The 59,141-nt window shown below is 41.9% G+C and overlaps 3 protein-coding genes across 7 annotated transcripts; all 3 read right to left on the bottom strand.

Moving 5' to 3' along the window:
• Positions 1-6,320: 6,320 nt before the first annotated feature.
• LOC138612778 (transmembrane and coiled-coil domain protein 3-like) lies at positions 6,321-19,348 on the bottom strand. Its single transcript, XM_069686217.1, has 4 exons — positions 19,170-19,348; positions 9,320-10,278; positions 8,979-9,114; positions 6,321-8,216 (listed from the first exon to the last, which is right to left on the bottom strand). The coding sequence occupies exons 1-4, from the start codon at positions 19,233-19,235 to the stop codon at positions 7,911-7,913; spliced, it is 1,467 nt and encodes a 488-aa protein (XP_069542318.1). The 5' UTR covers positions 19,236-19,348; the 3' UTR covers positions 6,321-7,910.
• A 3,686-nt stretch (positions 19,349-23,034) lies between these two features.
• On the bottom strand, positions 23,035-30,266 carry nr2c1 (nuclear receptor subfamily 2, group C, member 1). 4 transcript variants are annotated; one of them, XM_069686344.1, is made up of 14 exons: positions 30,179-30,266; positions 28,387-28,502; positions 27,829-28,062; positions 27,604-27,682; positions 27,327-27,506; positions 27,014-27,164; positions 26,560-26,656; positions 26,100-26,287; positions 25,601-25,754; positions 25,335-25,456; positions 25,016-25,158; positions 24,253-24,390; positions 24,017-24,122; positions 23,035-23,875 (listed from the first exon to the last, which is right to left on the bottom strand). In XM_069686344.1, exons 2-14 carry the CDS (start codon positions 28,456-28,458, stop codon positions 23,704-23,706), a joined length of 1,836 nt encoding a protein of 611 aa, XP_069542445.1. In that variant the 5' UTR covers positions 28,459-28,502; positions 30,179-30,266; the 3' UTR covers positions 23,035-23,703. The 4 variants fall into 4 exon arrangements, with proteins under 4 accessions (XP_069542445.1, XP_069542448.1, XP_069542446.1 ...); XM_069686347.1 differs by having other exon boundaries at positions 26,100-26,284; XM_069686345.1 differs by lacking the exon at positions 30,179-30,266 and adding an exon at positions 29,983-30,046.
• Positions 30,267-30,647: 381 nt separating this feature from the next.
• LOC138612829 (FYVE, RhoGEF and PH domain-containing protein 6-like) lies at positions 30,648-47,259 on the bottom strand. Of its 2 annotated transcripts, none has more exons than XM_069686296.1 (21): positions 47,090-47,259; positions 44,282-46,145; positions 41,706-41,850; positions 41,438-41,505; positions 40,454-40,484; positions 37,739-37,890; positions 35,991-36,147; positions 35,783-35,870; positions 34,648-34,698; positions 34,493-34,551; positions 34,317-34,388; positions 33,556-33,624; positions 33,208-33,291; positions 33,038-33,117; positions 32,802-32,904; positions 32,553-32,699; positions 32,301-32,406; positions 32,047-32,141; positions 31,835-31,963; positions 31,584-31,723; positions 30,648-31,481 (listed from the first exon to the last, which is right to left on the bottom strand). In XM_069686296.1, exons 1-21 carry the CDS (start codon positions 47,100-47,102, stop codon positions 31,445-31,447), a joined length of 3,690 nt encoding a protein of 1,229 aa, XP_069542397.1. In that variant the 5' UTR covers positions 47,103-47,259; the 3' UTR covers positions 30,648-31,444. The 2 variants fall into 2 exon arrangements, with proteins under 2 accessions (XP_069542397.1, XP_069542398.1); XM_069686297.1 differs by having other exon boundaries at positions 41,438-41,499.
• Between the last annotated feature and the right edge of the window lie 11,882 nt (positions 47,260-59,141).

Below are 59,141 nucleotides of genomic sequence, written 5' to 3'. Positions count from 1 at the left end.
CAGATTCACAAAGCCAGAGTCTTTTCTTCTCTGCAGGGTTCAGCTTTCATCTGTGATGTCCTCTACACACACACACACACACACAAGCACACATTCTTACTCAAACACTCGTGTACGTTCGGCCGGGGGGCCCCCAAAGCAAACTGAATCTACCTATAATGAGATCCAGACAGGCTGCTGCAGTGGATGCTGACTGCTACCCCTGCAGATTACTGATCATTTCCCCTCCATTGTTCATTTCCTCCCCTCCTCTTGCTCACTCGCTTTCTCTGTGTTAACAGGTAACCAACAGTGGCTCTCTTACGTTATAAACAGCATCCGAAACCCCCCCCCCCCCGTCTTTCATTTCCATCTCTGCCTTTCACACACATATGCCTGTCTCTCTTTATGTCTCACCTCTCGCTCTCTCTGTTTCAGCCGTTATCACATCTGGCAACACGTGTGCATTACTCAAGGAGCCAGAAATGTGAGGTGTGCTGTGAAACAAGCTGAAAATATGTCAGCGTAGAGCGAGACAGAGGAAACGGAGGGCCAGCCTTACCGGTTTGCTGGCCCAGCAGGAGGATATTCTTATCACAGCACTGTCAGAGAGCAGGAAGTGCTTTGCAGACATACACACACACACATATATAGTCAGACACACACATTCTCATTTAGAAGCTGCAGAAATCAGAAAGAGGAAATGTTTCCAAAAAAAGCAGAAGTTTCTACCGGAAATCGAAAATGCACAAGGTCTGAAACTCCTCATGTGCTTTTTTGTACCTGTGATGAACTGCAAGTGATTTCTCACAGTAACAAGCAACAAGGGACAAAAAGTACAAGAGTGAAAGATTGATGCCTATTTATGAGCACTTCCTTCTCTTGTTTTCTACAGCTTTCCTCATGCAGCTGTTAACCCACACATAAGGTGACCGAGCGTGGACTTGAAGTCAACTTGAAGACTTCCTACAGTCTGCTTTCCACAAACACTAACAGCCCCCCACACAACACAAACACACACACAGGAATGGAGAGCTGTGGAGTGGAGAAAGTTGGCTGACAAGGTGTTGATAATGAGCTGACAGTTTCTGGCTTCAATCCACCCGTGTCAGTCCAGTGTGGCAGGAGCCTCCGTGGTTGCAGAGCAGAGCGGGCACAGGAGGAATGCAGTCAGATAGCATCAACTCGTGGTCACACACTCAGATATTTCTCACTGTTTGTTTAAAACTGCTTGCCGAACTAGAAGGGTGAGATGTATCGGCCTCGAGACAGCTGACCATATTCACACACAGGCCATTTTCCTCTGACATCATACTCAGGATTAGAAGCTCAAATGCTGTTTTCCTGCTTTATTCTAGGTTCCATAAACAACATAGAGACTCTGAGAAACTATTAGCATTTTGCTGCTTCCCAGCTGTTCAGCAACTTGGAATGGAAAGTGAAAATCTGGAGGAAAATCCCGCTATATTTTAAGATAAACACATATTTAAAAACTGACTAGCTAAAAGACAACAGCTAACATTGGCATTCATCCACTTCCTAGCGAACATAACCATTTGATAGTGTTACATAATATCAGAGGAAAGGCTTACATTTCTTGATAGCAGTTATGTTTGCAAGAAATTTAAGCTAACACTAATATTAGCAAGAAATCTAAGCTAACAGTAGTGTTTGCAAGTAATGTAAGCTAATAGTTATGTGAGCAAGAAATGTTAGCTGACAGTAATGTTTGCAAGAAATGTAAGCTAACACAAATACTAGCAAGAAATGTAAGCTAACAGTAGTGTTTGCAAGTAATGTAAGCTAATAGTTATGTGAGCAAGAAATGTTAGCTAACGGTTATGTGAGCAAAAAATGTAAGCTAACACTAATATTAGCAAGAAATCTAAGCTAACAGTAATGTTTGCAAGAAATCTAAACTAACAGTTATGTGAGCAAGAAATGTTAGCCGACAGTAATGTTAGCAAGAAATCTAAGCTAACAGTTATGTTAGCAAGGAATTTAGGCCTCTTATCTACTTTTTGGCAAGCTTACATGTTGGCATAGCCTACATAATTAGCAAGCTAACCTTCCTACGCTGTAGGAGCTAATGGTAATGTGAGCTAGGAATAAATGCCTTTCTATTATATCGTGTAAAACTTTAAAATGGTAATGTTGGCTAGAACGTGGTCCAAGTTTTAACTTATGTATACTTATATTAACATATGGATGATGTCCCTCCTGATTTTTACTATCCATTGACTTTTCAGTTGCTGATTGAAAGTCAACTCAATTTGTCAGATTCCCTATGGTTATACAATTTATAACCTGGAACACAGCAGTGAAACATTATAACAGCATTGAGCATGAGTGTGACATCAGAGGAAAATGGCCGCCATGTGAATAGACTGGCGAAGTACACAACAATGTATGTTAAATGCTTTGCTGTTGGAAAATCCCAACATATGCTACATATATATCTTTTAAAAATTACAATATAAAAGAAACATTTAAAGTATAAAAAGTATTTACAACTGGCATCTTACTAAAGCCTGACTGTGCTGCAGTATGAGTGTTGAGTGTGTTAGCGATGAGCTGTTTGTGCTATAACAGAGAGCTGTCCCACGGAGTGTGAGGTCATATGCAGGAAATCTATCCACTCCACTCATACTGTGGTCTTTGTTTTTGTCATACGCAAAGCGCCCACAGTTACACTGCAGGCCTCAGGAATGTGAGCCTGTAATTGACATGTAACACAGATGGACTCACACACACACACACACAAAGGGCCAACAGAAGTTAAAGTATGTGCAGAGCAAATCTGTGGTTATATGGTCAATATACTTAATTCACTGACCCTGAGTGGAATGACTTTCATTGAATGGAAGTGTTTAACAAGGATTTACACAAAAATGTTCATCATGATTATGAGTATTAGTGGAATTCCAGCAATGCCTGTTTTTTATCCATGGATTAAGATAAATGCCAGTGCATCGGGAGACCACCACTTTGAACAGGATTGAAATATCCCAACAACTAATTTATCGATTATGTAACATTTCTACAGACATTCAGAGTCTACAGATGACAAAGACTGTTGACTATGGTGATCATCTGACATTGATATTACAAAAAGAATCCTCTTAACGTTGTTGCGCTGAACATGGTGGCTTTTATTGTAACATCAAGCCACTTGTTTGAGGCCCGACTGATGTTTAGACTCCAATATTCACTCTTCTTTTAGCTCTATTTTGGTCTCCACCAACTCCTAAAACAAATATCTGTCTCCTAAACCTGTAAAAATAATCCACTTTGTTATCAACTTTTTCTGTCTGTCATATGATGCTGAGAGGGAAACGTGCGGTTGTTATTTATCCAAGACTGACTGAACCAAAGACTGTAAAATTGCAGGCCATAAAACCACATCGATGAGCTGAAAGACACTAAAGCTTCTGTGAGAGGAGATCTGAGTTTATATGTAGCTGTGGAAGATCATTTTTTAAGGTATTTTAGGTCTATAGCCCTCAGGGAATGTGTGAGCAAACCTGGGGGAGGAAGCGCTCCTTGTTAAAAGGTGAAATATAATGTTGTCATGTTCAGTCTGCAGTGTGCTTTTAATAGAAATTAGGAGGTGACGGATCACATGCACACAGGAGGAACAGATGGTCAAAAGGGCTCCAAAAGCTCATTTTGTACCAAGGCCACATAGTGGTTTAATCAAGCCCTGTGTACTTAATACTTGCTACTTACATCACATATGGCATGCAGACCTTAAAAACCTTTGCACCGATGGACAAATTAAGATATGTTTGCCAGGATGTTTCAAATGTTCAGCGCTTAAACAAAGGTACCATATGTTGTTAAATATCTGTTTAGTTCAGATGATGATTATCTGCTTGTCTAGTGTCAGTGGTCAAAGAGCACAGCCATTCAGCTGATATAATTTGCTGGTTGATACTCCAGAGAGGGATAAACAGGCTGTATAATTACTCTCCAGTGACAGTGTATCATTGTCACATTCAGCTGGCCCTGTAATGGAACCTCAGAGCTATAAAACACAGTGATTCACCCCACAATTCACTTTGCACCACCGGGCTGCCCGCCTTCAACTTCCAGCATCACTGTGGCGCTCCACGGTTGCCTAGCAACTAAAGGAAATTGGAGGTGCCTTTGAATTAGGGAATTTTAAGAGGTGATTTATATGAGGGCCTTGATGATAAATGTGTCCATAAATCTAGACTCCTTTTACCGGCCGTTTCTACGTCTACGTCATCGGAAGTTCTAATTCTGGTCACAGCCTCGGCAGCCGCAGAGCTGCAGATATTTCGCCCGCTGAGGTAAGAGGCTGCGGCTCTTTGCTGGATGCAGACGATACATTTTAATGTTATAGTGCACAAGCAGAGGAAGGGAACATGGCCTGTTTCCATGACACCATAAACAGGAAATGGGAAGGGTCCAGAGCTGCCAGAGGATTCTAAATCAGCGTGGAAGTTGCTGGAGAGGTCAGGACTTTCCCATAATATGAGTTCACGCTCTCAGGATGACGCTTACACATGTGTTTTCAAACACAACTAAAATTCACAACATGAAACCTTAAATCTAATTCTATCCACACACTTCCCACTGTCTCCTTTGTTTTCCTCGGGATGAAAATAATATGTCCCTCTCACTCCCCCTCAGCAGCAGAGAGCGGGAGCGAGGCAGCGGCGGTTCATTTGGTGGCCTCCTCCATGCAGGTCCCATCTCCTGCAGTCACCATGCCAACCTGTGTGAGGAGGAGGCTTATCTGCGGGGCCCGAAGAGACTCAATGAGGTCCTGGGATAATTAGCAGCTCATTATGGAGCCCAGTGAATAGACCAACGAGCCGGAGGAGCCACGAGGGAGAGCGCGATGGAAAACACACAGGATCTGAGCGCACATCAAAGGGACGTGCTCACTTTTTAGATCACATAATACAGAAGAGAGACGGATGCAGAGAGGAAATATTGCCCTCCATTCACACCTACAAATATAGCTCATAATCCCCGTTTTTAAGCTTGTGTGTGTGCGTGTGGGTGGCTGTGTGCATGTGTGTGTCAGTCATCATCTCTGCGTCACACCAATCTGAGTGTTTTTTTTGCTTCCCCAGAGGCCTTAGTTGCTCCACAAATGCGTGAAACACAGTTATTCCTCCTACACACACACACATAGAAACATATGTGCACACAAGTCACAATTCCACTTTCAAAACTTAAGCTCTCATAAAGTACGGGGACACTGTGTGAGCACCAGAGATCCCCAGTTAAGCTATCTGTCTATCATTCCCCGTCCTGCTCCTGTATCTCGCTGTTTGCCTGCGCTTCTGTTTTGCATGCAGGCGGGCTCCAGTCACGCAGACTAAACCATGCACACCGCTGTGCCAGGTGACCCATATTGCAGTGCAGCTCAGTTTAACCGTGCATCAGCTTCAGTTAGTCTGGATGCTGATATGCAGGAGTAATGCTGATGCTGTTGTGTAGATGTGAAAAGTTGTACAAAGGTGATTTTTTTCACATGTACATTATTATATGTATGCTGTATGTCGTCAAAGTGAGTACGTTTAATCTATCTCTCTCTGATCATCAGCATCCAGGGCACCAAAATCCACCCTGATGGGAAGCACAGCAGTCTACAGAAAGCTTTCCCGGTCACAGCTTGCAACAGAGTACGCCCTACATTTGTACCTTAACGGGAATAAACAGAAACATGCAGCAAATGGGGCCATGCATTCCACATCATTTATAGCAATGTGTAGAAAAACTGTAGTTTCAATGTTTATCTGTTACAACAGCAGAGGGCGCTGCTATTCTACACTACTTGTGATATAGCTGCAACAGGAAAGTGTTGTAGTCTTCATGTGTGTGTGAAGTGGCAGAATTGATGTTGACAGAATGTAAATGAATAATTATGATGTAAAACAAGCATGCAAAAGCTGAAAGCTGCGATGCTGCATCTTCACTGTTTCAGGCTCTCTGTTTGGTCAACAGTGCAGCACCTACGCCCCCTAGTGGTGGCGAAGGAGAGAGCATGTAGTACTAAGAGAACAAGTATGCGTGTTATTCTTATTTATGGAGTGTGACTTATTTGAATCTGCACGCCTAAAAAGTTTCTCTAAAGGTTTATTCTTCTGCTGCGAAAGCCCCGAAGGAAAATACAGAAGAAAATGTGCAGTTTAAATGAGGTCAAGTGTGCACGATGTCTTCTGTTATTATAAACCGGTTTCTTTATGTTAGTGTCAGTGAGATAACAAAATTCATCTCAGTTTATTACACCAATCCGCTCGTCCACGCTACTTCAATCCTGGAATCACAAACAGCAGTCACAAGTTGATTAAAAAGGCTCGTTTAATTTAACAGAAATTGTCAGACAAAGGCACGTAATGCATGAAAATACAACTGATTGATCACATAGTGCACCAGAGAGTAAAAGAGAATGTAAACCAGATCTGTAGTTCTGCAGGTTCTTCAAATAAGTCAGGACAGGAACAAAAATATGAAACAGTCAGTAGAACGACAAAGAGACGACAACAGACATCATGTTATTATGGCAGACAAACATTAAAAAGTGGTCCGTAGCTTCATGTGAGATCCTCATAGGCAATGTTCGTAAGACAATAACATGAAATTATACATTAGTCAGTCCAAAAGAAGGCTCAGTGTTCATCACTTGGAGCCTGTGTTGTGCTCCTCTGTCATCATCGGAGTCTGAAGGCTGTTTGTTGCTTCTTTAAAAAAGGGAATTGCATTTTTCCTTGAATAAAGGCCTTGTATCACAGTATAACCCATCGCTTCTCAATCACATTATTAGTAAAACATAAGACATAAAAGAGAGCCAGACTCTGTTTGTTGTGTTGTTCTAGGTGTATGCGCACATGCGTCTGCGCTGGAGAGCTGGCATGTGACGGTATTAGCGCGCTAGCCGCACGCTAATGCAGTGGGAATGATTTTTGGCCCTCGAGAGAGGAGACAGCCGGTCTTATCAGAGCCCAGCAGTGGCTTCAGTGGTTATGGATCTCGCATGCCAACATTAATGACACATCCTCACCCCTCCTCCCCCAGCACCACCACCATGTCACTGTAAAACATTGACATCAAAGGCTCACTCCTAAACGAAACACTTTAAAAACAGTGCTCTTACAAATCAAATATATTGCACTTAAAACATCAGGAACAGTAAACGAAACAAAGTTTAAGAGATGACTGACCACACAGGGCGAAACAAGGCAATACAGAATAAAGAGAATAAACATAAAGAACAGGAAACTAGTGCCTCTGTGCTGCAGTCTGTAGATTAAAGGAATAGTTCAACATTTAGAGAAACATGTTTTTGCTGAGAGTTAGATTAGAAGATTGATACCACTCTTGTGTCTGTGAGGTCAATACACAGCTTGTCTTAGCTTAGCATAAAGACTCCAAACAAAGGGAAACAGTTAGCCCGTCTCTGTGCAAAAGGTAACACATCTGCTCTCCAGCACCTTTAGCATTTCATCGCTGTGGCCAACAGGATATCAAGCTCGAGGGTGTGTTTGTGTGCGTACGTGCATGCTTGCAAACATTTCATATTAAAAGAGATATTAAAGTCGAACAGAAGAACAAGAAAAATCATTTGCCCAATTTTCATCGACTGATCAGACTCCCATTTTCGCTGCATTGTAGTGATAATGCAAATCTTTAAAATGAACACGTGAAACTTCTCTCGGGGAACATATATTGTTATATAAATATTATGTTGAAGGTTAAATGAAAGTGTTAGAAACATTCAAGTTCTAGACTAGAAAAATTTAATTTCAGTCTGACTTTAAAAAACAGTGACCTCTGTAAATGCATGGCGATCGTGTCTTCTGACGATTGTACAACCAATCCTCTGAGACAGTCCTATCCTGACACCTGACAGCGCCCGTGTTACTGCAGTGTTGTGTTCACCATCTTATCCATCAGGCAGGCACCAGCAGTCGGTCTATAGCGTACTGTAAACGGTCCCAGCTCTTCCAGAAAATGGTCAAAAAACAAACCCCCAGGATGGTCGCGACCACGTGGTGCCGACTCCTCATCAGCGGAGCGGCAAACTTGGCAGCGGTGGAGACGCACACGAGGATGACGGTGATGATGGCCAGCATGATGTTGATGCTCTTCCCCAGCAGGACGCGGGCGTCTCGGCTCTCGAGCTGCACAGTCTGCTGCTGCTGCTGCTGCTGGAGCTCCAGCTTGGACACTCGCGTCTGACACGACTCCAGGGCCTCCTGAGGGCGACACAGGGAGAGAAACTTTGAGTGTCTGGATGTAGCTGGAGGGCATTTTGTTGACCTTGTATACCTAAATTACCCACAATCCTTAAGTAGTTATCAGCAGAGAGATACATGGACATTTTTTCTGTCTTGAGTACAAGCCGATACCAAGTACAGCTCCGGTAGCAGTGACATAAAGAATAAAACAATTCTGGAGGAAAACACTGACTGCTAACATTGTGCTAGCTTTGACGCTATCTGCTAGCACAGATTGTTTTTGTTATCCTCGCATGGTAATTTACCTGAAACTAAATGGCAAAAAAGACTTTTATTTTGAAAAGAGCTTCCAAATTAAACCATTATGTAACAGAATGGACAATTGCCTTCTAAAGAGATTTACAAGCTTAAGCCATGTGTTGACATTTTGCCCCCTCATGGACACTGAAGGTACTGCAGGTGGGCCCCAAGAGTTTCTTTACTTTAAATAAAGTTTAAAATTTTTACTTTGTTGCTTAATAAATTGTTAGGTGTATGTGGATGGCTTATTTATTTGCACAGCATTACCAAAGGCCTACTTAAACATAAAAATGTTATTTTCCGTAAGAGGAATATATCAGGGAATATTCATCATTCATCATCAGAGTTGTTTGATAAAAGCTTTATGCAGGGTGTTTTTAAATTTCAAAATTGGGCTGTGGCATTTGTAAGTTTGTGTTATGGCTGACTGTTAATGTTGCGTCTGTATTTACACACTCCTTTTCCTTTACTGTGACGCACCTGTATGTCTCTGGCTCTTTCCTGAGCCTGGTAGGCCACCCTCTCCTCGATGCTGGCCAGTTCCTGCTTCAGATTAGACATCTCATGTTGGTGGAGTTCCGTCATGTCGTTCAGCTGGTCCTCCAAACGCTCAAACCTGACAGACAACGCAGGAAAAAAATAGTTAAAAATTATTCTTTAAATGCTGATTTCAATCAACAGTATCTGAATTGTTTCTGCAGATGTTAGCGTAATAAACTAGCTTGTTTAAAATGAGTAATCGTTTTGTCAGAGAACTGTTCATTAGACAGCCTGATGTTGTATTTTGAAGGAAAATGCAATATGAAGTACTAAAAGTCTACCTGTATCTCTCCTCCTGCAGGTTTTGGCTCACGATGCCGTACTCTCTCTTGAACTGAGTCTTCAGCTCCTCCATGTCCTCCTCCAGCTGGCTCTGAGCTTCTTTGATCTCCCTCACCTCCTCCAGGCTCAGGGCCAGTCTGCTCTGGCTGTCTACCCCGACCTGCTGCTGGCCCTGGCCCGGACCCTGCGCCTGCCCCGCTGGGTTCCCATTACTGTCCGCTGAAATGGACGCACTCCCTGAGGAGCACTCGTCGTCGCTGGGATACTTGGGCTTGCCCACCATGGAGGTGCTGCTGCTCAGCCCCTTTCCTGCGCCGTCGGTGGGCAGCTGTGAGGAGGCATCCAGGCTGGTCTTGAGGTGGGCGATGTTGTCTGCACTGCCGAACTTGTTCCTGATGATGTTGGCGAACTCTCTGGGTTTGCTGAAGAAGAAAGGCGGGGAGAGGGAAACTCCTGGTCCGATGGTTTTGATCTTGTCCATGGTCGGGTGTCGGCCCGAGCCGGTCATGTCCCTCAGCAGCTCTCGGGGAGACTCCCTGGGTATGGTGCTGTGTTTGTGAGTGAGAAGGGAGGGGCTGTGATGGCTCTCACTGTCCTTCATCTTTCGATGGTACTGCTCCAGCTTCTTCTGCATCTGGGCGATGTGTTGAGCCGACTTCTGGTTCTTCTTCTCGAACACCTGCTTGATGCGTCCTACCTGCTGCTTGTCCGCGCTGTTCACCAGCTTCAGGTACTCGGCCACGTTCTCCTCCTTCGCCGTCTGCTCGATCTTCAGCTGCTCCGTGACCTTCAGGATCTTCTGCTGGAGGTTGTCCAGGCAAGAGCGACTACGCTGGACCTCGCAGCCAGGAGTAGGACCAGGACTCCCATCAGTCAGATCCAGTTCCAGATTGTTCTCTGAGGAACCTCGACGCATCGACCCAGGGAGGTTCAGAAGACTGCCCTCAGTGCTCCGGTCCTGTGAGGAGAAGAAAAGATTAGATATGAAGAAATAATATATTTTCCTGGAATTCTTTTACTTTAATTAACGAGCAAAACAAGTCATGTGGAAAAGGTTAAACATGGCCTACAGTCCCAGTTTTATGCACAAGAAGCAAGAGCCTAAAGGACATCTTCTCTATTTTCAATACTATTAATAAAACAGTTCATTAGACTCTTTTTTTTTTGCGCTTCATGATTTTTCTCTTCATTTACAGTTATTCTAATTATAAGCGTCTGCCTCTGCTCTGTTTAGCTTGTCTGTTTCTGCCACTGTGAGACCATCTGGGTGTGTATGTAATGCTCTTATTTGGCACGTCTGTTGTGTGCCAGCAGACAGAATTTAATCCTGTTTGTTTTTAGTATGGCACACGGATGACACAGATTACAAAATTCAGATAACAGCTATTAATGTGCGAAAGAGAATTGGAGCGTGCGCGTCTAATGTAGGTCAGCGATAATGTCACACAAGGCGCAGGAAATCCACTGTCCAGACATTTTCCTGTATTTAAACAGAAAAGCATTTCCGTGAGACTCAACATTACTGTCAGTTTCTGAATGTGTGCCTGTAGCTCACGGCTGACGTCTTTGCTGCAGATTTGAGGAAGTGACACTGAATAAATTGTGTAGTAAGTAAGCAAGTTTAACTTTAGCCAGAAACATGCAGCTTCTCCGTAAAGAGGAAACCGAGGAAAGATGTGATTAGAGTATGTAATTAGGTAACAGGGCAGCGTTTTTAGAGCAGAAGTCTCACTTTAAGTGTTACTGCTGCATGTATCAGTGGCTTAACCAGCAACATAATCTTGCAAGTTGATCACAGTACAGCACCAGTGTACTGGAGGTGTAAGCTGATCATAACACAACACAACAAAGTGTTGTACAACAAGCAGTATGGCTGTACAAAGCTGCGCTAATCCTTCACAAATTTAACGCTGCTAGTCTGAAGCAAATAAACAGATCTAACTCAGGCAGACTTAAGGCTCAGTGCTTTTCAGCATGTCCACACAAACGTAATGGTAATGGTTACATAACGACAGACAAGCACCTTTACAATGGACAAATGCGTCTCGAGTTCACCACACTCGACACATGACCGTCAGGTGGAACTACAGCAATAATAGGGTTATTGAGTGCACACAGGGTCACATATGGCAGAAGACAACAACAAAAACACATCCAGCAGCACTGTTCTTCTTTCACAGTAGCTGGATTTAAGATATCCAGTTACACGTGTACTTTCCCGTTTACCTGCAGCTGTCGCAGTGACCTCATACTTAATGAACTCGTCCGACTTGTTTGTGAGGGCGACAGTGAGCAAGAAGTTAGTCATCCCTGCAATCTTAATTCTTTAAAGGTACACTCACTAAAATGTGTCACACAGAAACTGCTTTACACTTTGCTCTTGGCTCGAGGGACGTCGATGTCCGTCCATGAGTCCAACACTTTGGTCCAGGTTAAGGTCTCTTAACAACTATGGGATGGATTGTCATTATGTTTGCCAGGGAGGTTATGATGTTTGTCTGTTTGTCCATGTGTCAGCAGGATCTCAGGAAACAACTGGCCGAATTTTTATGAAACTTTAAGGAAGGGTGTACATGTGCTGAGGAAGAGATCGTTAAATGTTGGAACTGATCTGGCTCGCGTACAAGCAAAGTTGGAGTGGATTCAGATCCGACTCAGGAAGGAGGAAGGATACTGGCAAAGTTGGGAAAATCAGTTTCTAAGTAACAGCAGATCCGACTGACAAAATCTTATCTGATCTGTAATCGCTGTTTATGATAACAAACAGCCATGTCCATGAGTTTATTTCAGCATTATCATTTTGTATTTTTACATATATGAAAGTGTGTTTTCTACTGTTCACAAATATATGAAAAGTATGTAAAATGTTTCCAGTGTAGAAGATAATAATAAATGATGATGAAGATGATGAAGCTTCAGGTAGGCACACTTATATTTTGACATAATTCATACAGTATTGAAAATAAGACCGGACTGTTGTCTCTGGCGGAGGTCCTCACCGTCCAAGTGCTTTCTAGTTTTGCAATGGATTGTAATTTTACTACATTAATGTTCCCAAAAGCAAAACTCCAACTAACTCTGTAGCTTGCCTTACCTTCTGCAAACACCATCATGTGGTCAAAATTTCTATCTATCTATCTATGATATGTGTTTATACAGTGTTATATTGCAAAAGTGTGCTTAGTTTTTAGCTGTGTTTAGCGCCAATTAGCTAATGTTAGCATGCGAACACACCAAACTGACATGGTGAACATTAGGGGTGGGAATCGCAGGGTAACTCTCGATACGATAAGCGATAATAATCTCACAATGAGTGTTCATCTTTCATCTTGTTTTCAATTGTTCACAAAATGTGGATTTGTTATTATAGCGCCCATTACTACACTGTACATACATAATATAAACTTAGTTGTGTAGATCGTGTAACCAGAGAATGCAACACTTCTCTCTCCAGCATGCCTCAGCCTCTGTCCTCATCCACATCTCTCCCCCTCTCTGGCATCTGTCCTTCTTGAACACAGGACTCTTTGTTAGCAGAGAAAAAAGCGCACTTTGTCATGTCCTACCTCTGCTCTGTGCGGGACTCTGACGAGCGAGCTGCTGCATATGGATTCTCTGGCCTGACGTATAGCCTGAGGAGCCCTGCGACCAATCACAACCCCGCTCCTTGCAGCAATATCTCTCGTCACAACCGTCAGCTTGACACACGCTGACCTTTAGTCAAACCTGTTTGACATAAGACAGAAAGAGGAGCCTAATATCCTCCTTCTCCCAAAGGAGGTGTTAGGCGGACTCGCGTGTAGGTTGCTCATATTACCCAGCCTTTTTAGTTTTCAAACAACAAACACAAAGAGCTGCCTGTTCGAGCAGACAGCTTAGCCTACGTGCTATTTCTGCAGCGCTGGAACTAAGCTAGCTCCTCAGGCGCTTTCTTACCACCAGCTTTAACTCTGAAACGTTCAATATTCTCTTTGTGTAGCATGAAGGGCCAAACACAGAGCTCAGGAGTGTAGGATTATTGCTTCAAGGTGCTGTGATTTCTCAGATACAGGATGAGAGTGTGACATAGATCAAAACAGTGACCTGGCAACCATTGATGGATCACTGCTGAGGCCTGCAGGAACAGCAGAGCCCGAGAGGAGTGGGGGGTGTTTTAGAAAGAGTATCGATTCTGCTTCTATATTCACACTCGGGCATCTGGAGTTTTGAACGTCAAGCCCAAAATGTATTACGCAGCTGTACCGAGGGGTGGAAGCTTTGTCCTATAAAAACAAGATGTCTTTTGGCAGGATGAGGCCTGATTCATGAGAGCAGCTCACGTAACACGTATAACACAACCCAGATGTTGTGCGCACACTTGAACTCCAAAACGAGAATGACATCCGACTACTTCCTGATAAGGAATTCAATGAAAATTTCAAATCTAATCAGTCTATTTCCACCTCTGCCGCTGCTACTCAAGATTTCTACCCACGCTGACTAACTACCGGAGCGATCCGAAGGTCTCTCTGGATGAGTGGCTCTGCTAAATGAATTAGCCTCACGCTGATGAAAATGTCCTCCCAAATCTGCTGAGGAGCTGCCCTACTTTTCACTCCGTTTCTCCCGAACATTCATGCAGGCGTTCTCCAGGGGCTGTTGAGGTAGGAGGGTGAAACGGGGCGAGGATTTAAGGGTCTTTGGGGACGGCCGGAGACGGCGAGGGAGGGGGGTCAAAGCCCAGCGATGAGGGGAACATGGCAGATGGCAGCGGAAAAGTCTGACGGTTAGGAGGAACTGTCCTGAACTTGGGGTTCACCTAACTGTCAGACTTTTTAAATATTTTTAAATATTCGGTGAGCTGAAGAAGCGTGTTATCTTTCCTTCTCCTGTCATGAGTGCACATGCAAAAATGGGAGAGTGTCCGTGCAGGACAACTAAAAACAAATTCAGATCAGAACCTGTTTCATGCAAATAATCAGTCAACCACTCACCCTCTGTATGTATTAGTATTTATCATCAGTAGATTTAGTATTTAAATCCCTACATGAATATACTGTTACCCCTTACACTGTATTGATTGTTTCTAAAGATATCATGATATAAACACATTTTGAAGTGTTTTTTTATCCCATAATTCTTGCATTTATTGCCACATATATGCTTATATATGGCTCAACAGTGCAAAGGAAAGTCATTTAATGTATTTTCTTAAAGATATAATCTTGAAGATCTCAGTTTCGTTCTCTTTGGCGGCACCTGTGGTGATAAACGGTAATTGCAGGAGCACACTTCTCAGATATCCAGACAGTGCTGCATGTGTGACGTCCACGGTTGGCTCCGGTTGTAACTCTTGATTTTCCTCGCTGACGGTCGCTTTCCTTTTTAGACTGTTTGCCTTCATCTGAGCGTCAAATTTGTTTATTTTTCTTTGGATTTTCACTTATTTTTGAAGTTGTATCTGTAGTCATCCATCTTTTCTTTGTTTGTTCAGCCATAGTAGATTACTGTTTACTCGCAACACTTGCAGAGACCGGAAAAGCAGCCGCTAAGCTCCGCCTACCCTCTCTGGCAGACCAACCACTGCTGGCTGATGGAGAACGTGTCACCAGACACCCGGTACATAATAACACTATATACTGCAAATGTAAAGGCTTTCATCAGTGGGCCATAGGCTCAATCACCATCGTGTTACCTCACTCTGCGATAGACAGTGACTTAACAGACATTTATTTCAATGAAAATCTAGGAGATTATTACTTTAAGGATTTAGATTAAACCCGGAGTAGACTTCTACCTTTGCTCACCGACAGTTTCTTTTGGATTTGAGAGCTGTGCTGTGTGTGATCCATCTGTCTCTTAATATGCCTCAAATCTGCTTCATCACCATCAATGTAAGAACAAGTAGTCTCTGAAATTACGGAGCCAGACGTACACCCACTGCTGCTTGACTCATTGATATTAGTGTGTCAGTAGAGCAGAAAAATACAGACACACAGATAGAGAGAGAGGGAGAGACGTAGAGGAGTAGAGAAGAGAGATAGCAGACATCATCCCCACCAACAGGCTCTACAGGACCCCTTCATGCCCCCAGGGTGCTTCCCCCTCACACCTCAACCCTGCATGAGCCCCCTGTCCCCCCACGCTGTCCTACATAGCAACGCAGCGTCTGTCCAACATCATGACCCATTTAATAAGCTCTGACCTCGCTCGTCGGCAGAACATAAAGATCTGCCTGCATTAGCCTCAATCTTAACCAAACAAGGGAGAGCTGTGTGCTGCTCTGCATGAGGAATCCAAATCCCAAATCTTAGAGCTGCGTTTCAGGGGGAGGAGGGAGGGGGGCAGATAGGAACTGCAGATGCTGCTTATCTTGCACTGCAGTGTGCTCTCTCTTGGATCAATGATCTAGTTAGTGATTCAATTTTTCATGCAAAAACAGACCTTATGCTCGCCTGCTCGCTGCAGCAGCAGAGCAAAGAGGCAAAGGCAGCATGAGACTGAATCAGTGTGTATGCAGAGAGGGTTAGCAGATAAATACTTGTCCGCAGATTGAATAGAAACTGACCCCATTTCTTGCTAAACTCGCCGTGCCTTCCTTCCAGAGGTGACATTATTTAAACCATAGAGATTTTCTTGTGCAAACAGGAAGGCTTTGTCCCCGCTACGAGGAAGTAATGTTTGTAAGTACTCACAATCGCAGCTGTGATCTCGGGTGAAACCACCGGTTCACAATGCAGGGTCAGGTTAGGCAGCCTCATTCAACTACAAGCACAGGTGTTTGAAGTGGTCTGAAGGCACTGGATCAGAAAGAGGAGGCTGTGGTGTGGTGTGTGTGTGGTGGTACATAGGGTGGGGATTATTCAGCGGTCTGTTATTGCTTCCATGCACCCCAAATAAACAACCACACACACACACATACGGGGCAATCGAGCTGGCATCCTCACTGAGATGGAACAAAACCGTCCCTTCAGCAGGGAACAGAGCCACAGAGGGGAAGAAGCCTGCGGTGCTTATTGGTATTCCCTCCAGCTGATCCTCATGGATACGGACACTCTCCCACTCAGAGCTCACACAGGGAACGGGAAGAAAACCAGACGGGGGGGGGGTCGGCAATTTTTGATCGTAGTCGGAAAGCTGACCCAACATCTCCTCCTTCCTCTTCTCATCTGCATCGCACAGCTGCCTCATGGTCACAATTGCAAAACCTCTCAAACCAGAATGCCTCGTCTAAATAAAAGAGGCGGAATAAACCAGCAAAGGAGTTTGAAGTCCTGACTTTCCTGAATGACTGACCCCCATGGGGGTCTGTGGAATGAATTGCTTAAGACCTTTTTGCTATTATCTCATAGGCGAGCTGGTCCAAGATTAAATCAATAGCCTATTAACACTCCCAGCATCTGCTCGCCCCCGTGGACTGGGAGAGTATTGAACGGGATTCAGTCAAGATAAACATGCAGCTATATTCAATGTACCGATGCGAAGTGAGGAAATGAAGAGAGCGGAAAAGAGAGAGAGAGATTAGAAAGGGGAAGTAGTTGCCATTTAAAAAGGTTCAGACAAAGCATTTTAAAAAGGTTGCTGATTATACCGCTGGGATCGAGTCGGTGACAGAGAGACACTGCAGGTAAAGGTTCACGTGAGGACAGGTGGATGTGAGAAATGACACATGAATCTGCATCCACCAAACACTTTCTAGAAGTGAGCCACTCAAACGGAGGTGTTGCATCATCCCTGGCCTCTAACCCACTATATGTGCTGCACAATGCCTTTTTGAGAAACTAAATTGGTATGTCATTCTCAGCTAACGAAAGCAGGACAAGCAGAATTTCACAGCCCTGTGGTGATAAACCAGCCACAATGACCGTTATATAGTGTTGGTGGTTTCACTATGAGTGTCTAATTGCTTACACGCGAAGCCGCATCATATTGTGTACGGTTCTTTTGAGCTCTACTCCAGAGGGAAATGTATTGATTGCATTCATTTATAAGGAGTTGCATTTTAATCTGACATCTGCGCACGCAGCAGCAGGGGGAGTTTTAATAGGAGCTTAACAAGTCTAGGATGCAAGATCCTTTTGGTGCATAGGATCCAAATCTCTGGCTCCACCTTTTGCAGACTGCAGGTGACAGAGAGGCCGGGCCCGAAGGCTCATACATAAACAAGGAGGAGACCCGACCTGCTGCACCGTACCCGACTGACTTTCTGGTTGCACCAGACTGACGGTTGACGGAGCATTCCTCTCCTCGGTGTCACTGCGGCTCAGAGCACCTGGATATCAAACACAGAGCTCGAGCTGCAACAACCTTTAGGGGGGTTTTCTCAACATCATACATTAACATTAGCAATGGGTCGGATGGTTTTCCCCGAAACCTGTCAGGAAACCTGTCAGTTTATGGTGGAAGGGTTGCTTTTTTTCTCAACCTGGTAAACAGTTTGAGGATAGAGGGTGTCGTGTGTGTAAGGGAGTGTAAACACCTTCAGGCGAGTTTGTCATTCAGGATAACATTTTATGGCCTGACTTGACTTAGTGAAAGCTACAAACTGTGTAACGAGATAAAATAAGACAGCAATCAGGACATTTCTCTTATTGCAATCCCCTTTTTGCTCTAGACTTGTTTATTACCGTTTCTAGAACATCATATTTACAAGGATAAAGTGCTAATTAAAATCATGTGATCACTAGGGTTAACTACCACAAAGGGTACTTCTGTCATATTTCAGGAAGGCGTTCTATATTTGCTATGATGCTTTATAATAGCATCAGCAAGAGTAATAAAATGGTTAACGTGACGGGACCATGTGTTAGACAATATGCGGTCAGTTTAGATTTCATTATTTACTCCTGAATTGAGTTACCACAAAAACCAAAAGCAAAACAGTTCCTGCTTGGATAAGGACTTCAGTTGTTTGTTCATATTGATCATTTAGGGTACAGTTGAGGCTGTACTTTGTTGTGCTGCTGTTGTTCTGGATTGGATTGTATTGTTCGGTTGATGGGGTGAAATAGGAAAAACATTAGAAACACTCACAATCCAATACAATCTCCACAAACCACGGCGTAAAGAAATGGCAATATGGATTAATCAACATCCATCGAGATCAACCCTTTCAAAGCACAACAAGTGTTTATTATAGGGCTACTGCACTGAATAATAATGTCTATGAGTTTTACTTTTAGTATAATTATTGGCTATATTAAGTCACTCTATGTTAACCTATTTAAAGGTGGCACAACTGTTCAACAATGTGTTAAATGTGTTTCGAGCCAACACCTTAACGAGTGAACAAAAGAAGGATTTTCTTAATTTTTAAAGTCCAAATCCCCCAAAATACTCTGAATCCAAATCCTCCCGTGGGAATATTTTGCCTGAACTTTTGGTTTGGGGCTGCTGGCTGAACAATACACGACCATTTTTAAGACATAAAGTGGGATCTGGAAACTTTTGGTGGCCATGTTTCCACTATTTCATGACACGTTATGGACTACACATGCCGACAAATCGATTAAAATATCAGTCAGATTAATAATATGGTAAATAAATGTTAGTTTCGACACATAGACACGTAGGACAAACCCACTGTGTCCCGAATAGGATTTGGTTTGTGGCACACAGTGACACACACTTTGAGACATCATTATAACAGTACAAAATCTATTGCGGGCTATTTCCCCCTGTTTTTCGCCTCACAGGCGTACAAGCCCTTTGTTTAGGAGAGATACACAGCTCTGAAGCGGAGCGTGCAGCTGTGGGTTTCACATGACGTGGACATCAACAGACAACAATGTGTCGCTGGTACAGTCCGGGACCTGCCGTTTATGACACAGCGATGCTGCACATGTAACACACTCCCATGATAGTACTCACCATCCGGCTGCCGAGGTATTTCTCTACTTCTGATAAACTTCGCACGGACACGTTGGCGCTGGGCATAATAATCCCGGGCTGGTGCTCAGACAGGAGCTGGGACCTCTTCAGTGCGGGGCGAGGACTAGTTTAAAACTCACACCTAATCTCGTATCCATGTTTCTGTCTATCTCTCTCCCTCTCGCACACACTTCCACTGGCTGCCCTCTTCAACATACAAAAACTATGCGTGAACTCAAACTCCGCCTCTTCAGACTGCAGGGTGGCTGAGCAGGGAGGGGTTAACTCTTTCAACACACGTGCCTGTCAGAGGAAGATAAAACGGCCCCTTTAATTAGTTTGTGATTTTAAATAGCTCATATTCCCATCATATTGTCGAAGTGTTTAAATATATACGGGTTATAATTATTTACTTTTAAAACAAAAATCTCATAAATGATGTGTCAACCCACACGTAATATTCATCAAAGTAGCCTAATGTATAAAATGCAGCCTAATGAGGCCATATGACAAAACCATTCTGTGGTGGATACAGTTTTTTAAATCCTTTAATTATTTAAAAGTACTACAACAAAATAAAATCGCTCTGTTAGCTCTGAATTAAGAAAATATTCTGTCAATGTACATGAATATTTTCAAAATAATGTGTCTTAAGTGTCAATTTAAATTTTGATGTAGTTGTTTGTTTGTTTTTAATTTAGAATGATACATTATATTTTGATTGTTTATTATATGTTCTGCATGTAATAACAAAAAGTTGTTCCTCGCTGCAAATGTATGAAGTGTCACATATCAATATGGAAATAAGTATCTCAAAATTGTGTGTTAATACGTTTTTTTTCGCTTCTTGGGGAAGTGAATGTACTTATCTAACTCCCAACAGTCACTTAAAATTAACATATTGTGAGCAATTGTGGGGAAATACGAATAAAGCCAAAACATATTTAATTTTAAAATATATCCACACACGTTGACAAGAAAAAACTCCAAACTGCACATCATGTAAGAAGTGAGAGAGAATCTAATATTGAAAAATGTGTGTGGCCTCTCTCTTGGCCGTTGGTTGAAAGAATTTAAGAATTAAAACTTTTAAAAACCTTTATAGTGAGGAAGAAACCCTCAGAGTTTGTTCATTTTTGGGAGACATTTTTGGACTTTGTCAAAAATGGTGACGTTGAAGAAGCACTTGAAGCGTGAGGCTAAGCAAAGGGTGTATACAGAAACACATTTTAGTGTGAGTAAATATGTCAACTTAGATATGTGACTGTATTTTTCTGCCTTTTATTTTATGTCGTAATGAGGACTGTACATTTCGTCTGTAGTCATTTTAATCGTCCAAATTCTTTCAATTTAGGCAAATGTGGTTTTAGTTTAAGTATGCATGGTTTTTTTTGTTGTTGTTGTTGTTGTTGTTGTTGTGTTTTTATATTGTTAGTAGTAATACTAATTATAGTAGTAATTGAACTATACTTATTATAGTTTTTGTGTTTTTTTGTATACTGCCATATGTTCCATTCAGGGAGAGTTTGTTATATGTTTTTTTATATGCTTAAACATATTTTATACATAATTTGTTGAATGTAGAACCCAACAAACATATATTTACAGAAAAAAGAGAATATAATGTAGATTTAAATAAATAAATTATGAGGACAAAAGTAAAAATAATACTGCATGTGAGAGTTAAAATGAGAATTTAAATATCTGTTGCACACTTCCAGTAAAAACAAGTTTAAAATTAATGTTTTTAAAATATATCTACATGTATTAAAAGAAGGGATAATATTGTTTGTGTCTGATACTCGTAACAAGAAATAGGTTGTATATTGTTTGAGGCTCCTGTGTAAGAAGCTGTAGCTTCAGTAAAACCTTTCAGTCTGTTAAAAATCATGTTTGTTGTGTTACTGGGAAGTAATATATTCTACAGTGATCTGTACTACTATTGTACATGTTAGCGTCCTATGATAGCTCTGGACACTGAGGTGGCATTTGCTGGTAGTTTGGTAAGTATTGAAGCTCTATCTGTAAGAGTAAATGTAAGTTAATATATCATAACATGTTGGTCCTCTTGTTTTACAGCCTTTCACCATTTTCTGCTCAATCTGTTGAATCCAAAGCCCCAAGAGAGGCCATGGGAACGGTCCAAACTGGCCCTTTCATTCACATTCATTCAGCTTGGAATGAGCTAATCCACCTAGCTGTGAACACAATAGCCTATGTTGCATCACAAAACGCTTAACATTTACAGTTAGGGACAAAAAGGGAATTGTTCGGACTTGTGCCTCGACACAGAGACGTGAAGAGAAGCCTCTATTGTTTGAAGGGACCATACACTGATGTGCATTAACATCTGTGGTTCTAACAGGGCAAGTCAAGGTATGTCGTGATGTGATAGGGCTGTGGAGAATCACATAAAGAAGCTGCTGCACACGCTGGACAATGGACTTCTAAAAACAGCACCAGACAATATCACTCATGTGGTCATCAAGGTTTAATGTTGCCTTTAATTAGCCGGACACATTCACTGACAGCAGAGGAACGCTCACTGTCCTCTGTTCACCCACATCCGTAGAGGCCTAATGAAAAATTGATCGACCAATAAGACACACTGTAAGTCTAGTCCCTTTGCACAGCAGCCTGCGACATCTTCCACCTTCACGTCACCTGACACAAAACACAGCAGCAGTAGTTCACGGGAGCAGGATAGAGATTTTGCATTATTAATTCAGCAGGTACACGTAAACAATCAGCTGCAAGTCTCAGGAAGCATGCTTACTGAGTGTTTATCTTACCTTTATTTAAACTTAGAGTTTCATCATGTCTGGAACAATACAAAGGGTTTAGCAGGCTTTGTTACCAGCTTACTCTCACCGGGTCAATAAACTGTACAGATTCAGTTCTCTCTCAGGAGCAGGGGGCTTTGCAGGACAAAGGTCAAAGGTTGATTAGCTGGCTGTGCTTTTCGTGTTAATATTTTGATCAGTCCATTGTTGTCTCTGCCTTTGACATTACAAATAGATGACCTAGAACAGCATTAATGCTTTTTTAAAACACTACAGCCCCTTTAAGAGGTCCTCCTGACCTGATATAAAACTGGCTTCTAATACAGAATACACTTCCCCCTTTCTTGATTTCAGTTCTCTCTCTTAAGGGGGGCTTTGCAGGACAAAGGTCAAAGGTCAATTAGCTTCCTGTAATTCTACTCACCTCTTTTTTTAAACCAACATTTTGGTCTCTATCTGAAAACTTCACAAACAAGGTACCTAGCTCACAATTTATTTTCACTGTTATTATTTAAGTTATTAATAGTTTTTCAGGGTATGATGTAATACAATAATTCCCCCTTGTTTGGTCCAAATCAACATATTCAAGGCTCCACAAATGCTGACATTACAACAATACAAACATTGCTTACAGTTAAAAATATGTGCTCACTGTGTGAACTACCAACGCCCATCAAGGGACTGGTGCTGGAAATTAGCTTCTGCTACATACATGTTCGGCACATCGAACACTTCCTGTGTTACTTTCAGTGTTTCATATGACATAAATTAAATCACTGGTAAACAGGTAGCTGGAGAGGTGCCAGTTCCTTTCCTGGGCTCCGTCGAGGTGTCCTTGAGCAAGGCACAGAATCCCCCTCTGATCGGGGCGCATGTACATGTGCAGCCCCCTCACTCTCCCACATCTCTCCATTAGCGCCTGTCCATAGGGTCTTGTTTGTGCATGTCCTCGGGCCTTGGTGCGTGTAGCATGTTTGTAGTATCTCATTCTATTCTTACTGATACTTCATCACAATTAAAGCTTGATTGTTTAAATAATAGAGGAACATGATTTAAATGTTTTTTATTTTTGAATGACTTGACCATCTTTTTCCATCCACAATACTTTGTCCAAAACATGGAATTCATAAATACCAAGTGCTGCCCATTGTAGCATCCTGGTGCATTCTATACACAAATCTATATACATATTACTTCAGATCCACATTATGTCAGATATTTGCCGAGTTCATACTGCCCGATCCTTTGGATTGGCAACAAATAAGAAATAAAAGGTTTTAACCTTTAGCAATAACAACATCTCACATATCAACTCACATTGCCATTTTTTTTCTCCTTATAATAATTAGAAAATAAAAAAGCATGACCATGTAGTAAAGCAGTGAAAAACAACCATCCTGTCTCTTTCAAAGTACAAACAAGATCTGCAGAAAAAGGAAAGGCTTGGAGGCGATGAAGCATAAAATACTATGTACAATAAAAAGCGCAATCTAATATGCAGGCTATAAGGGTTCATTCCTGAATGGGCATCACTTGACTCTGGTCTTAGTTGTCCTCTTTGAGAGTCTCTACTTAAAAGTTAAAGAGGAGTCCGAAGTAAGAGCAAGGTACGAGTGAAAGGAGTTCCTGTAGGATGCTGTGTCATAAATACAGTATGTTGTGACCACTTAGTGATCGTTCTGTGGAGCGCTCTGATTGGTCTGCTTTCCAGTTCTCATAGTCCAATGTTGAAAAAAAGAAATGGCACGGTGTCAGACGCCGGACACCGCCTGGCTGTTATAATCAGTGGACTCCATTTTGAGGATGTAAGGGATGATGCTGTCGATCTGCACGTTGCCGATGAGACCAGCGAAGAACAGCTCCTCTGTGACAGCTGCACTTATCAGCCTGAGGGCGGGAAGACGCAGCAACAGCTTGGACAACCTGCGAGCAACGAGGAGAACATGTGTAAAACATGTGTTCTAGCATAGTATCATCACTAGCATGTCTTGCTAAAAGTAGCAAGGGTAAAGGTACATCAGGACCTTTTTGACATAATGTAGTGTAGAGGTAAATGTTACTGACCGATATGAGTCTTCTGGGTAGGTCCTGGTTACGTAGTCCTGCAGCTCCATGTAGGCCTTCTCCTGAAACCGCTCAATCTGTGGGGTATTATCTATGCCGGGGTGATCTGTGACAAAAGCAACACATGGACACAGACAGGAATGAGTCAACTATTTGTTACAGAATCTGCCCCTTAAGGTAGACAAGAACTTCAACATATCATTTTAATCTTGTAAACTGGACAGTTGTCTACACACCAGGGCTGAACAGAACGACAGCTTTGAGGTAGGCATATTCGTAAGAGTCTGGGGACAGCTTGATCATGCTGTTACAGAACTCCTGCATCCTCCAGATGTGCTCCATTACTAGTTTTACTCGATCTGGGGACAGCTTCTCTGTAGGGGACAAAAAGGAGACGAAGTTAGTGGTGCTAGCTTAAGGACAGTTTTGACACGTTGTGCCTAAAAAGTAAACCTAACAGATTTTAAGGCAGCATCAAACTAAAAAAAAACCCACTTCCATCCATCCATTATCATCCACTTATTCAGGGCTGATTCGCGGAGGCAGCAGGCTAAGCAAGGTGACCCAGGCATCCCTCTCCCCAGCAACGTTTTCCAGTTCCTCCTGGGGGATTTCCCAGGCGAACTCTGGGTCTGACCTGGGGTCTCCTCCCAGTTGGACATGCCCGGAAAACCTCCATAGGGAGGCATCTTAATCAGAAGCCTGAACCAGCTCGACTGGCTCCTTTCGATGTGAGGGAGTAGCGGCTCTTCTCTGAGCCTCCTCCAGATGCCTGAGCTCCTTACCCTATCTCTAAGTCTGAGGAAACTTATTTCGGCCGCTTGTGTCAGCCATCTCATTCTTTCGGTCACTACCCGACGGTCCAGTACAATGCCCACATTACTGCTGATGCTGCACCAATCCCTCAATCTCACGATCCACTTTTTTTTGCAAAAGAACATTTCTGAAATTGTATTTAAGCGTTACATCTTGAAGGCAACAAACAGCAGAGCCTCATACCTTCCTGTAAGCTGGTCTGCAGATGGGCGATAATGGCACTTAAGATGGTACCAACATTCATAACGTTGGAGCACTGTGCCAGGCCGAGGGCGAACAGTTCATTCCAGCAGGCCTTCATCAGGTTAATGTCATTGTCTTGTCCACTGTAACATAAAATTACATTAAAGATTAATTTACTACAGAGAACCGTATGGCCACATAAGGGGTTAACCTTATTGAACTCATTGTATAACTGACATCACATGTAATTATACAGTCTAACACAACTATCTAAAAAGGTGTAATCATGAAAAATAAGAACATCGTGACGAAGGCTTACCCAAGGGTCTGAAAGGCAGGAATAGAGCGAGCCCAGTGCATAGAGAGAAAAAGTAACCGGGAAGCTGACTCACAGATGTAGTTGACATTGAGGTACTCTGGCACAGGCAAAGGCATCATTAGCTGGAGGTACAAATTGTACAGTGAAGGGAGGAAACATGGAGGCAGTGTTAATGAGAAGATAATGTGTGAAAATGTGAAAAAAAGTAAGCAGAGATTTTGGTCTCGGTTGGTTTTCCTCCCGAGGGTGAGCACCTGTGCTTTTACCTTGAAAGGGATATGGCTGTCAGAGAGCAGAGGTCCCTCCAACTCCACCACAGGACCTGACTGGTCCCCTGACATCAGCTGCATTGTGGCCTCTAAGGAATCTGCTGCTGGGCCATCACCAGGGTGCAGGACTTTGGCCAGGTTGTCAAAAGCTCTATTGAAATACAAAAAAAAAAAAAACTTAAAAGATCCAAATATTTTTCAATTACACATTTAATTTATTGTAGCTCAGAGAGAAATATAAAATGAGCTCAAAGCTCTGCAGTGCATCCTTGTCATAAGGAACATTTTTGATGACTAAAAGAGAATCTAATTAAGTCCTTAAGAGACGACTCAGAAACCACATGGCCCTACAGGAAATTCTATTAAAGCGTTGTGACAAACAAAGACACCGCCCGTGGCTTTCTGTCCAGTGCTCCTGCAGACCTCCAGCACATGCATTAGAAACAACAACGGGTCACTATCAAAGCCTCTTGATCCTTTACGACATCTCCCTCACCGAGTGATATCACTTGCAGTTTGCTCATCTCCTTGGATGTCTGCTATCGAGCTGTCCCCGTTGCTAAGAGTTTCAACTCCCATCATGTCGTTGCCGCTGTCACTCGCCTCCCTGGCCTTGTTGAGGTGGGCGAGGGACGTCACGACATTGGCCAGCGTGCCGAGGTCGCCTTGAGATGGGTCGTCCTGCTGAATGGGTAACAGTTATAATCAAGCATGTTTTATGAAGAAGGTAGATTAAATTTGTTTGCAGTCCTGTGTCTACAGGAAAGAAAATGTGTCATGCTGATCTAAAGCACTTCTGAAAATAACAAAGACATGCACCACTTCCTTAATTCTGAGTTAACAATCAGGTTTATATAAAAAGCAAATATATTAAGGGGATTTATTAACATTTCTAGATAGTAATGACATAAGAGACTCTATTTAAATACAGTTTCAATATACTGTATCAGTGTTACCTTGTCAGGAGATGTTGGAATCAGGATGGTGTTTTCCAGCTTGGTAAAGGGTTGTTGGATGTTCAGCAACATGCTCGACTCAAGCAAACTCGTAGACCTGAAGTGAGAGATTCAGCGTCACATTATGTATGCAGTCATGTTATCCAATATACTTAAATTCTAATAAGCTTATTAGTTGCCAAGTAAAATCTAATTTAATTCAGTCCAATCCAATTCACCAAATCCAATCTGTCTTAAGCTTATATTGATCAGATAAAGACGATGTGATAGACAGGTGGTATTTCAACTCTATTGTCATTTGAGGATGTTAGTGGGGCGGTGTATATTATATTTATATATATTTATATACAATATTACATTTAGAGCTGCTCATACTTCCCGTTCTCAATCATGTATGTAAAGGGGAAAACAAAATATAAGGAACCATTAGCTGGTATTTGTTAGCTGGCTGTACCTGGCTGTTTCCTTGTCAGATACAAAAGTGGGTGTGGCAGCCAGAGGGCTGCACAGATTTTTGCGGATGTAGATCTTCTCAGTGGAAGCAGCACAGTTGACAGATTTCTCTCTGGTGGTCACTTCAACGGGCTTCCTCTCACACTGCACAGCTGAAGATAAAACAAATTCAGAGCTCTTGGTAAACCTGCAATCTGTCAAACTGTATTTTCAAATTGTTTTTTGAAAACTCAAAAAACAAATAGAGAGAGTTATATGTGAGACCTTAAATTTCGTTTTCACAAATGTATAGTTTGAATATCAGAGTCACTTACAATCCTGTTTCATGCCCAGAGCAATGCAGCGCTGCAGTCGACAGTACTGGCAGCGGTTTCTGTGGAGCTTGTTGATGGCACACTCCCCTGAGCCCCTGCATGTGTACACGAGGTTCTTCCTAATGCTGCGTTTGAAGAAGCCCTTACAGCCCTCACAGCTGACAGCTCCGTAATGACGCCCTGGGAGAGAAAAGAGAAAAGGGGGTCAAGTTTGGCGATGCTTGCTCATCTGTGTTATTGAAAAATAAAAACATAGCAAATGAAATTTAATTCCTACCTGAGGCCTTGTCACCACAGACAACGCAGTACTCCACAACCGGCTTCACCATAGACTGGTCTGACCCTTCAGTCACAAACTGATAAACAACACAACACAATGGAGAAATTCAATACACTGCAATAAGCTTACACAGGATAAACATATCCATGCTTCAGCGAGACCTTTCAGTAACTTGTTTTTCATAACTGTCAGGAAGAAGTCACTAACATCCTCTAGTGATACCTGAATCTGCTGACCGGCAAGTTCAGGAGAAGCAAACAACAGCTGGTTAACACCAGAGCTGTCTGGAGTAGTGAGGATGACCTTGTTGGGTGAGCCTTCTTGCTTAGCCAGGATCACCTTCCCACTAGAGGAATAGTCAGCATTAGCTAGGATATACTGCTGCTTTCCAGGGGAAGATGGCTCAAGTGCTGTGACGATCTGGATCTTCTGGCCAGTCTGCTGATCAGTCACAATCTATCAGAAACAGAAAATCAATACATTAGGTAGTGCTCATTGTCTTTGAACGAATAGTAAGGGAGAAGTTCAGGTAATACAAAAATGCCATATTTAATTGTATGTAACATTTTCTTTTTTTCAAGCATTTAGGCATAATTAAAGCATTGTTTTATCAGCGGAAAATATCGGCAGAAAAATTACATATAAGCCGATGCCAATGTCATTTTCAAGCCATAATCTGCAGATACCGATAATGTGCCAATAATATCGTGCATCCCTAGTTTATTCACATACAATCCAAAAATAATGACAGTCGTGAGCAGTGGACAGGCTGCACATTACCTGGATTCTGTGTCCTAAAGCCATGCTGTTGTCTGTTGAAACGAGTTGAATCCTTTGAGTTTGTCCATCCATTCTGATACTGCTCTTCACATCAGTGCGCCATGAGGCTCGCACACCTGTAAAGAGAGCATGTTTTACTTCATGATTTATAAAAAACAAACTTCATGCTGACTTTGTCCTATCATTTTCTTACTGTCATCATATCGAATGCATGCTACTTTGCAACTTTTCCACACTGTGTGTGGCACTCCTCCCCAAGCCAATTATTTCCTACTAAATCAAAAAGTCATAAATATGCAGCTTTATTTTAAAAATCAGCTGGGCATTGTAGTTTATCTAAAAACTTAAAACAGAAGGAAAAAGTAAATGTGTACACAGATATACACTGGTAGGTTTTACAGATGTGATGCATTGTACGTGGGATTTACTCAAAATAACCTACAGTACCCATGGCCTCACTGATGTTGATGTATTTTTAATAGGACACGCTGTTGGTTTTGGTGCTTTCATGGGGATTTCTTAAATATATAACAAACATAGAACATTGCCTGCCCTATCCTTTCATAGAGGAATTCTGTGATTAATAAAATCCAACTCTGAATAATACTTTCAACCTCATTTGTAAATACCACATTCTCATACTGATGTTTGTAAAGGGACCGGAGCTCAAATGATTTCCAGAATATGTATCACACCATACCTCGGATCTGCTTTTAACATGACAACTCAGAGCGAAAAGATCTAAAAAACGCTACAAAACGTGACAACTTGTCTTTTCCCTCCCGTTTAGTATTTTACCTTTCCCAGTAGCTGTCTAAAACCTGATCGATGTTTCCAAACGATGTAATGAGCTAACCAAGTAAAAACATGCTTGATATTAAACACAAAGGGCCAACAGGTAGAATGCAAACATCTAATTCATAACATTGTGTGTCACTAACCAATGTTAGTTTGTGGCCCGTGCTAACCAAAGTAGCGTTAGCCGGCGATAGCTCAAACTGTACTAATGGTGGCCTCGTTATAACGTTAAAATGCGGCTTTAAATAACTGCAAAGTGAAGATGAATGAGCGGTAACGCAGCAGTTGTAACACAAACAAGCTCTTGACAGTCAGCTATTTAAAATCGATACGGAAGATAAAGGTATTTCTTTTCCTGTGGGTGAAAGGTCAACATTGAAGGGTTAAAGCACGCTAGGGTTCAGGGCCCGTGTTGCTGAAACGCGGGTCAATGGCGGGACTTCTGTTGTGACAACTGGACAAAATAAGCTCATATTATTTCATCGGGATTCAGCATATATCGGAGATTTAACAAGACAGCTGACGACTCAACCATACGACACTTCACCGTCACATTCAGACTTAAATCGACGATGTGGCTGATGAGTTTCCGGAGACTAGTTAGCATCGCTAGCACAGCAGCTAACACAAGCTAACAGTGTTACGTTGAGCTAACGCGGCTATGCTATTTGGCTAACTAGCATGTCCCTTTACACTACTGCTGTTGCCGTTGTAATACACACGGCTACAGTGGGAGGTGTAACGTAAGTTAAAGAACCAGCTTTGTAGTCGCATACACGTATCAACATTGTTACATACCCACTGAATTGATTTATTAATCCGCTGAGCTCTGGACGACAAAGCTAATGAGCTAGGTTAGCTGTTTACTAGCTGGTAGCTAATGGCTGCTTCCCTGCTGTAGACCTACTGAACACTCCCTCTCTTCCTGTGTTACTGGCCCCTCGTGTCTCTATCAAGAACCTCTCATGGGCCCGCGATATAAAATATTTCTTACCTGCCAAGGAGACACAGGGTCAGATGATGTATAGCCTTCAATTAATAAATATTGTAACTGTTTGGTGCAGTAAGTGGGAGGGTCAGAGTTCGTGACCTTTTCCATGAATTTATGACTTTTGCACATGCGCAGTCCGATGGCCGCGGTTCATAGCCTCCCCCACTGTCAAAATGGCATGTTCTTGGCATCAGGTTTTGAGAGGTGTTATGACATATTTGTAGCAATCGGATGACATAGTGCATTATTATTTCTGCAGCATTAAACCCCTTTGTGATTGTGATTGAGTTTAGAAAATATACAATAGATAATCTTCTCATAAAGCTCTTCAGTTGCAGTAAATTTTGTATTCATATAATTTAATCCCCATTTGCAGACTTTTATAACATGTTGCTTTTTTATCTTTTTAATGCAAAGCTAATTTGCTTGTTCCCTCTTTCTAAAGTTGACCAGAACACAAAGCACAGTATCATAAACATTTATTTCAGTGACAGAATATAAACATTAAAAGTGAGATTTGGGAAAATCTGATTTCCTATAACTTACAGTCCTCTATATTTACAAATGATGTGTAGGGATATAATGTACAGCCATTTGAGTTATTTAAGTGCAATATACATCATATTAAAAGGTATGTCCACTGTAAAAAAAATCCCCTGATACACCATTAAGACTTGAGGTAAGTCTCAGAGTTAAAGAAATGCTAAATAATGTGAGGTAACAGTTTCTTTAACAAGCATGAATATTGTATATTGTGTGTTCTACAGCCAGCATAAGTGAAATACAATAATAATTCCCAAACAACAAAACACCTGATTTGTTTTGACCTCTAAAAATATTTGTTAAACTTTGATCAAAATGTTATGACAGTATTTATCTATTTACAGCAGGCTTTTATTAACTTATTTGTGCCTCAGAGGTTCAAAAATGTTGCTAAAAAATCTGATTAAAAAAATCAAAGCCTAACATAGCTACAGATCGTTCTTAAGGTGAAGAAAAAAACTGCATAAACAATTGGTGGTTGAAACAATTCATGTCAATGTACAAAAACATCATGGGTATTTCCCACCTCCACATGAGTGCTCTTGGAACAATGTAAAAGGTAACTACTGTATGTGTGTTAAAAGTAACATTATAATATATTTGGAATTCATTTCAGTGCAACTAACATGGTGTCTCCTGATGCTTTGTGCAGAATTCAGAGAGCACTGAGGTAAAACATTGTCAGGAAAGGGTAAAAGAGAATGTTGAAAAGCGACACACTTTTCGCTAAAGCACCGTAGCTTCTTTAAATGTGTCGATCCATCTGTTTAAAAAAAAAAGAAAGATTATTGTTAATATTATGTTATATAATATTAAGTGCAGCGAAGCTTTCCTGAATTGCAATAAATCTCTTTGTATGCTGTACCTCTGTGCTGTTTGGACGTCATCAGCTTTAAAAATGTAGTAAAGCGTGTGTTTGTGGTAAAGCTTAAACTGTGACTTCTGTGATGAATCAACTTTCAACATGAATCCTAACAGGGGCTGACTCTCTAAGGCTGCAACGTCCTGCATGAAGACACAATAAAAGGCAGCCGTTAGAGTAACATGAAATAGCTTCCCCTTTGTTTAATTATAACATAATGCTGGGCTTTTACTTAGACAAACAGGGAGCCTTACCTCACTAGCAGCATATGTGTACAGGACCTTGTCTTTGATGACAAACCACAGCTTCTTCCCCTGCTTCTTATTGCCCCTTGACCTCTGCAGATACCCACTCATGGAGGAATTGTCTGTGTTTGCAGTAACCTAAAACAAACAAACCACACCTGATGAGACATCATGTCATTATGAACAACAGTGCATCCTGATCAGGGCAAAGAATCAGTCACCTCTTTGAGAGCTGCAGGTATCTTCTTCTGCCTCCTGGAGAAGGCAGAGGTAGCTCTGCTTCCAGGGGACACAGCTGCTGATAGGGCCTGTTCACCTGATAAACAGAGTAAACTGTGTAATATGCGTTTTATATACATTGAATACAAGGTATGCCTGTGTCAAATGCACTATTTTTATTTAGCCAATACAAACAAAAGTATGATGACTGAGAGTTTGGACCAGCTGCAGTAATGTTGTAAAGAGTAAGACTTACTTTTCTGCTGCTGAAGATCAAGGAAACACTGGTCACACACTCGTGCCAACTGGTTCTTCAGGTATTCAAGACAGTGTTTGTTGGAGGAACAAGACTGGCACACCACCTGTGGGGATGATGGAGTATAAAATACAACTTATTATACAACAGCGATTGTTTTCACCATGCAAGCACACACTCTGCTTTCATGTTAAGTTTATAAGTCAGCTTTTTTGAAAGGAGAGGATTTTCCTACCAAACCAGTCACCTCACCTTTCCGCATGCACGGCAGTGGTGTCGCCTCCATGTCAGGGTGAACTCACAGGTGCAGATCATACACATGGTGGCCCGGGGGTCAGGGATCCATATAGGAGCTTTGGATCCTAAGGGAAAACCATCACCATAATCCCTCAACTCTACCTGAAAGTAATGGAAAAAGATAAGATTTAACTATATATCATATTTATCACAACAAGAAGGGCCTGTATGCTGCAAACATTGAAATATGTGTCGTTATTTTACCTCCTCTGGAGGTTTGCCAGATATAAACGACATGTGCTTCCTGGTGTGGTCACTGATCGCTGTGGAAATGGCTTCCAGCCATTCATCTCGCTCTGTGGCCGAACTGCAGAGAGAAAACAAAGCTGACTTTACGCCTACACAGTGATAACAGGCCTGCAAGGGAACTGTTTGGAAATGACAAATTATTAAATTATTAAATGAATTATCATGAGATATCTTCTGTTTGTGATCATTACCTCGCTGAGAGAATGAAGGAGCGTTCCACGCTCTCCACCTTCAGCTCGTTCTGATAGGCCTCCTGGTTCGGTTTGCTAACCTGTAATTTGAGCAGTGATGGCCGAGTATAACACATCATCTGATAATTTGTATTTAAAAGATAAGAAGTGCAAGAAAAAAAGTTTCTCACCTTCATCCCCGCCAGAGACAACATGTTGTTGAACTTGTATTGGCCCGACTGAACTGGAGTGGTGTACAGCAATGTGTCGTTAAACTGGAGGAGAAATGACAACAAAACAACTTGTTCTTTCTGTCCGTTTTGTCTGTTGAGGGTGTTTTTAAAAATGGTACAAACAGACACATTTCATACATGCTAATAATCCATACAAAGTTCATGAGCACATTATCTAAGCCTTGATGACAGAACAGGGACATGCATCAGATCACAATCAAAGCTTCACAGAAACATTTTGAACTGAAAAGGTCAGAGAGTGTATTGTATACGAGTGAGAGTGTAATAAGAGAAGTATTACTGTACCAGGAAGAACATTCTGGGCTGCATGACCTTCCTGGATAACTTCTGCAGGACGCCCTCTTTGAGGAAGATCTGCGGCACAATAATGTCATAAAAACACATTAAATTACGTGTTGTTCTGCACGTTTAATTATGCATGACAATGTCCTGAGGTAAAAACAAAAACATTTGTTTGACAAATCATTCTAGCACATAATGCAGAATGTACATAAATGACAGGAAGCTTTGGATTGTATGGCTTTTTTATAGCATAATAACATATATTGTGGTATTGTGGTATAAGTCAAAATTCAAAGCATGTAACTGTCATTCATAAATTATTGTATTGTTTGAAACTGTTGACTTTAAAGATCATTTTGAACCTTGAAAACAGGAACTTCAGGACTTTGAGGTGAGTTTGTTTTGACCACTGCTACTTTTAAGGTCAAGTCTGAAATTTGACTTTTGAGCGAACACAGACAAGACGTCATTCAAGTAGAATAAAAATAGAATCTGCTATTCCATGACAGCCAGGCTAACTTTATCTGCTGAGGAAAAACAGTGTTCTATAATCAAATGCTCAAAAACAGCCACTAAATGGACTGCTTAAAGGTACATTTGATTCTTTACTTTATTAATCATGTTGCTTCATCTGAAAAATGTATTATATTTCGGGAAAAGGGCTTTGGTGATCAATATAAATGGCATTAATGTAATTAAATTTTTATCTAGGTACATTAACAAATTGATTCTTTTTAAAAAGAGCAAATTGTTTATGTTCTTACCCGCCAAGGCTGGACAATCTCATGCTGGCCGTTCAGACTGCACTGCACCTGGATCAGCTTCTGAAAGTTGTCCTGAGACAGAGAGAAGTGGACTTCAGCTACACGCACAGAGGATTTAATTAAAATGTTAATTGAATTTTGCTGATTGACTGATAGATTCCTTGTTGGTTTCTCACCCCTTGTTTCATGATGTCGTTGGCATGATTGGCGACCTCTTTCACAATTGTAAGGGCAGCTGAGTGGAGAAAAATGTGAAAAGTGCATCACGAACATGACAAAGTATATCTTCATCCCACTGATGTTCAGAGCATACGGATGTAGAAGAGATTACCTTGTGTGTCCTTGTAGTCGCCTGAGTCTTCAGAGAGGTTCTTCAGATAATCTAAACATAAAAACATTTAAACGAGAAATTGGAAAAAGCCACTGTCAGTCAAAGCTGGTGTTCTCTGTAATCGATAGACGCAATAATATTTGAAATTGGTGCCATAAGTGTGGAGGAAGTTGTACAAACAGCTTGTGGTTTCTCTCATTCTATATTCCTACAACACCCAGCATGCATTGCACCCTCCCTCTGAAAGGAACGACCCAGCAAGAGACGCTGGAGTGAAATACTTTGTTTCGCTGTAGGCAATGGCTCAGAGCGGTACAGAATCCAAAATACGACGAGAAAATCGAAAAAATCTTCAGGTCTGCAGTCTACATTTCAAACCTGGCGATTTTGAACGAGACATGACATCGGAAGCGGGCGTCCTAGATTGAGGAAGTGTAGTTTAGCGAGCTCCCTGGCCTCCGCCAGATGATGTGTTTTACGTAGTCTGGCGGAGGTTTTCCAGGGCCCATTGGAGAAGCGGATAACGTCCTCCAAAGGCACAGAGCAAAATTGCATTTTCTTTCTACCATAATGGCATTAGCTCCCCGTAATAGCATGATAGGACTGAGGTTGAAAATTGGCGAACTGGCCCTTTAACAGTAAGGGTCAGCGGTCCACTGAAGTGAAGATTACTTTGTACGCTGGTTTACAAGGGATCAGTGTTTTCCAGTGAATTCCTGGAACGTAGTCTGAAAATTAAAATCCTGGACAACAAGGTCTGCAGGTGCTTACATAACACAATTACACAAGAGTGACGGCAGGAACATTCTTCACATTTCGGTAATGAGGGATCGACTGATGCATTAGACTCATGAAACACTAAGCTCCCCCTCATGTTAAAGCTCCTGTTATGTCACCAAATCTGATGTGGGCTGCACTTCAAAAAATCTTATTATATATGAGGATTGAAGAGGCAAGACAGAAATGACTGATTATATTTTTGAACAGCAGAGGGCAGCATGACGCCTGTAATGGGACATCACAGATTTGGGCACACATGCAAAGTTTAAGAGCCCATAACTAGAAGTGATTTGGAGGTGAATAAAGCTGCACTCTGACTTATGGATAATGTGTAAGTGTGCTCTTGCAGATGTACCTGTGAGCAGCAGCTGATACTGAGGAATCCTCTGAACAGGCTTCAGTAGGTAATGCTTCAGAGCCAGGTTGGCGCAGCGTGGACTGGCCTAGGAAAAACCAAATCACAAATGACCCAGTTTTCAAAACAAACTCACAATCTCAAACATAAACAGCCTCACTGACCCACCCATGCAGACACAGAAAACAAGTCGAGCAAGCCTGTTTACCTCAAACTCCCGCACCACTGCGCCAAACGCTTGGTTCTTCTTTCTCTGCTCTTCCAGTAAAGTCACATTCTTGTTAAACTCTCGGATGTATGTGGAGTACATCTTCAGATACGGCCCCTTCTTCAGGAAGATGTCTGCTAGCTGGGCATTCTCATCCCTGTACATAGAATAAAGCAGAATGAGATAAATGAAACACTTTGACATCACATTGAGAAAATATGTGTAAATAAATTGTGTGTTTTAGTAAGTAAAATTCTACATTTGTATTTTGGAACGTTTCAGAATAAAGGTCTTTGTGATAATTAGTCCAATAGTTTATACTTAATTATCAATTACAGCCCGTTAACTATCATTATTATTCATGTGTAATTGTATAATTAAGAAGTTTTACCTTGCCTATTGTTTTACAGGGGACAGACAGTTTGCGACATAAGAAAGCCTAACACAGTGTTCAGTCAGGAGTGAGGTGAGAAACAGGGGGACAGACTGGTGGCAGTGGTGATATTGGGGAGCTTTCCAGTCATTCTGGGCTTTGGCTAATGAGTGAGCCACAGTTTCTCTTTTTTTAAATGGAAGAAAACATTTAATCATCATAACATGTTGTGCAGTCTTGGAACAGTGCAGTATAATGTACTGTATAACTTAGTTACACAACATACATGATTAAGGTTGACTGGTAAGTTGCCTTCAGGAATGCGGTTTTCATCCGGTTCATACAACAGAACCAAAAGTATGTAGACTCACGTTTGTTGACAACCGGAAATAACACCCATATAAGATTGTTGAACATCTTAGTCTAAAACTGTGTGTGTTAAAGTGATAATCTCGCAGTATTACAGACTGGGTGTCTGAGGTGATTTTCACGTAAAAGTTAGTTAGTGACGCGTTTTCCATCACCCAGCAGTGGTTGGTCTGCCAGAGAGGGTAGGCGGAGCTAAGCGGCTGCTTTTCCGGTCATGTGTTGCGAGTAAACAGTAATCTACTATGGCTGAACAAACAAAGAAAAGATGGATGACTACAGATACAACTTCAAAGATAAACAAAAATCCAAAGAAAAAGAAACAAATTTGACGCTCAGATGAAGGCAAACAGTCTAAAAAGGAAAGCGACCGTCAGTGAGGAAAATCAAGAGTTACAACCAGAGCCAACCGTGGACGTCACACATGCAGCACTGTCTGGATATCTGGAAAGTGTGCTCCCGCAATTACCATTTATCGCCATAGGTGCCGCCAAAGAGAACAAAACTGAGATCTTCGAGATTACAACTTTAATATGCTGCTTTAAAGCCCCTACCCTTTCCACAAGAATGTCTCCAATTCAGCCACAAGAGCATTAGTGCAGATAGACACTGATGTCAGGTGATGATGCATGGCTCACAGATTCAGGTGCAGTTTAGCCCGTAATTTAGATGAAGACTGGGGATACAGCCTGGGCTGAGGTGAGAGTTCTGTGTAAGTTCCTCCACTTCTAACACGAGAAAACATTTCTTTATGGACCTCGTTTTGTCATGTTACATCAGGAAAGAGCCTTCAGTCAGAAACGGTCTGGAATATGTTTTTATGCTGCTACATTATAGATTTGTCTTACAAGGAACCGAGGCATCGACCACGACCATGAAGACAGCCACAGAGCAAAAGTAAGCAAAAATATTGTGACAGGGATTTCTACATATATTGTGCCATATTGTGAGGGTTCATAACGGCACCTTGAGTCTGTATCAGTCAAATACACACAATTGCAAATACTACCATTTGGCGACTCTCTCTTTGAGCTCTCTGAGCAGGTCCTGGTTGAGTTCGTAGAGCTGTGGGAGGTAATACAGGATCTGGTTGAGAAGCCGCTCCTCAATCACAGCCTTCCCGCTCTGCTGAGACGCTCTGGACACTGCGTCACGGAAGTCCTGTTGTCAGATATTAAGACATGTTAGAAAGCCACATTCAGGAACTCAGGAAAGCCCACAGTGTGTAAAACGTGGTAGTGACCCTGTATTGCATCAAAATGAATTCTATGAGAAAATGCAGCTTTTTAAAATTGTCTGCTCTGCGAATCATTAAAGCTGTTCCCAAAAACTATGAATGAGATACCAGTAGGCGCCAGGAAGCTTAAGAATAAAAGATAAAGAAGAAAATCCTGCTGACACACACATCTGACTCACATTAAGCATTCTTAAATTTCCAGCACGCAGTGAATCAGGACTAAAAGAGCAGGGCCGAGAGCTTGAGGGGGCTGTTTCTGCTCTTTTTTCTGATGATGTGGATTTTTGAGGTGGTTTATGGGGACACATGGCAAATAAAACCGCGTCCAGACTCAGCATCTAAAGGAGAGCTCCCGTGGTTTACATGTGTGATCTTCCTACCACAACAGCTGACTGTGAAGGAGGAGGGTCATGTGGACACGGGTTTAAAGGGAAGAAAATAAGGTTTCATGAAATAACAATACTGAAAGTTGATAAGATTAAAAAAAAAATTCATTTTCATCAGGATGAAAATCAAAGCTGGACAGTTGACATTTTGGAAGAATATGTTTCTACCTGATAGAAGGATCAAACGGGGCCAAACACAGGCATTGTTTAAAATATGGCTGAACCGATAAATAAACACATTACTGTGTAAAAGCTGGCTGAGAGCCTGGGAGCGATAAAGAAAAACACTTTGAGTCACCTCAACATTCTTCTGAGCTTGGTATGACTGCTCCTCCTTACTGGACCTCATACCTCTAAACTCTACAGAGACCAAAGCGCTTCCTGTCTGTGCTCCACAGCGAGGAGTCATAGCTGATGACTCAGTCCTATTACAATCTTTTGTTTATGACCTATCCTCTCTGAACATCTGCTCATACGACTGTACTGATCTTTTATTGTAGAAAACAAAGAAGCAGAGTTTTTACTTTGACCATGTCCATGACCATTCAGGCATCTGAACTCCCTCACATCATCCGCTCTTCATGTAAATCACACCGACTGTTACGTAAAGATAATTGCATGAAGAGTTTTTGTCCTCTGTAGCAATATGAAGCAGTTTTGTTATGAGTGGGTGCCTGCTTTGTTCATCTTGTGCATTTGCAAGAAGATACACAGTCCTGCCAATGGCCACATAAATGTTTGATGAGGAATTTTATAAATGCATTCAACACGTTTATAGACCTCAAAGATAAACAAGTTTTAGTGAGTAACACTTAAAGGTTGTAAGGTGGGAGTATCTGTTGGCAGAAAAGGAATATAATTATGGTGCTCACGGGAGCAAGGTGTTAAACTCCAGGTGCTCTTGAAGGTTAAAAAGTAAACTGTCGATGGAGGGAAGCCGCTGGGCTTTCTTCAGGCACACTGAAAATAAACGCCGACCAGTTTCCACCCTCATCGGGTCTTCCTCAGGGTGTGAGTAGGAAGAATCAAGAAATCTAAAAGGCATCTTTAATGACTCTTCCTAGTCATGCCCTCTTTGATGTTGCTGGGTTTTTTTTACGGCATTTCAAACTAAATCCTTGGCTCGGTGCGAGTGTGCCTGAAGAAAGGCCAGTGGCTTCCCTCCCTCGACAGGAATATAACATTGCTGGGTATGTTTCCTGAAAATAAGTATTGTGCTTCTGTTGAGCCATTTATATCTCTATAGAGAGCATGTCTTGTGCACTGAGTCAGCCATGTTTCTACAGAAGCCCAGAGCGGACAAACATTGGCACTAGAGAGGGCTTTCCATGATTTTTGCAAGTTTTGCAGCCACAGCTTGTTTGCCTTCAGTTGTCAGTTGGGAGCAATGAGGAGACTCGTCACTAGATGCCACAAAATGTGACGCACTGCTCCTTTAATTTAAACATAACTTGTTTGTTTACTGTTCATCTCCACAGGGACCCTCTTAACCCAAGATTTACATGATTTGAAGAGGTGAGAAAGCAGGGTTGTTCTTCTCTCTTAAACTCTGTCCCTCTAGTTCTGGCACTTTCCATCTATATAAGTAAGTGAGACATTATGAAAGCATTGCAGAGAAGATAATCTGAAGTATCCAAACGATTATTGCTTCTCTGCTCTATCAATGATGGCCCACCTTTTACAATATTGCCTCCAGAGGTTTTCAAACACATTCTGAATGAAGTGCAGCAGAGAAACTACATCATATCGTTTTGCTTGCTTTAATCTGTTCAAGATAAAATTACAAACAAAAAATGGGACAACACGACTCAGTTTAAGTCCAGATAAGTTTGGTGTTGTCTTCAGATCACACTGCACGATTTAAAGTCTGGGGGAAACCATGAGGAATGTGAGCGTTGCGGTCTACACGCACACACAGTGTTATCCTGCATGGGGTGTGCCGCGGTGGCTTCCAGCATAATGAAACACATATGGAGAATGTGGGCGCTGACAGAAAACCAACACCAGATAAAATATACACGGAATAACAGCAGCTTCTGCTCTTTTCCTGCCAACACAGAGCTTGTTTTTGTGTGAAGCAAAGGTTGTTTTGTGTACTTACAACATGAAGCAACTTCAGGACGTCAACAAACCTGGAAGACAAAGAATTAGTTAAAAGATGCAGAGTATAGTTTACGGATTATTGTGAGTTTAATTCTAGACCTGGAAAGTATTCCCTGTGACATCACGATGGTTGCTGATTATCCAGAGTATTGTGAATAATATTTCTAGAAAGAGATACTTCTGTTTCATTTTTTAAATGTTGTTTTTCAATGCAGAGAGCACCACACACTGCCTTCCTGTTACCTCACATATACTGGGGTGGAAGTAGACGTCTCAGAGACAGGTATCGCGAAATATGAGGAAATAAAAGCAAACCATGTCCCAGGCTAAACAGCTCTAGGTGTAAGGATAAAATCAATTTTCTATTATTCTTTTTTAGAATCATGTTGGTAACGTTTGTTTCAATTTAAAAATTGTATATTTATTTTAATTTAAATATTTTTCGGAGCCTCTCCTTCCTGCTGAAACGAACAAGCCGCTTAGCCATTCGAAGGTCAGACCTTAGCCACGATTGGCAGTATTTGGAGTGACCGCGTAGCCCCACCCCCACATGTGCAATCACACGTGGGGGAGCGGCCGCACTGCACTCGCTCCAAAGTTGTAGAAAACATGGCTGCTTTAGGATCGGTTATTCGGCCTGACATATACAAGCCAGAATCGCCAGGAGGTATTTGAATGGTAAGCTGAAATCTTGACAACGACTTGACTACAAGCTCGAGCAAGAAGGCCGCCTGAGGTGAATGACGGTGAATGACGATTGGTCGATTTCAGTGAAAGCAAGGTTTAACGTAGAAACCTGCAGCTGTTCTGAACGACTCATTTAAGAGGCGACCTTTTTAAAAATGTAATTCTGGAAAAACACGGAATTATGCAGTTTTCACTTTTTTGAGGAATAAACGCACCAAAATGTGAAACCCATGAAAATATGAGAAAATCCATTCAAAAGATATGGCCCCTTTAAAGGAAACAAATTAAGACTTACACGCTCTCAGAGCTCATAATTTCTGTGGCTATGTGCTGAATCTTGCTCTTCTTCTGTCCACTCTGCGTCTAACAAAGGGGCAAAAGCACACACTTAGAACTGCAATGCACTGTAATAAATCACAGTGAAGGTCATGACAATGCAGAAGATACCTGCTGTGCATCATCATAAATTCAGGTAGAGCTAACAAGGTGTCAAAAGGACACAAAGTTCTTTCACATTTCTGAGCACCTCCAGGGACTAAAGTCATACAGTGTTCACTCCTCACCGAGCTCTCCTCTGGCTGCTCCGGGTCTCCTTTACTCGAGACGGAGCTGCTGTCTCCTTCGTCCTCTTCGTCTGAGGTGTTGGCCAGGATGTCATCATCTGAGGGACCGTCATCCAGGGGGGCCACCTCCTCATCAACAGAGCTTCTGTCAAAAGGAGAGGATGTTAGGGGTCAGAGGAAGCAGATGACGGAGCATGAACACACTGTGCAGGTGTTTCTGACACACACAGGCAGCTGCAGACACAAGGTACACGACTGGAATAAAAGAGTAAGAATGGTAAAGGAGATGTTTCAGCACATAAAATGATGGAGTTTCTTTTTGAGAGAAAAAGCGTCAGACCAAGAGAGCTTGAACATTTCCTGATGTGATCTAGAGGGAGTCATAAAGAAAGAACACACAGGAAAAGGAGCACATGACACAACCGGAAAAACGTTTAATGATAATCATCATCACCATCACATAACACTCGCTCTGGCTCCAGCTGCCTGCGTCAGGTCACAGAGCAGCAGTATGGCTAGATGCTGCCATATCCAACAAAAAGAGAAGAACAGCCAAAGCAGACACAAACCACTGACTGTCACACACGTTGTTCATTTAATCAATGCAGCTCTACAGCGACTAGATATCATCAGCTGTAGAGAACTGCATCAAAGACAAACTACATAGCTAAAATGCCACAATTCCCAGAGGGGGCGTCGCATGTGAAACAACAGAACCTCCCTGAACAAAACCGCAGAAGAAGAAATGAGCCAAGGCTCAGCGACAAAACCAATAAGCCGGAGTCTGCGGGTCTAAATAACACATAGTGGCATGCACAACATAGCTGATGTCATTAACTGTGACTGAGCTGCTCAGCGTGTTTTTAACATGTGATATTTGCACAGTTTGAACTACAAAGGGGGACACGCTAAGCTGTGAGAGTATGCAGTTACACAAACTGTAATCCCATTTTTTTTCAAATGACTTCTGCTCGCCGGCTATTCATTACAAAACTCAATAAAAGCAAAACTGCAAACATGACTTCCCAGAATGTAGTTTTGATGTGATTTGTATTTGTATAGTGCTGATTAAGCAGCAAACTGGCTGCTCGAGCAAAACACTTCAAGCTTCCTGAGAGTTACTTTGATCATTTAAATACTATGATAGGAAAGCTCCATTTTCTGATTTAATGCCTCTGTTGTTCTGCTAAACTAGACCTTTTCTTTTCTATGATGTGCATCCAATTTTGCATCGCATATCGAAGCGTAATGCTACTCAGAGGACTTCATAAGCAAAAATATTCATCGAGAATATGTCGCAGAATAAGCTCAGCTTAATCGCTTTGCTACATGTGTTGATAAGATAAGATAATCCTTTATTCGTTCCACACAGGGGGACAACATTACAGTGTTATAGCAACAAAGTGGATAGTGCAACATTAAGGGCGCATAAAGAGAAAAAGCTACTGCAACAGGTTTCTGCTCGAGCGGCGCCGGAACCGGAAAAGAGATCGCAGACAGAGCTGAGAGTATCGTAAACTATAGAGTCAGAGCTTAGACTACATGACGACAACACTTCTAAATCGTTTTGCATTAAAAGTTTTTATTTTGGTGGATATTGTGAAACGTAAACGCAGATACTATACATCTGTGATAGGGCGATCATTCTGGCCAACTGAGCTCCATTTCAGAGTAAAAGTAACAAGCACCACAAACTGAATTACTTAACCTCCACATTATTTGAGTGTCGGCAAAAAAATCTCACGACAGAGATTTTAAAACCTGTTCAAATGTAGCTAGTATATAAATATAGCTAAATCAGACTAGCCATAATTAACACACGCTGCCTCAGAGGAGCGTGCCGCATCCTTGAGGAATCAGCACGAACGCACAAGCTGGACAGTTTTTACGCCAGAGCCATAGCTGCAATCCACATGAACATTAACACTGTGCAATAGGACAACCCTTCCACGCGCAAATGTCAAATATAAGTGTGTGTGTGTGTGTAATACTAAAGAGGGCGCAATGTGCAATATTGTTTTAAATTGTGGTTCTTATTTAAATGTATTTATTTTGTTTTTGTATCTCTGCATCGCGTCAGGACACCCTTCCAATTTCGTTGTACTGTATTTGGGCAGTACAAAGAAAATAAAGGTCTAACATTTAGGAAGAACTGATCCTTTAACAAATTAAACACTTCTCAAACAAACATAAACTGCCAATCTGCAATTTTCTGCCTCTAGGCTAAAGGTTGTCTAGTTTAAGTGTCGCCTCACATAGCAACTTAATCACTCAAGTTAGAAGGAAGATTATTTTAGTTGTCATGTGTAACTTAAATAATAAGGTCAGCCGAAAAACCATCAACACATGAATCAATGTGCAAGCACGCGAGCCACCATACCAGTCAAACTCCCCTGACAGGAATCTGCAACAAAAGGACACAATGTGACGTGCTACTCTGTCATCTCGGAGTCTCTCCGTAATCACCCAGCTCTTTATAAACAAGAGCTGTCCCCTAATGTATACTGTTAGATAAGATAAATAAGTACTGAGAGAAACAAGACAAAGAGACAGAAATGAAAGGCATCATAATCTACCTCTCATAGTCTGGTGAAGGACACTGTAGTTGTTCTGTGTTTTTCTCAAAGGACATGTACGGCTCCTGCTCCTCGTAAATGCCCTCATCATTATACATCGAGCTCTGCCAGGCTGTTGTCTGCGAGAGGGAGGTCTGAGGAGACATCGCTGCCGTTCCCACATTCATGTAGTCTGATATCTCCTCATAGTGCCGGATGTTCTCATAGTCAACATCTTGATCTGCTCCATGAGAAAACTCATCTCCGTCCACGCTCTGCTCTACTCCTGCTCTAATCAGCGGGCAGGAGAATTTACGCTCGACCCTGTGATGACCCTGGTCACTGTCCACGTTTAGTTCATTATCCGAACTCTGGCCTCCTTTCACAATCAGCTTCTTCACCGAGAGCTTCAAGTCCAGCAGTTTCCGGAAAGAGTTCCTCTTCTGTCCGTCCGAGCGGAGGAGGTCGGCAGCAGAGAACGACTTGGCTCTCTGTTTGCCGAGGCTGGAGCGAGCTGGTTTGTCGGCCCGAGACGTGAGGAGGTTTCTGCTTGTTTTCTCGTCTGGAGTTGCAGGCAGCTCCCTCATTGCTCTGTCCATCAAAACACTATCTTGCCTTCTCTCATTATGCCCTGGTTTGTTCTCTTCTTTCTCTTCAGAGGAGTCCTTCTTCTGCATCCATGCCATTGGGCTGCTGTGCCTTTTGGGCTTCATCGGAGCTACTTTGACCACCACATGCTCCGCTGTGAGAGGCTGGCTGACCTCTGGTTGATTGAGCGAACTAGGATTAAAGTCTGTGTGGTTTGTCTCCTGATCACCCATTCCTTCCTTCTCCACCTCTTCATCCTCCTTGTCAACAGATACCTCCATCTCCTGGATGCTGCTGTCCCAACCCAGGTCTTCCTCCTCCACATCCTCTGGGAGTGTCTGAGCAGCAGAGGTTGGTGCTTTCTCAGGTGTGGACAGAAAGGGCTTTTTCCTGGGCGGAGGAGCTGGAGCGGTGCAGGCTCGCCTCGCGGAGAGATAAACTGTCTGCTTGTTATCAACAGGTACACAGACAGACGGTGATGACACCTTCATGTCCCTCCCTTCCTGGATCAGAACCTCTTCCCTCTCCTCCTCCTCCACCTTTTCCTGACGGGTCAGCACAGCCACCCGGGGTTTCCGCGGTACAGGGACGGGCTTCCTAGAGGCTGCTGGGATTGCTTTGGGTCGAGGCTCACAAGGTGCTTCTTCTGAGCCAAGAGCATCATCCTCTGGTCCTCGCCCAGCTGCACTCAGAGGTATGACGTTACCATTCGCCTCATCGCTCCACGTTCTGTGAGGAAGAGACAGCCTGGAGGTCACTGTATTTACGCCTGTGTTGAGATTTTTGTCCAAAGTAAATGTTTCTTTATGTGGTTTATGGTTGTCAGTTTTTTCTCCACTGTTCTCCACAGAACCTCGAGATGAAGGGAGGAACTTTCTGTTTTCTTCAGTTTTACCCTTTTGCAATGTTTTCAAGTCTCTTTCAATTTTATTTACCGACGTTTTCCGTAAACACCGGCAGTTTTCATTGCTACACAGACAAATAGGAATGATATAATCCCAATCTGGCTTCTTGTTCTCTTGCTGTATTCCATTTTGGGAGTTCAGAAGATTGTCCGTCCTCGGAGGGGTTTCTTTCACAGATGTTTGGTGGAGGCTCTTTGCAACGAAAGGTTTGGACTCCACAGCAGAGGTGAGTTTGGAGAGGCAGGGTTTGGGGGCCAGCTCTGGTTTAACCCTCCTGTGGGTGCCGGGAGACGGGAGCGAGAGGCCATCTCTTCTGGGGGTTGCAGGAGACAGGCCTTGCCTCTGGGGAAGGGTTAGCTTTGGTTTTGGGGCCACAGGTGGTTTGACCATGCCTGAGGAGAGAAAAGTAAAAGTAAAGCACTTGAAATCTGATACACAGCTAAAAGATTATGGATCATAATCCGACCTAATAAAAAAAAGCATGTCATGAATATCCAGATGGTGCATTTGATGCATTTTCAGCAGTCTGGCAGATGTTGCCCTAATAAGAGTCCACTCTTCAACTCACTAACTGATCCTAACCTACAGCTTAGTGTAGAACTGCTGTAAAGTACTAAAACCCCCGCTCCGGGGGGGGGGGTCAGATATCACAAGGCATTTGTTTTGCCACTCCACACAACAGCACCGTAATCCAGCTAATGGTCCAAGTCAACAAGCAGGGGGAGGAGGAGGAGCAGATGGGAGATGAAGAGTGGGAGACAAATGGAGGAGGGGGACAGGAAAGAAGTCACGCAAACTGGTACATCTGGATGAACTAGTGTCCAAAAATCAAACAGTAACAACCAGTAAAAGGCTGAACTGCTGACAGGAAGGAGGTCATTTTTCCAGTAAATCAAATCATATTTTCTTTTTTCAGCCAGCTACAGTCTGACACCTTTTTAATTAAAGTTGAATAGGGAGTTTCTTGGCACACTCAACCACTGACTGACGGACAGGGAAATGAATTACAAATATGCTATCTGAGAGTGACACACACGTTAAAGGACAGAAGATATGATACATTTCTCTTATTTATCTGAGCATTAATAAGACACGTTGTTTTATTTCGTTTTATCCACTTTAATACATTAAAAGCACAGCCAAAGACGGGAGCTGCATAGCTTCAGCTACAATCTATACTACATCTGTTGCATTCCTTCACTCTGTTACTCTGAGTTGTCTTGTAAATATAAGTAAACAAACACGTAACTAAAATATGGTTCTGTTGTAGTTAAGTGTCCCGTTTTGTGCTGTATTCGGTGACATAAATTAAACCGAGAAGTTTTCAGTCACTTACCTGAGTTCATCATAGCGTCTCTCTCCTCGCTTCTGTTCTGTCAGTTTGTATAAAGCACTGCAGCAGTAAACGCATCACCTTCTGTGTCCATACATATTGCAAAAAGTAGACTCAAAATCAGTTAAAAATCGACATTTTCCCCGCTGTTGTTGGAGCAGCACGCACACGGGTCACTGTGACTGGAACCTCACTGGCTGCCTGCCAGCGACATGAAGCACTCTGCTTCCTTTTAGTGTCCGTAAACTGTCCACTAGGGGTCCTCGTGAGACACAAACTGCCAGAATACCTTTAAACAAACTTTAGCCTTTTGTACCAGTGAAAAAGTAAGTCAGAGTAACATTAGCTAAGTGTTAAATCTCACTACTTTGATGTTTAAAATATCTACGTCCTATCTTATCAACATTTCCACCCAACTAAATTCCTACTTTATGATCACTCATTTTCCAGTGCCACACACATATTTTTCCACACACATCATCATCATTGCTAATATTAGCATTACTGGTATGACTAAGATGCTACAAATATGATTGGGAACCAGCTGATGCTTTGTAATATAAATTCTTTTTTAATTGAGGAAGTAAAACTCAAAACACGTCATCTATTGGTTTTCATAATGCTGTAAGTTTGTCACCAGAGTTATTAATCAGTCATTGTTAAAGCAAACAGACCAGGCTCAAAGAAGGGAGATGATCCTGAGACATAAGAGTTGAGAGTAAAGAAAACTCAGCAATTGATTTTTATTAAATATGCTCATACTTTCTGAGAAAAAGACTGATATCTCCTGTGGAGAATTATATAACATGAAAAGCCCATTATTCACAGAGCCCTGAAATGTCTGCAGTCACTGATTATCTCTCACGATGGATCTTTAGCTTGGAAGAGATACCAGTGTAAACTTTACACTGCCAAAAGTCGAAACACATTTTGCATTTCACTTAGAGATTACACAAATCAGCGCTGCCGACCTGCACACTAAGCAAATGAAGTGCAGTTTGATTGCACATTAACCTCAAGTATTAACCCACAGTTCATGCAGTTTGGAGCCTCTGGTTTGACTATAAGACTACAAATATACCCATGCAGATATATCACTGGAGCACAATCAATGTGTGGTAACAGGAACACGAGGAAGTGCTGGAGCCTTTTTGGGTTTGATACAAACGTCTCTTTGTCGTTTGTGTGATTCTTGAAGGATTTGATTGTTTTTTCTGTTCAGGAAAGAAGACAACAGACAAGTTATTACGTCAGGTATCTTTAGTCAGGTATCTTTAACAATATTTATGAGACAAACAAACGTACAAACAAATCATGTGTTTGTTACAGAAAGTTACAGGAATCTTACTATAAAGTGTTATTTCCCTTACACACCTCTCGCTGACCTTTCCCTTCTGCACTGAAGCAGTCGGTGTTTCATCATCTCCTCCTTTCAGTGTTACAACTTCTGCGTTGTGTTCATCTGTAGCTGCAGAAAACTCCACTTTTTCACTGTAAGGAAGGGACAAAAACAAGGACAGATTCAAAGTAATACATAATTATTAATCAAATTATTTTGGTCCTAAATGCATTTTACTAAAACAACTGACCTTTGCTTTGAAAGGATTGGTAATATTTAGTTTATTTGTGTTCCCATGATGATGACTTTAACACACTTTATCAATGGATATTATGAGTAAATAACACTGATGATTTGCAGTAAATAAGATCCACGCTGGGTATATCAGGAATACCTGAACTTATAGTCTGAAGAGAGGCTCAGGCCTAATCTGTAGTCTCTCCTGCTTCTGGAGATTTGATTTTCAAGGTCCCTCACGGAGCAGCTGTGACCACTGAATATGAAGCCCACAAACAGCAGCTTCCCTCGGATGTACATCTGCAACATTAACGAGGACCATATATTACATTATGCACTTCTCACATTGATATTTAAATTTAATAGTCTATGTATTTCTATTGGGACTACAGGGAAGTGGTTCGACTATCTTTTCGTAACAGAAGTCATGCTGTTTACGTCATGCTGTTATTTTTAGATTTCACAATAGAGGGACTTACATTTTGTTTATGCAGCATCCTGTCACTCATAACCGCTGATCTTTCAGTTTCCAAAAATGAATCTTTGGCCTTAAAATATCTACGTGCAAACACTGCTCCGTGTCACTGTGATTCCAGTCATTTCTGTTTTATTTATAGGCTGACAGATTTTCATTTTACAGCAAAAATCAGTGACTTTAAGCTAAATATTAGAGCTCCCTTTTGTAATTAAGAAGCATTATCTCTCACTGCTTGTCAGCCTACTTTACTTTTATAATAAATGTCTTTTTGGAAAGGACAGCACCTTGCTATAGTCTTGCGCACCCCATCCCCCTGCATGCTTTCCCTTTTTCAGCTTCAGCTGAGCACTGCTGCTGCCACCCAGTGGGTGCCATTAAGCCTGCACTGACCAGAGCCTGCAGCCCTTGAGCCGTGACGTGCCTGCAGTGAGTTTACTGACCAGGACCATGCCAGGAGTAGCGTTGTGTCGCAGCTGCAGCAGGATGTTCTCCTCTCCGCAGCTGGGCTTTAATGTTGACATCTCATACCTCAGCAGGCGAAATGAATCCATCTGGCACTAGATTGTAAGAAGAACCTGTTACTCGGTTTCCAGACATAAATACAGCACAATAACCTTCTGACTGCCTTTCACCGACCTTTGATTTTGAAGTCTATTTAAAGATGAAAAAAAGTGAATCAGTATCAAAAATAATTTCAGCACATTTAGTGTAAATCACCATATTCACAGGGGGGGCATTTTACTCTGATGTAAGGCTCTTATGCTGGTATAACCTTGTACTGCTGTGTTTAAACCTTTAAGTTGTATAAATGAAGGGTATCAATCTTTATCACTTAAACGCCTCCTGATAACTGAGTGGCTAAAAAGATAATTGATAATAAAAAATAGGAGCGTCCTCCGTGTTTCATTACCCATTAGACAACAGCTAGCATGCTAGCATTCAAGCATTTCCTCAATAACAATGCGCAAGCTAGGAGGCAAATTCTTGTATAACAGTACGTTAGGTAAGTATTTATATTTTTCTTAGTGTATTGTGTAACATTAACAATCGTTTATATAAGCTTTCAGCCACTTTCTAGCTAAAGCTAATATTAGCTTGGAGGTGGCTGAATGCTAACATTAGCTGTTGTGAATTACTTAATGTAATATCAACATAATATATGACCAAATTTCCCTCCTTGTTTTTTGACTGATCACCCAAAAATGACACAATAATGACATCATCATTCGATATGAGTCACAGGCTGAAACACAGAAGTTTGTCATTATAACAGCATCTAAGCTTCCCACCCTGACACTGACGTCAGAGGAAAATGGCCAGTGTGGGAATATGTTCAATTGCTGATTATGCAAAGTAATTTTTACTACAGTGCAATAAAGGAAGTGATGCACACACTGTTAATCTGAGACTGTAATGACGTTTGTCTGGGTGAACAAACAGGAAAGGCCAGGTTACCAAAACAAAAAAAATGGTTGTTTTCCATTACCATGTTTGCATGTAAGACAACATTCACACCTGAGTACACGGCGAGGTTCTGTGCTTGTTCCTCTGCCTGTAAAGCTGCTCTATCACATCCTGCTCAGGCTCCTCATGTGTGTTGACGGGTTGGTGTGGCAGAGTCACACAAACCACCAGGATCTGTTGACTCTGCGGAGGCTGGCCCTGAACGAAGGCATCGTACTCCAGGTCCGTCAGCACTGGCATCAGTGTAGCGCTGCAGCAGCAGCGCCTGCGTCCCCCCTCCCCCCGCAGGGCAGCTCTCAGCAGAGCTGGGCACACTGTGAGGGGGCTGGGGGGGATGATGAAGGATGGTGGGGCTGGATGGCTGGGGTCAGCAGAGGACTGCAAATCTGGACTGTTGGGAATAATCAGTGACCTGGAAGGGTGGGGGTGATAGTGAGGCCGTCATATTAAATATACTGTTTCTCTAAAACTGCAGTTAATGTCAATTCCATTCAAAAAACATTTGTTTCAGATTGTATTGGCCTTTCCTGTCAGTGAAACTGTCTTACACAGATAGAACCTCTTTAAATTCACAGCATTAACTTTAACATTAAACTCGAGTGACATAGGGCTCCTCCTTTGGTCCCATATTTGGTGTCCTGGATTTATAAGGGTCAGAACAGTGAAACTATCCTTTATCAGGTGTGACATAATGCAACATGTACCTGTGTGAAGTCTAGCAGAGCCCAGGCTCTTGAAACTGATCAATAAACAGTGTGTTTCCATCGCTATTACAAAATCAATCACCGGCTTCTGTTTAAGGACATACTGACATACAGACAGATGGGTCGATGGATGGACAGAAGAGCACTTATTTTCTTGTTCATATACATTTACTGTTAATACGTACTTAATAAGTATGGGTCATACTTAGAGAAATATTGAATTCCTTACATCCAACATTCACTTGAACCTTCCTGAAGGCAAGTTTGTGCTTTATTTAAGAAAAACAAACTTGCGATAACTTTGCCATCCGGAGGCAGCAGAGAAAAGCTGTAACCACTAAAATTATCATCAAATATTGTAAAGTTGTTAGCAATCAGTTGGTTATGAACTCATCCAGCAGTTACAAACAACAGCTACATTTTCATTACCCTTTTTTGGCTCTGTTTTTGGTCTGCACCGACTCCTGAGGGAAAAATCTGATTAGCTGCTAAATGCTGCGTTCTGTTTACCATGTGCTCACTGAGTCTGTCTGTTGTTTGGTGCCGAGCAGGGAATGTGCATTGAGTTTAAGAGCCTCTTTGCTGAATATGATGCTATGAGAGTTGTATGATGAGCAGATTTAATTTGACATGTAAAATGTTTGGACTGGGCCACAGGACTCCAGTCAAACATTCGGGCTCTCTGTGTCGCTGTAAAGTGAGCACCTTGGCAGCTTGACGCAGGTGTCCGCAAGTCTTTCTGCTGGTGCTGACAGATGTCTGTGTAGCTCCTGTAACTCATTCCTGCCATCCTCAGGCTGGACTAGTTTAGCATCTGCCTGCTTAGGTGGGTTCAGAGAGGGCAGAGCAGCTGACTGTACCTCCCTCCTCGGCCTGGTCCTCAGCAGGGCATCTGGCATCCGCTCCACGCCAGGACACTTGATCCCTGAAGGAGAGGAGGAGGTCACTCAGGGATGCACACAGACACCGAGTGACACGGGTGACTGTGAACAAGATCCTGATGGAACTATTCAATAATGTTGAGTTTGCAAGATGTGGAGATACTGTAACATTTTGCTTCATTGGGTCAGATTGGCTCAACTTTTGTTTCCACTTTTAAAACGTATAATGTACAGTACATCCCTCCCACTGGTTACAGTTCACAGCTACGTACCAATGGCTACACGATAATAATGCAGCCAGTCATCCAGGGTGGTGCGTGCTCTCTGCTGAAGCCTCTTCAGCTCCCTGCCAACATGCCCTCCTCTTCTCCACCATGCTGACTGCTGCTGCAGCTCCTCCACCTCTCTGACCATCTGGAGGAACACACAGACCCATGCCAAACATTATTACCTGCATGGTGGATTATATGACAAAATAAGGCATTTAGTGAGCCACTACTTTCATCATCAGCTGCAGTAAAAATGGTTTGTTTTTTAAACTACTTTATAAGTTTTGTGGCTGCAGTTTGATGAGTAAGCCAATATCCTATGTGAATTCCAATAAGCTAAATGAATCGTATAATAAAATATAATTTATACTATATGCAATAATTCATCTTTGCACTACTTCTGCAATTTTGTACTGCAGATTTTCAAGACATTTAAAGTAATAATCTTGAAGATTTTCATTTAAATAAATGTCTATTGAATGACGTAACACAGTGGTGATTTATTCTATGGCCCACTGATGAAAGCCTCTGCATTTGCACAATTAGGGACTTTAAGCAGTGACGGCTGAGAGACGGCTACAGCGCCAGTCAAACATTCCAAGGGGTTGCCGAAATCTAATGTCACTAAGTAATGACTTGATCTGGCAATAGATGACATGTGTTTAACAAAACAGTCAAATTAGCAGGTATCTTTAACAAATATACTTATAATTCATGCAACAGCTAAAGGTAGATTCGAATATAAACGAAATGACAGTGTCAAATACGATAAAGAATGTATAATTACTGCTTACACTATGACGCTGTACTGACTACGGCAAACCAGTCCTTCTCCCGTAGTAGACAGCAGGGCTACAACAACAGGAAGTGTAACTGTCGCTACTTAAAGTCCCTATTATGGACTGAGTGTCTGTAGCAACTTTCACGGGGAAAAAAATCACAAACAGCGCCCAGTTAGTGACGCGTTTTCCATCAGCCAGCAGTGGTTGGTCTGCCAGAGAGGGTAGGCGGAGCTAAGCGGCAGCTTCTCTGGTCTCTGCAAGTGTCGTGAGTAAACAGTAATCTACTATGGCTGAACAAACAAAGAATAGAGCGATGACTACAGATACAACTTCCAAAATAAGTGAAAATCTAAAGAAAGAGAAACAAATTCGACGCTCAGATGAAGGCAAACAGTCTAAAAAGGAAAGCGACCGTCAGCGAGGAAAATCAAGAGTTACAACCAGAGCCAACCGTGGACGTCACAAATGCCACACTGTCTGGATATCTGGGAAGTGTGCTCCAGCAATTACCGTTTAACGCCATAGGTGGCGCCAAAGAGAACGAAACTGAAATCTTCGAGATTACAACTTTAACTAATATTTGTATTTGATACTATTCTTGCATTTTAATTTACTTATAGTTTTCATCAGCAAATTGATTATCTACAATTTGTTATATATCACTGAAATATATTTTTAATGATAACTGAAGCATTTACTAGTTGGACATCTCACTAAGAATATATCTTGTCACAATGCAAAAAACATGGTGACTGAACAACAAACTTGTCACATAATAACATGGTACTGGTACATTTTGGTTTGTTTCTGGACTAGCAGCAGCTTCATACTTATAGAAGCTCCTCAAAAGTTTTTTTTTCTATTTCTTTTGATATTCACATTTTGAACATTTCCCTTCATGTCCTCACTGAGGCCTCATCATAGGGTTAAAAAAGAAAAAAGTCTTACAGGTGTTAGCCTCATGCCCGTCTCGCTCTCCAGGACCACAGCAATGGATTCTGTCCTCCTCCCTTCCACAAGGTCTTGAGCAAAATCAGAGGTAAACTTTCCTTCGGTCTGCAAACATGGCTGTCAATGCAGAGAGGTAGACACATCAGATTATAACTGTTTATCATAAATCTAACTTTATTTGACATCTGGTTGTTTATCTGTATCTCACCATTTTCTTTGATTGGTTAATGTGAGACAGGGCAGAAAGAGGAAGTTGAACACGTTCGCTGTCACACCTGAAGCAGAGCATGGCAGAGGTACCACTGAGCAGCCTCACAGAGATCAGATCTGACACCTGCAACAGAAAAAAACACATATACAAGTTTCCTTGTAATGGAAACAATCCTAAAAATAAACAATAAAAAAAGGATCGTGAGCACTCATGAATTGTTGTGAATTCATCCACGGCTAACTACTCTGCACGACAACTCTGCAGACCTCTTATAAAACCTCCCTCAGTCCTGTCAGAGACATTTAGTGTTGGTTTATCAGTAGGTCATGCATCATACCTCACATGCCCTCGATTGTTTCCCCTAAAGGTGGCGTCTCCCTTATGCACATCTTACAGTTATCTTACATGACAGGCTGACTACGGATTCTTCTTCCCTCTGACTCGCCTTGTCACTGGATATTTCTTGTCTGGAGATTACCTCTGGCCTGTTTTACATGCAACATGTTGCTGAGCTGACGACTAGTAGTTTAGACACTGACACACTATCAAATGTATTGCACAAAGAAAGTGGGCCCGTTTTGTGAATATGTCAGAGAAATAGTAGAAAGAGTAGTCATTGTCTGCACCTTTATAACCGTCTTCTCCCTCAGTGTGCGGTATTCCTTCCAGCTCCACTGCTTTGTTACATTTCCATGACGGTCATATGTGAATCCTCCATCCTGGTCCCACACAGCTGTAACGGCAGAGCTGGAAAGTACAGAAAAGAAAGAATACATTTTACACATCATTAAAGCTATCACTAAATTATAGAGAGCTCCTTTAAAAGCATTCAGCATTTTGAAGCTCTTCAAGCCCCAAAACACGTTATCCTTCATTTCCCGGACTTTTGTCATAATTCTCCAGAGCCACAGAAAGACATCGCACCCATTTAAGTTATTGAGACTTCATACCTTGTAAGCACTCAACTCACCTCTGAGGATGCGTAACCGTGCCGTGCCCAGACGCTGTGATGGTTGCCAGAATAAGGGGACAGTCGCTGTCACTGAACACGTTGGTGTAGAAGCCTCCACAGGGCAGACCTGAGTGGCTGTGACATACTGCAATACAACCTGACGGGTAGCTGAAGGGACAGGATCAGAGGTCAAAGGGTGAGCTGCAGAGACACATTTCACATATGAATTAGAGTAGTGATGAATAAACATGACGAGAGAAGGTTACTATATGAAGGAGGAGCCGTCGTTGATCCTGTAGTGAAGCTTCTGCCGAGCCGGATCCTGCTGCTTCACTTCTGGTACCTGAGGCATCCCATCGACCAGAGTGGCGGGTTGGGCCTTTTTCCTCCCTCTCCTGTCCTTCATTTCTGCTTTCCCATCACCATAGTGGCGCAGTATTAAGGGCAGGTTATGGTCCTGTTCAGCTGTTTGCAGTTTTCTATGTAAAGATGAAGGAAAATTTTAGGTTTAGACAGCTTATCACACAAGCTATTAAACTGGAGTGTGCATTTTGAAGTGCTGCATGCAGTCTTCAGCCATGCTAGCAGCAAATGCTTGCATGCTGAGGTTTAGCATGAAGGCTTTAATGTGCACCATGTTAATCATCTTAGTTTAGTGTGTTAGCATGCTTACTTTTGCTAATAAGTCCTACATCATAGACTGTATAAAAGAGGGGGACATAGCCTCAAGGGATTAATATTGAAGCCACTGAGGAAGTGACTTGAACTTGCCTTCTTTTTTTTTTTTTCGCCTTTTATGCCTTTATTGAGAGCGAGGACAGTGGACAGTGTTAGAAACAGGGGAAGAGAGAGTGGGGACGACACGCGGCAAAGGGCAGAGGGCAGGAATCGAACCCGGGGCCGAGGACTGCAACGTCCGTACATGGCTGCCGATTTAACCACTGAGCTAAACAGGTGCCAAACTTGTCTTGTTTCTAATGGCTAGCAGTGGGCGACTCCCATGGTTGCATTAAAAAGTCTGATTCTATACACGTCTATAAGAAAATTACCCTAATTTCAAAGTTGAAATCTGTGTGTGCCTATGATATACCTAGTTGTTATATAAAGTATCCTTTAACTTAAATCTATATCTATGGGTTTATTTAATTATATCCAATGAAATAATGTATACGTTTTTTTTGTTTGTTTGTTTGCTTGTTTTTTGTTAAGTTTTTTAACGTATCATCATTATTTATTTACTACCCTTGTTTGTTTATGTTTTGTATAGTTATTTATGTATTTTCTCTTTTCTCTGTTATCCTATCTTTTTGATATGTTAAATAATTCCCAAAAATGCTAATAAAAAAAAAAATAATAATAATAATTTCAAAGTTATTTATTAAGTTAGTCAACATTTTCCTAATGAGTTAATAGTCTAAATTGCAAGTCTACAGCGTGATGTTTTTGTGTACATTATGGTCCCAATTAGAAGAAAATAAGCCAGGGAATGTTTTGAGATGGAGCTACCGTGTGATTGACAAGTCTCTACCATGCAATCTTTCAATCGGGATAAAGGTGTAGAGAGTGGGGACGAAATGCAGCAATGCGTATCCTTCATAGCTCCGCCCTCTCTTCGAAATATGGAGATGATACAGTGATTACTCCCAATTCTTATAAACAGTCTAGTCCCCAAATGCAAAGTTATTTAGTCAAAAGGCATTGAAATTTGTGAAGTTTTAAATCGAAAGAGGCACTGTATAAAAAGTTGCAGAATTACTAAAGGTTATTCCAGTTCACCCAGAATAGAAACATGAATGTGTTTATCAAGTTTCATGGCAATCCACCCAACACTTGACATTTCAATAACAAACTCAAATGGCATCAAAGTCAGGAGGATTTGTTGGTGAACTATGAATCTGTGCAAGAATCCATCATGTAAATGTAGAGATGTGTCACTGGAACATGTAGCGAAAACTTTGACCAGCTGGTGGCACTATATGAAAAGTCAGGGATTCACCCTCTGGGCACCCTGAATGTCTGTATCAAATTCTAAGCAGCTCCATCAAACAGCTGTTGAGATTTTTCAGTCTGGCTCAAAGAGCTTGACCGACCAATAGACAGTCATTGCTGTCCCTCGACTAAACTGCTTATCAGATAAGACACTTTGCAATGTAACCCCTCATTTGACACACATTAGCTGAAGGTTAAAAGCAGCAGCAAATGTTAACAACCCACTCAGGATCTCTTGCTGCCCGGAGTCGCTCCACCACCCACTGACACAAACTGATCCGCTGAGGCTCATCACAGGAGGGCTGCTTTGGCTGGATGGTCCAACCTGGACACAAATCACATCCAGCTGAGGCAGTGGGGAAACAGTGGGGAGGCAGTCAGCTGCAGACACGGCAGCCATCATGAACACAACGCTTCAGCATCATGTCTTACCTGGATATTCACTGCTGTTGGAAGGGAAGCAGAACCTGAAGGTCGTGGAGTTGTGAGCTGTTGGAGAATATGGGACAATGTCAGTGTATCACCTGAAGTATTACTGTACATTATTGAAACTGTACGGACAATACTGGCTTAATAATGTCACCCAAAAGCTCTGTAACTGATCTGACAGGCAGCACATCTGTCCCCAGATACTAGCTACCTTTTTCAAGCCTGCATCCAAAGCTGTACTCAAGTTTGGTCTTTAAAGGTCATGAGAATTTTTTGATGGGTTTTTCTTTTCATTGCTCCTAATTTTATTGTCTCTGTGGCATACAGTTAAAAATGGTTGAATGTAAAATCGACCAGACCGTTCTGTCTATCCTGCCTTTTACTCATTTTACATATTTGCATCAAAACATCACTAGCACTTTTAAAGAGGCCTATTTTTTGCTATATATAAAGCCTATATGAAAAGTTAATAAATCAATTAATAATACTAAAATCCTACTTTTGGGCTGCCATGTTGTCGGCGGAGTTATATCCCCTTATAGCATAACCTACATTATTTATGTAAATACAAATATATCAAACAACTGATTAACATTTCCAACTTGATAAATACTGTTGTGGAGAAGCTCCTTATTAAGGACTTACTAATGTTTACAGCTGCAGACCTGAAGACTTCTAAACTGAGAACACGGCCTATATTAATGGCTCACTCACTGTATGCTAACTAAATTTTACAATATAACTTTGCAGCATTCAGTTTAAATAAATATCTTAAGAGGTCGCTGTGATAAAATACTCATGTCAAGTTGATGAAACTAGCTTAATTCCAATTATTTGATTTAGTAACACAAAATTAGCGGAACAGACAGTTGAAAAAAATGCCTAATCCTTTTATACATTGCTTCTGAAGTTGCTAGTCGGGCTGTAAACAATGACAACACATGTCAATTTGGCCGGAAGTCAATTATCGCTAACCAATGGCTAGACCGGAAGCTGGATAGTGCTAAATAACATCACGATAGCCGAAGGGAACAGAGATAGATGTGAAACTGTCACACAATTTTGAATTAGCATTATTAATTTTGATTGTTTAAGGTATTTAACTTTTCCTCTGGTTATCTTATCTTCCTGCTGGAAATGGGCTGTGACCAAAAGATTAATGTACCTCTCTTGGGATGCTGTTTGCACTTTTTCATCCGTGGATTTACGCTAACTCGTGGTTTCCTCATAGAGACACCAAGACCTCCCACAACAGAGTAGTCTCTTTCTCCTGCCTCACTCTTGTCATTAGCGGACAACTGACGGGATCGAACCTCATCCAGCTCTGGGGAACCTTTGAGCTCTCCTTGGCTTTCAGTCTGCTCCGGAC

This window comes from Semicossyphus pulcher, unplaced genomic scaffold (genome assembly GCF_022749685.1).
Source record: "Semicossyphus pulcher isolate SPU_LCO1_2020_fin unplaced genomic scaffold, fSemPul1.0.p SCAF_8, whole genome shotgun sequence".
Taxonomy (NCBI): Eukaryota; Metazoa; Chordata; class Actinopteri; order Labriformes; family Labridae; genus Semicossyphus; species Semicossyphus pulcher.
The sequence above is the reverse complement of the archived record's forward strand: the minus strand, read 5'-3'. Positions and strand labels throughout refer to the sequence as shown.

What these genes read in the sequence shown, in the direction of transcription:
- LOC138612778 (XM_069686217.1), bottom strand. Translation starts at nt 19,235, where the DNA reads ATGCCCAGCGCCAACGTGTCCGTGCGAAGTTTATCAGAAGTAGAGAAA. An exon ending in AATACCTCGGCAGCCGGATG is followed by an intron (nt 10,279 to 19,169) that starts GTGAGTACTATC and finishes TTCTCCTCACAG; the next exon opens with GACCGGAGCACTGAGGGCAG. An exon ending in AAAGAGCCAGAGACATACAG is followed by an intron (nt 8,217 to 8,978) that starts GTGCGTCACAGT and finishes TGTCGCCCTCAG; the next exon opens with GAGGCCCTGGAGTCGTGTCA.
- nr2c1 (XM_069686344.1), bottom strand. Translation starts at nt 28,458, where the DNA reads ATGGATGGACAAACTCAAAGGATTCAACTCGTTTCAACAGACAACAGC. An exon ending in TCTGACAAGGAAACAGCCAG is followed by an intron (nt 26,657 to 27,013) that starts GTACAGCCAGCT and finishes CTCTCACTTCAG; the next exon opens with GTCTACGAGTTTGCTTGAGT. An exon ending in ACTGCAAGTGATATCACTCG is followed by an intron (nt 25,755 to 26,099) that starts GTGAGGGAGATG and finishes GTATTTCAATAG; the next exon opens with AGCTTTTGACAACCTGGCCA.
- LOC138612829 (XM_069686296.1), bottom strand. An exon ending in TCCTGAAGTTGCTTCATGTT is followed by an intron (nt 37,891 to 40,453) that starts GTAAGTACACAA and finishes ATCTGACAACAG; the next exon opens with GACTTCCGTGACGCAGTGTC. An exon ending in ACGACATCATGAAACAAGGG is followed by an intron (nt 34,389 to 34,492) that starts GTGAGAAACCAA and finishes TCTCTGTCTCAG; the next exon opens with GACAACTTTCAGAAGCTGAT.